This window comes from Neoarius graeffei, chromosome 4 (genome assembly GCF_027579695.1).
Source record: "Neoarius graeffei isolate fNeoGra1 chromosome 4, fNeoGra1.pri, whole genome shotgun sequence".
Lineage (NCBI taxonomy): Eukaryota > Metazoa > Chordata > Actinopteri > Siluriformes > Ariidae > Neoarius > Neoarius graeffei.
This window is the reverse complement of record NC_083572.1, coordinates 6,338,185-6,399,491: the sequence shown is the minus strand read 5'-3', so window position 1 is coordinate 6,399,491 and position 61,307 is coordinate 6,338,185. Positions and strand designations below refer to the sequence as shown.

Below are 61,307 nucleotides of genomic sequence, written 5' to 3'. Positions count from 1 at the left end.
GCCCATTTCCAGCAACTCTCACTCCAGTGTTCTAATGGTACAATGTGTTTGCTCATTGCCTCAGAAGGCTAATGGATGATTAGAAAACCCTTGTACAATCATGTTAGCACAGCTGAAAACAGTTGAGCTCTTTAGAGAAGCTATAAAACTGACCTTCCTTTCAGCAGATTGAGTTTCTGGAGCATCACATTTGTGGGGTCGATTAAATGCTCAAAATGGCCAGAAAAATGTCTTGACTATATTTTCTATTCATTTTACAACTTATGGTGGCAAATAAAAGTGTGACTTTTCATGGAAAACACAAAATTGTCTGGGTGACCCCAAACTTTTGAACGGTAGTGTGTATACATGTTATTTCACCTCCCTCACTGCCATCACCAGGAACTACCTGCAGGCCAGGACAATGATAACATTTTAACATAGCCTATGGAAATCCAAAGTTTACACATTATCATCACGCACAGAAATTGCAAAACTGCAAAACTAGTTTTAAAACCGCTAAGTTCCAACTGTTAAACATAGCGAGAGGCTGGGCTACGTGTGTGTGTGTGTAAAGTGTAAACCAGTGCATCCTGACTTTCTAACTATACCTGTGTGTTGCGTGAGCGGCAGTCAGTCAACAACTCTTCGCAAAGTTTCCTTATGAAACAATATGCTCGCTGAAATTATGGCAGGGAACGCCAGATTAAACATTAAAACTGCCTTCTGAGCACTGTATCTACAGGCTACCACCGAAAGAAGGAGGCTACCAGAAAGGCATCTCTACTCCGTACGATTTTACTTTCACTACAACATTACTTTGAACAGACTATCAAAAAAATTGCAAGGTGATATGATAAAGTAAGGCACAGTTTACTTCCAGTCGTTTTTTTTTTTTTTTTGAAAAAAACGATGCAATCGTTTTCTGCCTTTTGGCACCCTTCATCATGCTGTGTTGGGGTCCTGAACTAGGAGGAGCTGTCCCCGATATGCCTGTCAAACTTGTTGTGGGTAACCATAGCAACCAAGCTCGAGCTCGCAACCTGTGCAGTCTGCGCAGTTGCAACTATGTATGTACTGCTGTGCACCTCAATAAACCGAATGGTAATTAGTCTTTTGATTTTTCCGTGAGGTTTGTCTTATGCAAAGAAAGACAGCATAGACGGTTTTTCCTCCCTATAAGTGGGGGGGACCGAATGAGGTGAATTTAAATCTGGGTGGGATGAATCCCCCCCGTCCCCCCCTCTATCTGCACCCGTGGTTGCAACATTGGGTGGTTTTAAGTGCATTTTGGCGGGTTTTGAACATATTTTGGGATGGAAAACATCAGCAATATCTGGCAACACTGCACACAGTCTCCCTCGCGCGCGCACATTCTAAGATGCGTGATGCAGACCTTAATGTTGCGCGCGCATGCTCTTGCTCGCTTCTATCAATATGCAGGAGACTCCCGGAAGTTCTGGGAGACTTGGGATGTCTGCGTTATAAGGTGACCACAGATTGTTAATCATACCCCCCCCCGAAAATTTCTCAACGGATTTACATCGATCTCAAAAACGATCATTTTGGTCTGAAAAAGTCGGAAATCCGCCGATCGGCGGAAAATTCTCATCCGTCTGTACACATGGCATCATGTGAATATGAAAAACTGAGATGAAAAACTAAACGCGCAGACGAACCCCGCGTGGAAAACGAACGAGTCGCGCAGACGAACCCCGCATGGAAAACAAATGAGTCGCGCAGACGAACCCTGTGTGGAAAACGAACAAGTCGCGCAGACGAACCCCATGTGGAAAACAAACGACTCGCGCAGACAAACCTTGTGTGAAAACGAACAACTCGTGCAGACGAACCCCGTGTGAAAACGTACAACTCATGAAGACAAACCCCGTGTGAAAAATTAACAAATCATGCAGACAAACCACGTGTGAAAACGAACAGATCGCGTAGACAAACCATGTGTGAAAACGAACGAATCGCGCAGACGAACCACGTGTGAACGAACGACTCGCGCAGACGAACCCTGTGTGAAAACTAACAAATCATGAAGACAAACCCCGTGTGAAAAATTAACAAATCATGCAGACAAACCACGTGTGAAAACGAACGAATCGCGCAGACGAACCACGTGTGAAAACGAATGACTCGCGCAGACGAACCCCAGGTGAAAACGTACAACTCATGAAGACAAACCCCGTGTGAAAAATGAACAAATCATGCAGACAAACCACGTGTGAAAACGAACAGATCGCGTAGACAAACCATGTGTGAAAACGAACGAATCGCGCAGACGAACCACGTGTGAAAACGAACAACTCGCGCAGACGAACCCCGTGTGAAAACTAACAAATCATGAAGACAAACCCCGTGTGAAAAATTAACAAATCATGCAGACAAACCACGTGTGAAAACGAACGAATCGCGCAGACGAACCACGTGTGAAAACGAATGACTCGCGCAGACGAACCCCGTGTGAAAACTAACAAATCATGAGGACAAACCCCGTGTGAAAAATTAACAAATCATGCAGACGAACCACGTGTGAAAACGAACGGATCGCGCAGACGAGCCACGTGTGAAAACGAACGGATCGCGTAGACGAGCCACGTGTGAAAACGAACGAATCGCGTAGACGAGCCACGTGTGAAAACGAACAACTCGCGCAGACGAACCCCGTGTGAAAACTAACAAATCATGAAGACAAACCCCGTGTGAAAAATTAACAAATCATGCAGACAAACCACGTGTGAAAACGAACGAATCGCGCAGACGAACCACGTGTGAAAACGAATGACTCGCGCAGACGAACCCCGTGTGAAAACTAACAAATCATGAGGACAAACCCCGTGTGAAAAATTAACAAATCATGCAGACGAACCACGTGTGAAAACGAACGGATCGCGCAGACGAGCCACGTGTGAAAACGAACGGATCGCGTAGACGAGCCACGTGTGAAAACGAACGGATCGCGTAGACGAGCCACGTGTGAAAACGAACGGATCGCGTAGACGAGCCACGTGCGAAAACGAACGGATCGCGTAGCCGAGCCACGTGCGAAAACGAACGGATCGCGTAGCCGAACCACGTGCGAAAACGAACGGATCGCGTAGCCGAACCACGTGCGAAAACGAACGGATCGCGTAGCCGAACCACGTGCGAAAACGAACGGATCGCGTAGCCGAACCACGTGCGAAAACGAACGGATCGCGTAGCCGAACCACGTGCGAAAACGAACGGATCGCGTAGCCGAACCACGTGTGAAAAACAAACAAATCGCGTAGACAAACCACGTGTGAAAACCAAACGAATCGCGTAGACAAACCACGTGTGAAAAACAAATGAATCATGCAGACGAACCCCGTGTGAAAATGAACGAATCTCATAGATGAACCACACGTGAAAATGAACGGAGCACGTAGATGAACCACGCGTGAAAACGAATGCATCATGTAGATGAACCACATGTGAAAATGAAGGAATCATATAAATGAAAATGAACAAATCATGTAGACGAATCACGTCTGAAAAATGAACGAATCATGTAGACCAGGGGTGTCAAACCTGATCCATAAAGGGCCGTGTGGCTGCAGGTTTTCATTCCAGCCATGCAGCAGCACCCTGATTTGGCTTATTCAATCAACTGACACACCCACCCTTTAATCAAGGGTGGGTGTGGCTGCAAGTATTTGACTGTGTGAAGACAGTTCAGTTGATTGAATGAGCCAAGTCAGGTGTGCTGCTGCATGGCTGGAATGAAAACCTGCAGCCACACGGCCCTTTATGGATCAGGTTTGACACCCCTGATGTAGACAAACCACACGTGAAAAATCATGTAAATGAACCACGACCCCCCCAAAAAGAACCCTAACCACCCCCCACCCCCCACACCGAGTCATTCAGATTAAAGTGATTCATTAAAACAAATCACATAAAAATTCTCCATGTGAAAAAGGTATGAAAGTCAACATGCCACATTTAAATATTCCTGAGGATTTTGCTGCAGGTTTTTTTTTTTAATTCGTGATCTGTCTGTGAACAGGCATTTACAGAAATTTATATTAAAAAAAAATGTGTAAAATGTTTTTCAGTCAGGATTAAGACTGTGTAGGTACATTATCACGATTAAAGCAGAATGGGTTTCTTTTTAAAGGATTTATTGCATCATGGACCTTTGACTGATAAGCATGTGTGTGTGGGAAGAGTTTAGCCATCAACTCCCTACATCAGAGTCCTGAGAACACCATCACATCTATCAAATTTTAAAAACCTCATACATAGTAAACGCGGCACGGTGGTGTAGTGGTTAGCGCTGTCGCCTCACAGCAAGAAGGTCCGGGTTTGAGCCCCAGGGCCGGCGAGGGCCTTTCTGTGTGGAGTTTGCATGTTCTCCCCGTGTCCGCGTGGGTTTCCTCCGGGTGCTCCGGTCTCCCCCACAGTCCAAAGACATGCAGGTTAGGTTAACTGGTGACTCTAAATTGACCGTAGGTGTGAATGGTTGTCTGTGTCTATGTGTCAGCCCTGTGATGACCTGGCGACTTGTCCAGGGTGTACCCCGCCTTTCGCCCGTAGTCAGCTGGGATAGGCTCCAGCTTGCCTGCGGCCCTGTAGAACAGGATAAAGCGGCTACAGATAATGAGATGAGATTATATTAATTATAATTACCTTTGGCAGATTGAACAGATTTCTGAGTATTTTAAATTGCTGGATTGGAATAAACATTGATCTGGGTATCATGAGTGAAAATTATAATTATAACCAAGCCCAGCGGCATGGTGGTGTAGTGGTTAGCGCTGTCGCCTCACAGCAAGAAGGTCCAGGTTCGAGCCCCGGGGCCAGCGAGGGCCTTTCTGTGCGGAGTTTGCATGTTCTCCCCGTGTCCGCGTGGGTTTCCTCCGGGTGCTCCGGTTTCCCCCACAGTCCAAAGACATGCAGGTTAGGTTAACTGGTGACTCTAAATTGACCGTAGGTGTGAATGTGAGTGTGAATGGTTGTCTGTGTCTATGTGTCAGCCCTGTGATGACCTGGCGACTTGTCCAGGGTGTACCCCGCCTTTTGCCCATAGTCAGCTGGGATAGGCTCCAGCTTGCCTGCGACCCTGTAGAAGGATAAAGCGGCTAGAGATAATGAGATGAGATGAGATACATAGTAAACGTCTCACTCCCTCCCATGAAACAGCCGAGCTCAGCCATCGTCTCCTAAAAAACAGGATTGTTATAATTTTCTTAGAAGCGTCGTCTTCAGTCAGTCAGAGGCCTATATTTAGCACTAAAAATGGAACGGCTAGGAATTAAAACGAGACACAAAGGCAAAGACGACGTCCAGACCAAACCCTGTTCACTACACTTGAAAGTTATCATTTTGTACAGTGAAGAACATCTTGTACACCAATTTAAATAAAACACGAGGATGTAAATCGGTCATCCGTAGGGATGAAAGTGAAGGATGTACAGCATGTTATTATAAACAAAATAGTAATCAGCTTGGGAACTGATTAATGTAGAAAGATAGAGAAAAAGGCCACATTTCCACTTGAGTGGATTATAGACATGGTATAGAAGTTAAATTAAAGATACTAGTACTAAACTCTACCCAATAGTAAGATTCACTTCAGCTGCTCAACACTCGTGTAGTCATGTCTGGATGAGAATTATATTTTCATCCTGCATTTTTTTAAAAAAACTTATCCAGTGTAAATGTAATTATTGCCTTCTTATTAAGTCTCTTAAACCTACAGGTGGAGAATTTACTCTAAACTTCAGGCTTAATTTTGCGCTCAGATTAAAGCCGTGCGACTTCAGCTTTCCCCTCCCTAAGAATCATTATAGTTAATTTGCTCATTACGCACAATTCACATCTTTAGTTTCCAAAACACAATGAACAGCTGCCAAAACCTTTTTGCACAACGGAAATAAAAACACCCATTTTAACTTGCACAAAAATCAACTCCCAAAAAAAACACACCCATTTTAAATAGTGAAACATGTATTTTAATTCTGTAATTGAATACATTTTTACAATACATGTTCTGTTTCGTCTGTCACCCTTCCACAACAAAAACCTGGAAAATGTACAACTGTCATGACACCAACACACAACTCTCTGCGGCCGGCGTGAGATGCAGAGGGTCGTCATGGCCGGGGGAGGAGGAGGAGGAGGAGAGACAGCGCAGACTTTACATGGCGAACAGGATGAGAAAAGCAACCATCAGACAGAACAGACCCATGGCCTCGGACAGAGCGAACCCCAGGATCGCGTAGGAGAACAGCTGCTGCTTCAGAGACGGATTCCTGAAAGGGGGCACAAAGAACACGAGAACGTTTGAAAAATTCTCCACATGCTGGTCAGAATGAGGGAGGATTTTGCTGGCTGTGGAGCTCTGATCATATTTTATCTTGCATAAGTATTCACCCCCTAAATTACGAAACTTCTATTTCAACTTATTTTATTCAAGCTTGTTAAAGGAGAACTGAAAGCAAATTCATCATCAAAATTCTCTCATTGTATCAAATATAGGAATGCATTTTTGGTCGCCATTTTGTCGCTGCTATAGCAAGTTATGAGTGTTTGAAACATGCTCTGTAATACATCAGTCCGTATGTCAAAGCAATGGCCGTAAACTAGATTCGTTGAGACCTGTGCAAGACATCATAGGACGGAAGTAAAACGTACAGCGCAAATCAAAGTGACCGACGTCTGCCAGCGTTGTCGAAAGACGCGCGCGCCCTCTTTCGAATGCTGATGTAATCAAGCCAGAAGTTGTTTGTTTTGATAGCAATCAGGAAAGTTTGAAAAAAAAAAAAAAAAGTAGGCAGCAATCATGATTTAAACTAGTTTTTGTGCAATACTTCGTTTGGAAAACAGTTTTCAAAATGGCGGCACTGACACCTGGCTGACTCTTTCGAAGTCTCGCACAAGTCTCGTGAAGATCGTGCGGATAAGCGACGCCTGCCGTGGACCAAACGAACTAAATTCAACATGGCTACAAACCGAATAGGCCGATAAGTATAATATTTAATTGCAATTAGTTGCCAATATGAGTCACGATATAAGGTTACTAAAACGGAAAACGTAATTGAATAACACGTTAATTAAGAAATAAAGCAAGTTTAAAAATGACTTCAGTTCCACTTTGTTTCATTGCTTTATTTTGCCCCGGTGGACTAAATTCTTTTCCTTTATTTTATTTTTTTTTAAAAGGTCACAATCTGGACTTTATTATTATGAAGCCACACAAAATACCTCAACATTAAACTGAACTTAAAAAGTTGACAAATTGTGCGTGTGTGGGGAAATTGTGCTTAAATATTCACCCCTAAATTAGTTCATTTGGAGAGAGCCTCATAATTGTTGAATTATTTCATTGCTCCATTTTGCCCCCTGGTGGACTAAATTAACACTTCAAATTTTTCCAGTCTTGTTACATCTCAGAAGCCCGCGTTATTCATTCATCTCATCTCATTATCTCTAGCCGCTTTATCCTGTTCTACAGGGCCGCAGGCAAGCTGGAGCCTATCCCAGCTGACTACGGGCGAAAGGCGGGGTACACCCTGGACAAGTCGCCAGGTCATCACAGGGCTGACACATAGACACAGACAACCATTCACACTCACATTCACACCTACGGTCAATTTAGAGTCACCAGTTAACCTAACCTGCATGTCTTTGGACTGTGGGGGAAACCGGAGCACCCGGAGGAAACCCACGCAGACACGGGGAGAACATGCAAACTCCGCACAGAAAGGCCCTCGCCGGCCACGGGGCTCGAACCCGGACCTTCTTGCTGTGAGGCGACAGCGCTAACCACTACACCACCGTGCCGCCCATTATTCATTCAATTTAGAACATTTTGATTATAAAGTCAAATTGTAGTGGGTTGTTTGCCATGTTCAGTACCCACATGCCACAGATTAACATCCTTCATTCCACCATCTGTTGGTGTTTGATTTGTCCAAGAGCTCAGACCAGGCAGCTTGAACTCAGTACAACTTTAAACAATTAAATCCTCTGAAGGAGATGATGCTGTGCTGTATTATGTTCGAGTCAAATTTGCCAATAATTCACTCACTTTCCTCCCATTTAACAGGCTCTTGCTGTAGTACTTCCACAGAATAAACCTGATTTCATATATTTTTTACACAAGATCAAGTTGTGACATCACAAAGTGATGCCTCCTATGCAAATTATTAGCTTTTGGGTAAAACGACCAACTTGGTTCATTAGTGATGAACTAAAATCAGTCGCATTAGGTTTCAACAAAAGCCTCAGCTGCTATGGAAGAAATTATGGGAGAATATAAAACAAGGACACTGATAATTATTCATTCATTCACTGAAAGCAAAGTGAACAGCGGTGAATAATAACAGACAAAATCGAGATTATTATTCACAGAACCCGAGACGTGTAACCGTTTTAGTATAAACACACATCTGATTATTAAAAATAAAAATTGAATTAAAACTTCAAAGACAGTATGTAAATGTAATAACTTTGCGGCGCAGACTTGCATCACTTATCTACGCCAAGTCACAAAATACTTTGTTTCGAAACAGAAAATAAATAAATAAATTCCACTTTACCCTTGAACAGTTTTAGACCAAACTTCAGGTCATCTTTAGTGCTTAAGAACAGCATTTTCTTTCATAGTTTGTAATTCTGCTTCACTTACAGTGACGAAGCGATTGGCCGCCATTTTGCCAAGTTGCTCGAGGTGATTATCAAGAAATAGTCCGAGTCTCTCGACCAATCACCACTTGCAATTTTCTATAATCACTACGGTGGTCCCCCAATTTTTTTTTTTTTAGGATTTTGTTACGACCACCTTACCTTTTTTTTTTTTTTTACATTGCCTAAAAAGTTATTGTGCGAAATTTGGTTAAGATTGAACAATGTTTAGAGGTGCCACAAAGCCATTAAAGTTTTCACTCAAGACACAATATAAAATAATGTGGCTTATTAACCGTTTCATATTAATACAAACAATACAGTAATATAACTTCCTGTGTTCAAAGTTACAATAGCTATTACTTGTCTGTGATTTTCTAAACCCTTCGGTATTATGGTATCTTGTGGAGATAAAACACACTAAGCCCATGTTTACATTAGACCGTATCAGCGGATCATCAGATTAACGTTTTTAAAACGATTAGTGTGCACACAGCAACACCAATACACGATTTGCGTGCACACAGCAATACCAATACACGGATACGCTCGGCTCCGCAGGCATCCTGCGCTCCAAATCACTCCGCCCTGAACAGCGAGTGCCCTCTGGAGGGTGCGCACTCCGGCCCTGCACAGCTCACAGAGCGCGCGAGTGAAGTGCACGAGCAGTGATTCGGGACTGAGCCGCTGTGTGTGAGATCCCAGTGCATATCACTTACCACTTGCAAGTGGAAGGATGGCAAGCCTAAAGACAATCATAACTACACAATGGGCAGTATTTGCATCAGTATTTGCAGTATTTTCATACTTTTATACTCTTTAATGAAAGGTGGTACAAGGCGGAAGTCCGCGCCGGTTTTCAGCAGTCGCGTCACATGACCAACGCCAGCGAATCAGGAAAGTGGACGTCACAGTGACGTTGTCCAATGAGACGCCAGCTGGAGCTCAGTACAGCATATCCGCGTATTCTGAATGTTTACACAGCACCGGAGCTGACACGATCTGGATTGAATACGTGGACGCTGGCGGATTCCCGTTTCCCGGCGTTTCCAGGCGGTTTAATGTAAACGGACAGTGCATCCGCGAAGAAAACGAGACAGATACGGTCTAATGTAAACGTAGCCTAAGGACTTCCCTAGCAGAAAGAAGCTTTCTCCCAGACAGTTCCTTGGAAGTGGGACCAGTTAACCAAACATAATTGTCCTTTCTGGTTTTGTGCTTTGCACCACCGGTACTACTTGTATTACTGTTGCTAGCCATCTGAAAAACATTCACAACTTCATCAGCATATTACGATCAGTGCTCATTGTTTAAGAACCCCTTAGTGCATGAAAGTTAACCTTCTATCAGTCTATAAACTCTTCCTGCCTCTTCTTTTTCATAGAAGTGGCATATTCCCTCTAGAACTGGGGGTTTGAGATCTTCTCTGCAACAGTCTACGCACCAACTAATGTTAATGGCTTAACCCGATTTGCAACCTCGTGTGGCACCTCTATATATTAACCAATTTCTCTGAAATTTTGCTTGTTGCCTTCTTTTAGCCGATGTTTAAAAAAAAAAAAAAAAAGGTAGTCGGAATGTTTTGGAAAAAAAAAAAATTCCCCCCATACATTTCGGGACCACCCTAATAAATCACCTCCATGTTTATTAATAAGCTAGACGAGATGTTTTCCAAATCACACCTTCGACAGCTCTTTAAGTGGTAAAGTGATCTATACTTAAAGGGGTCCAAAATATAACATACGGTTGCTGATGTGACAAAGTAACGTATTAATAAGTATTCTATCAAATTTATGTACTAGAAAACAAAATATCTTGGTAATTGTAAATAACACTTTATTAATAGTCGGTACGCTAAACCGCACAAGAGTCGCCATTTTTAAAAGACCGTGACGTCAGCCCTACCCACTGCACTAGTGGAACTCGTGTAATCATGGCGTCGGGCGCATCAAGTGAAAGCGACAGCTCTGTCGAATCGTACGAAGAGATCCCGCAAGACACACTGCAAGCAGGCTATGGCTTAGAAGGGTACCAGTTTGAACCTAGGAGAGGTACTCTCGACTCCGGTGATGACGAAAGAAGAGAAGAAAGCTCGGATGACACCGATACTGATGCTGAGCGTGGGGCAGAGCGTCTGCGTGCAGGTGACACGGCGTGGTGCTCGTGCGGAAAATGTAACGTGGAGTTGCTCACGAGTCCAGCAGAATTTATTTGCTGCCATGAGATAGGCGCCACCCGTGGACTTGCGAAATTGTCGCAAGAGGCAGAAACAGGTATTTCCAACCTCAATGAGCCATATTGTTTATTTACAACTGGGCACATACATACGTAATAAGCGTTACGCAGAGAAAATGAACATGCATTCTGATTGGATAAAATTAATATCATGGCGGGCTGTTCAAACTGCGGAAATAGTTTGCTCGAGCTACTTTCAAAACACTAACTTTCCAACCTTAGAACAAAACTTTTGTAAGTCTTGAATAAGGTTCGTTAATGTGTGTTTTATTGTTATATTTACTCTATATATTGCCCTCTGTTCCCCTTTAAATAAATCACAGGTTACAAAAAAAAAAGTTCTCTTTTGAATGGTGTTAATTTGGCTTCATGTTTTGGTCAACACTGCAGCCTGTTCAAAAGAGGATCACATGAACAACTTCTCAAGCCTAATTACCCATAATACTCTGAAAGGAGAGCAGCCAGTTTGCATTTGAATCATTTTGCCTTTATAACTGCTTCTGCTAAACGATATACAAGTCAGTACTGTTCAAAGCAACAGTTGCTGAAGATGAACATTTCTAATATAAGCTACTGGAACGAACCCCCCCCCCCCCAGTTTCTGGGTGAGAGTACACTGTGCACATTTTGGCTGTCACTTCTCACCAGAGCTTCTCTCTCTCTCCCCCTGCTCCTTTGTTTTTGTATAATTTGAGGTTTGTTTGAATGTTTTGTCTGCCAGTTGTGGTGTCGCTCCGGACCCAGTTTTGGGCGTCGGTTCCCTTCAGGCCTTGGTCCAGCATGGGTGATGCCGGTGCTCCTGCAGTGAGCTTGTTGCACTTAACATCAGGGTTATCCAGCGCTCTGTGCAGCGGTCTTCCAAGTGATGTTGCTCAGCGTGTGTGCAGGCAGTCCAGGACTTCATCTTTGTGCGCATTTGGTAGGACTGTGGGTAGCCACGCCACTGGAATTACATCCTGACCCTTTTTTGGTGGACTCCTCCCCTCTTCCCTAATTGTAACGTGACCTTGGGTGGGAGAAAGTTGCTATACAAATTGAAATAACGACGACATTGCTGCCCGAAACAAGACTTCTGATATGGGTTTAAAAACGACCATGAGGAAAACGCTCATTACAGTAATACTGCATGACTCTCCAATAGGTTTGTGCATGATATAACTTTCTTGCAGGATCGCACACTGCCACAATGTTCAGTGAGGTTTATTCCGATATCAATATTACACATTTATTTATTTAAAAACAAAGTTTCCCCATTTAGATAGAGGTCTTGCATTCAAATGTCATTTTTAACCTGCACTAGCAGTGCTGACACAAATTGTTCCGCTCACTCAGGATCTTTCTACTTGATTCTTCATCTAATGTTTTTTTTAGGATGCTATTTCTCCCTCAGTTTTCAACCAATCACTAAATTTCACATGACTACCACCTCTGGACTGAATTACATTGCTATGACTTTTGGTGCTGATCTGGATCACTGATCCAGAAGGATCCATTAAGGAAAATAAATTTTTTTTAATTCCAATTTTTCAAAAATCACTTATAACTGTCAATTTTCATGATTTTTTTCCAATCAGTTTTTTTTTTTTAAATTTGTTCAGGGTGGGTGTGAATGGTTGTCTGTGTCTATGTGTCAGCCCTGCGATGACCTGGCGACTTGTCCAGGGTGTACCCCGTCTCTCGCCCGTAGTCAGCTGGGATAGGCTCCAGCTTGCCTGCGACCCTGTAGAACAGGATAAAGCAGCTAGAGATAATGAGATGAGATGTTCAGGGTGGTAGAGCACAACTTTTCCCCTCACTAAGCATCATTCTCTTACTGTTCCGGATCTATAGGGTACGGTAATCGGACGTCCTGGTTTGTAAGAGCTAGCGCAAATCAGTGACTTTAGTTACAGCCTATCTAGTTCTGCATAAATGGACCTCGTAATGAACCCACCCATCACGCGCATAGTCGTGGAATGAAATGGATGGACCTCGTACAGAAAAAAAAAAAAAAAAAACCCAACTCGCTCTCATACTGCCATTTTGCAATTTTTCACATTCAAACTTAAAACTGATCCTGTGTTCGATTAAAATGAAGTGACGTGCAACACCTGACAACACTGACAAGAGACTTACAGTAATTCTACAAATCTTCACAAAATAAACGTTAAATAAAAGCAGGGTTGTTGGGGTTTACTCTCTAGGACTGCTCCAGTCGCCCTACAGAGTTAAATAAACCAAATGACACCCAGAGCTCCTTCGTTACTTTAGGTTTTTTGGTTCTGATGATTAAAATCACTAATGCAGTCGTTTCCTTGCTGAATGTTCGTTAAACCCGTGTCTGTGCCATACCTGGCGTATCCGATGATCAGACTTCCGAACACTGTTCCGATTCCGGCTCCTGATCCGGCCACTCCGACTGTGGCGGCTCCGGCGCCGATAAACTTGGCAGCCGTGTCGATGTCACGGCTCACTGCGCTGGTCTGGAAGCCCCTCAGTGCAACCTGAGATACGGCGTTCTGTGGCAGGACGACAGAGCTGGCCTAGAGGAAAGAGAGAGTGAGGAACGCCCAAGATGATCACTCTGAAGTCTTGTCCCAATACTATACACCATTTTTGGACTGCCTTTCTGCTGCTGTGGGTGGTTTGCATTTCCCAAAAACTGTTCACACCCATGAAAACGTGCATCTCACCTGGATCGATTTATTATCCCAGTATCGCCCAGAAGAGCTTCCCTTTCAAGTCTGCTTCTCCACCTCTGAATTGTTCGTTAGGACTTTTAACCTACAGCCAAATTTGTATAAAAGCTGCTCTGCCTGAATGTCCATCATGAAAGATGGAGACAAATAAAACCGAACTGCAGATTTTAAAAAATGTGCACGTCTATGGATCGGGACACACCTACAGCTAGATCACGCCATGATTCAAAAATCAACACATTCATTCATTCAGGTCATTTTGGAGAAACATTTATAATGCAAATCCTAAAAACGAGGATGAGCAGGTTGAACTCTCACCTCTGCAGATTTGCCATCTGGCCTGGACAGTACCGAGGCAGAGAGGGGTCTGTAAAGCGCCCTTGAGCCAGAGCGGACCTGGAGGGAAAGAGAGAGAAGACAAGAAAAAGAAAGATGGTTTATGAAATGACCACTATCGTTATAAATCCTCCTTCTCAAGTACTATTAGGATGGGATTAGTTTCCCAGATACACAGTACGCTGCAATTCAAGCATTCATTCCAAGCCAAATTTCCCAGAGTTTGTCTAAAGACGTTCCAGTGACTAATTGGAAAAACATGGTCACCAAAATCAAGGTAAAAGTTGGAGGATTAGCCTCTCTGAATTAGATAAAAAGATCTACATGTCTTGTTCAAACACAATGAAATCTTTGTGACAATCAAAGTGTGTTACACATCAAGTAGTAACAGATACAAAAAGGGAAACGCGTTTACTCTGACCAAGTGCCACCATACTATTAAAGACGTTGCACAAGTTCCCAATTTGGACTTCCGACTTTAATGACTGCCCCACTGCGGCTTTCAGAGGACAGGTTTTTCCAAGCTCCAAATGGTTTCAGCAAGCCTGTCGATCCATTTGCAAAGGATAAACGAGCTCTTTATACATCACCGAGATAACAGCATCTTCTCCAACTCACTTTTATACGAATGTTATTAGAAGCTTGGTGTAGTAGGAACAGCCATGCTTCTCTGTATGATACAACCATCCAAGGAAGATTCGCATCTCCGATACGACCTTTTAAATACTGTCTGTATTTTATAATTATGATCGTGACACGTTTGTTTGACTGGAAGCAGGTTTGCGCAAAACCTACAGACCCAGTTTCAACAAAACTTGGTGGAAGGGTGGAGCATGGGCTTAGGAAGAACACTTTACATTTTGGAGTAACAGGGCAAATCCATGCATTTCATTTCGCAAGATACAACAGAATCAGTCTTGATGATGGGAGAGCCACGCTTTCATTCTGTTTTTTAACCCAAGTGCGTGAAGCGTTTTCACATCGAGTACGACAATGTAATCCTTTACCAACATGACTGAGGTAATGTAGACAAGATCTAAATATACACTACCGTTCAAAAGTTTGGGGTCACTTTGAAATGTCCTTATTTCTGAAAGAAAAGCACTGTTCTTTTCAATGAAGATCACTTTAAACTAATCAGAAATCCACTCTATACATTGCTAATGTGGTAAATGACTATTCTAGCTGCAAATGTCTGGTTTTTGGTGCAATATCTCCATAGGTGTATAGAGGCCCATTTCCAGCAACTCTCACTCCAGTGTTCTAATGGTACAATGTGTTTGCTCATTGCCTCAGAAGGCTAATGGATGATTAGAAAACCCTTGTACAATCATGTTAGCACAGCTGAAAACAGTTTAGCTCTTTAGAGAAGCTATAAAACTGAGGCTACGTTTACATTACGTCGAATCAGCGGATCAGATTAATGTTCTTAAAATGATTCGCGTTTACACTAAAAGCGTTAGCCGTGCACACAGCAATACCAATACACGGATACGCTCGGCTCCGCAGGCATCCTGCGCTCCAAATCACTCCGCCCTGAACAGCGAGTGCTCTCTGGAGGGTGCGCACTCCGGCCCTGCACAGCTCACACAGCGCGCGAGTGAAGTGCACAAGCCACGATTCGGGACTGAGCCGCTGTGTGTGTGATCCCAGCGCATATCACTTACTACTTGCAAGTGGAAGGATGGCAAGCCTAAAGACAATCATAACTACACAATGGGCAGTATTTGCATCAGTATTTGCAGTATTTTCATACTTTTATACTCTTTAATGAAAGGTGATACAAGGCGGAAGTCCGCGCCGTTTTTCAACAGTCGCGTCACATGACCAACGCCAGCGAATCAGGAAGGTGGATGTCACAGTGACGTTGTCCAATGAGACGCCAGCTAGAGCTCAGCACAGCGTATTCTCAATGTTTACACAGCACCGGACCAGATACGATCTAGATTGAATACGTGGACGCTGGCGGATTCCCGTTTCCCGGCTTTTCCAGGTGGTTTAATGTAAACGGACAGTGCATCCGCGAAGAAAACGAGACAGATATGGTCTAATGTAAACGTAGCCTGAGCTTCCTTTGAGCAGATTGAGTTTCTGGAGCATCACATTTGTGGGGTCGATTAAATGCTCAAAATGGCCAGAAAAATGTCTTGACTATATTTTCTATTCATTTTACAACTTATGGTGGCAAATAAAAGTGTGACATTTCATGGAAAACACACACAAAAAAAAATTGTCTGGGTGACCCCAAACTTTTGAACGGTAGCGTATACGTTTCTCTCGCTCCCATCCACCCGGTCATTTCAGGAAGAGGAAAAATCAGAGAGATATACACCTGTAACAATAAACAAACAACATTAGATAAACTAATTCCGTCCAAATAAGGCTCCTAAGTGCAGGGCCTGGGTGAAGTGTGCAGTCCTAAATTCCTAACAGCGACAAATACTTCTTTAACTCGACATCACTCTCGTATTCAAGTTCAGACAAAAACCTCAAACCCAGACCTGTCCTGTTTATCCTGTTTACTCCGGAAGCACTTAGTCCTTCGTGTCTCTAGCTAGTTACATAACTAGCCAGAACTGTCATGAAGGACTTCAGCACCATTGTGTCCTGAATTAAACAAAATACAGCTGAGAGGGGACTTTGGGAAGGAAGACACCTTTAAAAAAAAGCTGCATTTTTAACTCAAACAGCGTTGTCATGGCAACCACGAAGGCGTTGGCTGCTGAAATGACCTTGAATATAGGACTGGAACTTGGTGCACTAGCATTAGCACTAGCATTAGCACTAGCAAAGCTAGCAGCACAGAAGTCGTCAAGGAAATGATAAGTCACGGATTAACACACTTACCAGTGCAGAAGAGGACACGAATTTAGCGCAGGCGTACATTTTGTATCTGATCTGCTTCAATCTACTCGAACCCGTATCTGTGCAAAGACACCGGTTAAGGTCAATCAGGGTTTACACTTCAAAAAACACACAACTGCATGAGAATACAGATCACTAGAGGTGATAAAGTGTCCCGAGAATATAATCAGCATCAAACAAACACCATTAAATATCTAAAAGTATAAAGATTGCAGCAGATTGTACAACTTCCGCTCCTTCACTTACCCGGCTAGCTGCAGAGGTCGTACTGCTAAGGACCTACTGCGCATGTGCGGCACTTGATTTAACCAAAGACCCGGATAATGGACGTAACTGTATTCCGACAAGTCCCGCCTTTGTAGACATCGCGATTGGTTAAGGAGCGAGGCACATTCCCCAACCCAGGATTTGATCCTAATATTTTGAGCCAATCATAGTGGAGGGGGCGGGGCTAATAAAGCGTGACGCTTTCCTTCACTGAAGGTGACTCCATTGGGAAAAATGCAGCAATACGATAACGTTTTTTTTTCAAGGACTTGATATAAAAATGTGATTTGTGAATTCATTTTTAAATTCAACTATAGTCTATTAACATCAGAGCTGATACAGAATGACGACAACAACAACAATAATAATAATAATGGATACTGGTTGTGTGCAGCTTTCATAGACTAATACTTCCGGGTTAAGATAATCACCGAGACTTTTTACTATTAAAAAATAAATAAATAAAAGGTACCGGTCGTGTGCAGCTCTCATAGACTAATACTTCCGGGTTAAGATAATCACTGAGACTTTTTACTATTTAAAAATAAATAAATAAATAAAAGGTACTGGTCGTGTGCAGCTCTCATAGACTATAATACTTCCGTGTTAAGATAATCACCGATACTTTTTACTATAATAATAATAATGGGGCGGCACGGTGGTGTAGTGGTTAGCGCTGTCGCCTCACAGCAAGAAGGTCCTGGGTTCGAGCCCCGGGGCCGGCGAGGGCCTTTCTGTGTGGAGTTTGCATGTTCTCCCCGTGTCCGCGTGGGTTTCCTCCGGGTGCTCCGGTTTCCCCCACAGTCCAAAGACATGCAGGTTAGGTTAACTGGTGACTCTAAATTGACCGTAGGTGTGAGTGTGAATGGTTGTCTGTGTCTATGTGTCAGCCCTGTGATGACCTGGCGACTTGTCCAGGGTGTACCCCGCCTTTCGCCCGTAGTCAGCTGGGATAGGCTCCAGCTTGCCTGCGACCCTGTAGAAGGATAAAGCGGCTAGAGATAATGAATGAATGAATGAATGAATAATAATAATGGGCTATGATAATGGGTACTGGTTGTGTGCAGCTTTCATAGAATATAATACTTCCGGGTTAAGATAATCACTGTGACTTTTTTTTTACTATAATAATAATAATAATAATAATTAAAAAAATTCAATTCAACTGTTATTCACACACAATACATCATATGAAAGCAAATTTACTAAAACGCTTAGTACAATTATATATAATAGAAAAATTATTTGCAAACAAGTTACTACAGTTAGAGCGGCATGGTGGTGTAGTGGTTACCACTGTTGCCTCACAGCAAGAAGGTTCTGGGTTCGAGCCCAGTGGCCGACAGGGGCCTTTCTGTGCGGAGTTTGCATGTTCTCCCCGTGTCCGCGTGGGTTTCCTCCGGGTGCTCCGGTTTCCCCCACAGTCCAAAGACATGCAGGTTAGGTTAACTGGTGACTCTAAATTGAGCGTAGGTGTGAATGTGAGTGTGAATGGTTGTCTGTGTCTATGTGTCAGCCCTGTGATGACCTGGCGACTTGTCCAGGGTGTACCCTGCCTTTCGCCTGTAGTCAGCTGGGATAGGCTCCAGCTTGCCTGCGACCCTGTAGAACAGGATAAAGCGGCTAGAGATAATGAGATGAGATGAAAAAAATTATTTGCAAACAAGTTACTACAGTTAGAGTGGCATGGTGGTGTAGTGGTTACCACTGTTGCCTCACAGCAAGAAGGTTCTGGGTTCGAGCCCAGTGGCCGACAGGGGCCTTTCTGTGTGGAGTTTGCATGCTCTCCCCATGTCTGCATGGGTTTCCTCTGGGTACTCTGGTTTCCCCCAAAGACATGCAGGCTAATCGGTGGCTCTAAATTGACCGTAGGTGTGAGTGTGAATGGTTGGTTGTCTCTATGATCTGGTGACTTGTCCAGGGTATAGAGATCTTGCAGTCACGTGACCGGAAAGTACACAGCAGCCATCTTGTCGGTCAACAGCACAGCTGAATATTGCTGCACTCGTGTACAGAATGGATCAATTTCAACCGACAGACTACACGGCTCATTTTTCTAATGAACAGATAACTAGATATATGTCTAAAATAAACGATCTACAGATTAGTGACCCTTATGGCTTACCGGACGGAGTTTTCACGACCGTGTCAGTGGATATTGAACTGCCAGAGGTGGAATACCCGGACGTGTATAATTACCTCATCAACTTTCCCTCGCTGTTCAGTGGTGAAGCACTGCGTGCTTATAAATCTCTGGACAGTTATCTTTACAGAAATTCAGGATTTGTCAGCGACTCAGATGTGGCATCTTGTAAACAAGAAAATGATCCTCACTGGATGGGTAAGTCACTTAAGTATTGAGTATAGCACTGACCAGCCGATTATAGAATAGAATAAGGTAATTCCAGCTGTAATTCCAAATCGTCCGTCTTGTTTACCTGGCGTTGGAGAGGTAGAGGCTTGGCAGTGGAGATTTGAGTGGCTGTTTTCTGAGCTTAGTCAACAGGCCGGCTCTGCAGCCTCGCTTTTGCTTCCTCTCCCGGCGCCGCCTCCTTAGCTTTGCTTCCAATAACAATCCACGGAGACCCCGCTGGTCTCGCTATCTTGTCCGGAATGTTTTTTTTTCTCGTCCGGAATGTTGTGCATGCGATGGAAATCGCTACAAACCGTCATTTTCTGCTGGAAACCAATGTCCAGTAAGTCCATACGGTTGTAGTGGATATTGAAGTCTGGTACAGACGAACAACATGCAAAAATACACACAAAAAACATAAAAAACGTGCACAGGTAGGGAGAGCTTGTAGCCGCAGCCGTTGTAGTAGAATTGTATATAGTAGGTTTTTCCAGAAGAAAAGGTAGAAGTAGAAGCAGAAGTAGAACCAGAAGTAGAAGTAGAAGGCGGAAATATGGCATTTGACCGACAAGATGGCATCTGTCACAATCTGGATCGGCTGTGACGTCACATGCAAGTGCTCCATACCCCGCTTCTCGCCCATAGTCAGCTGGGATAAGCTCCAGCTTGCCCACGACCCTGCACAGGATAAGCAGCTACAGATAACGAATGTATAGTTACTACAATTATTGATGTAAGGTGTGTGTGGCTGTTGAAATACTATAAACTTTCATGTCAACAGCCACCCATATCATATTACAATTTTTTTTTGTTAGTTATAATTAAACATTATACTATTGAAAACACGCCTGGGTTGTGTGACCTTTCAACACTTTATGCAGCTTTTATTTTCTACATGGTGTTTATTGAACATTATACACTTGAGTTCATCTTACATAGCAAATAAACACACAAGTACATCAAATGCAGTCGATTAAAAGGTCAAAATTCAGTTCAAACTTGTCAACTCCCTTCCAAAGCCCCAGCAGGTTTAGAAAATGGAGTCAGAAATAAATAATATCATAGTTCCCCCCCCCAAAAAAAAAACAGAATTATGAGGTTAATTTTCATGTCATAGTCATCTTTTCTCTTTTTAATACCCAACTACAGAATGCAACACTGATCAAAGATAACCTTCTCCATTAATAAAACACGATATCAGCTCTGTGACTTTAAAAAGCTCTCTGAGGTTCAGGTTTTCACTACAAATTGAATACAAATGATCAATGTTGTTCAGTATTTTCCAAAACAAGGTTGAGTTCACTGCTGTAATATTTCACCAAACAGAAACTAATGCTAGGACCGGACTACGTGATTTTTTTTTTTTTGTCTTTCACAATGGTCACCATGTCAGATTAGACAATCGTAGTGTCATAAATGCTTGCTATATCTTGGTAGGGACCCTAACCCTGTTGTGTGTGAAACCCCCAGGAGATCAGCAGTTTCTGAAACACTCAAACCAGTCCCTCTGGCTCAAACCAACACCAATGCTACAGTGAAAGAAAGTCACACTTCACTGTGAGATCACAATTTTTCCCATTCTGATGTTTGAACATTGTGAACACTAACTGAAGCTCTTGATTTGTATCTTGATGCTGCTGTCAATGGATTGGCTGATTAGAGAACTGTATAAAAACTGTCAGTCATGGCTACAGAAGGAACACATTGAAGGAGTTATCAAACTAGGCAAGAAAATACAAAATCTTCTGACATCACTGTTTTTTGAACGATATTCACTTTAATAGGAACTTGTTCTTGGCTGCAGGAGTGGAACCCAAGGTGTTCTTCTGTTGCATGCTGAGGTGCTTTTCTGCTCACCACGGTTGTAAAGAGTGATCATATGAGTTACGATATCCTTTCTGGCAAAAACAAACAAACAAAAAACCTCGAACCAATCTGGCCATTTCCAACAAGGCGTCTGTTTCCACCCACAGAACTGTCACTCACTCAGTGTTTTTTGTTTTTCGCACCATTCTGTGTAAATTCTAGAGACTGTTGTGTGTGAAAATCCCAGGAGATCAGCAGTCTATCTGGCTCAAACCAACACCCATGCCCCAATGAACAAAAGTCACACTGAGAGAGCACAGTTTTTCCCATTCTGATGTTTGAACATTACCTGAAGCTCTTGATTTGTGTCTAAATGCATCATGCTGCTGTCAAGGGATTGGCTGATTAGAGAACTGCATCAAATAAAACAGCAGGTGGATGTAGGGGTGTTTCTAATAAAGTGGCCGGTGAGTGTATATCAGACGTATTTTCTTCACTTCTTTTTGCCTGTGACCAAAAGCCTTTGATACACAAAATCAGATCTACATCTACAGTTGTGTTCAAAATAATAGCAGTGTGTTTAAAAACGTGAGTAAAGCTCAAAATCCTTATAATAGTTTTTATTTCCATGCATTGGGAACACTGCACATTATATTCTACATCAAAACATGAAGAAAAATGTATGAATATTTTAATTACTTTACAGAAAATGAAGAAAAATGAACATTGGGCTGTTCAAAAAAATAGCAGTGTCTGCATTTTTCATTACAAACTCCAAATATTTACTGTATAAACTGAAAAAATCTTAAGGATTTAGTATTCCTGTGAATCACTAAACTAATATTTAGTTGTATAACCACGGTTTCTGAGAACTTCTGGCACCTGTGAACAGGTATTCCAGCCCAGGATGATTTGACAGCATTCCACAATTCCTCTGCATTTCTTGGTTTTGCCTCAGAAACAGCATTTTCGATGTCACCCCACAAGTTTTCTATCGGATTAAGGTCCGGGGATTGGGCTGGCCACTCCATAACTTTCATTTTGTTGGTCTTGAACCCTGATGCTGCTCGCTTACTGGTGTGTTTGGGGTCGTTGTCTTGTTGAAACATCCATTTCAAGGGCATTTCCTCTTCAGCATAAGGCAACATGACCTCAAGTATTTTGATATATGCAAACTGATCCATGATCCCTGGTATGCGATAAATGGGCCCGACGCCACAGTAAGAGAAACATTCCCATATCATGATGCTTGCACCACCATGCTTCACTGTCTTCAGAGTGTACTGTGGCTTGAATTCAGTGTTTGGGGGTCGTCTGAAAAACTGTCTGCGGCCCTAGGACCCAAAAAGAACAATTTTACTTTCATCAGTCCACAAAATGTTTTTCCATTTCTCTTTAGGCCAGTCGATGTGTTCTTTGGCAAATTGTATCCTCTTCAGCACGTCTTTTTTTTAACAGTGGAACTTTGCGGGACCTTCTTGACGATAGATTAGCTTCACACAGGCGTCTTCTAATTGTCACAGTACTCACAGGTAACTTCAGACCGTCTTTGATCACCCTGGAGCTGATCATTGGCTGAGTCTTGGCTATTCTTCGATCCATTCGAATGGTAGTCTTCTGTTTTCTTCCACGTCTCTCTGGCTTTGCTGTCCATTTTAAAGCACTGGAGATCATTTTAGCTGAGCAGCCCATCATTTTCTGCACTTCTTTACAGTATACATTTTACCTCTCCAATCAACGTTTTAATCAAAGCACGCTGTTCTTCTGAACAATGTCTGGAACGACCCATGTTTCTCATGTTTTCAGAGAGAAATGGATGTACAACATGTGCTGGCTTCATCCTTAAATCAGGGCCACCTGACTGACATCTGTTTTTTCACAGAATGAATGATCTCACTAATTAAACTCCACACTGCTATTATTTTGAACACGTCCCTTTCACTTAATTATTCGATTACACAGACTCAGGAGCATGCATATCATGAATGTTGGGTCTGTTGGTTTTCTATGACTTTACTACACCTACTGGTAAATTATTTGCCATGTAGTAATATAATTTCCACCAAAAACAGTGATTGATCTGGTTAGTCGTGTTGGACTGCTAGTATTTTGAACACAAGTGTAAATTCCACACACCGAGTCTGAGAAAACACACAATTTAGAAAAGGACCTTTATTGTATACACAGACAGACAGTTGTCGAGGTTCTGCATGCACCGAGACACAAACTGCACAAAATAAAAGCTGTAGTGTTTCTTCAGCTTTTCTAATAGGACATGCTCCCTGTGTACAGTATACACTGACACACACCATGGTACTGTAGAACAGCCAGAGCTGGGAGGATCATTTAATACAAAATTCATAAATCAGACACCAAAATCTAATTACATATTTAATAAATCAGACACATTTAATCGATCACGAGCTGCTGAAACGATACCACAGCTCGATTCTGATGTTCTAACTGAGACTATAGTAAACACACGTGTTGAACATTTCACAAGCTTCTGTCATCGAGTCTTGCTGTGTAGCTTTGTAGTAGTACTTTAAAATAACCTTTGACTTTGTTTATTGTTTACGCCTCATCATTTCATGCATTTTGAATAGCCGGATTACTTTATGTCAAAATGTGCAGGTGTGTTTATACTCAAATACGTACATATTAGGGTGGTATTTTTGATGTAGCAAATTTAATTTTTCCCAGAAAATAAGGAACAAGAAGAAGTTGTTGTTGTTGTTGTTGGCAGAGGATATTAATGCAATGCAGTGATCAGATTTTAATCTGAAGTGTAAACAGTTCAATTTGCATTAGGTAGGATACAATCGTGAAACGATCAGGTGTAAACAGCATCTGAGTCTCAGCAATGCTCTTTTTTTTTTTTTTTTTACATAAAGGCACCAAACATTTAAAAAATACCTACGGTATAAGCATTTAAAAATAACTAACCAGAAAAGAATCAAGACCGATGTAAAACTTAAATAAACAAGTGCAACTGGCAGCAAATTGATCAAAATAACTTACAAGTTCAAACGGAAACTGTAAACACACACACACACACTCTCTTTCCTATTCAGACAGTTCCATGTCTACAGAACCTCCTATTGGCTCGTGAGACTGTGTTAAATACAATACACAGGAGATAGCAAAGCTCAAAGGAGTGCACGTTTCCCCTTTCATTTCAGTTAATACTAGAACTTGGCAAAAAGAAAACCCTAGTGCAAGTACATTTCAGCAGAAGAGATACCAGGAAATAAATTAAAGGCTGCTTAAAATTTGCAAAAACATTCAAAGCTGCAGCTGAACTCAAATCGGAGCTTTTTACTCGCAAGGGGTGGGGCCTTCTTCAGGGCGGGGCAAATCCTCTCCTCCATCGCTTGTGGGCGGGGCGATATCTACCTCCGGCTCTGGTTTATCAGCAGGTTTAGCGGGCTCCACATCATCTACAATGACATCATTAATAATAGTCAGTGAGACCTGCGTACCGGGCAAAGAGCAAACGTGAGCGAATTTCAGAATTGTCCTTTTTTTTTTTTTAAACAAACAGCATGCCGGATTAAAGCTCGATCAGTGGTACAGGTAGAGAAGACAGGGCAAAATTTGAGGTCATGATCATTATTCCAACAGATTTTCCCAAATGATTTCCACAACAATACAGCTACAGAAGATTTCAAGGATTCAAAGAAAAACAAACAATGTTTTTTCTTAGTCTTTAAAAATTTCCTTATCTTATATTTTGTATGAGGATCTGAAATGATTTTGTGTGACATATACAGTTAGGTCCATATATATTTGGACACTGACACAAATTTTGTTTTTTTACCAGTTTACTGAAACATATTCAAGTTATAGTTATATAATGGACATGGACATAAAGTCCAGACTTTCAGCTTTCATTTGAGGGTATCCACATTAAAACTGGATGAAGGGTTTAGGAGTTTCAGCTCCTTAACATGTGCCACCCTGTTTTTAAAGGGACCAAAAGTAATTGGACAATTGACTCAAAGGGTATTTCATGGGCAGCTGTGGGCAATTCCTTCGTTATGTCATTCTCAATTAAGCAGATAAAAGGCCTGGAGTTGATTTGAGGTGTGGTGCTTGCATTTGGAAGATTTTGCTGTGAAGAAAACATGCGGTCAAAGGAGCTCTCCATGCAGGTGAAACAAGCCATCCTTAAGCTGCGAAAACAGAAAAAACCCATCCGAGAAATTGCTACAATATTAAGAGTGGCAAAATCTACGGTTTGGTACATCCTGAGAAAGAAAGAAAGCACTGGTGAACTCATCAATGCAAAAAGACCTGGACGCCCACAGACGACAACAGTGGTGGATGATCGCAGAATAATTTCCATGGTGAAGAGAAACCCCTTCACAACAGCCAACCAAGTGAACAACACTCTCCAGGAGGTAGGCGTATCAATATCCAAATCTACCATAAAGAGAAGACTGCATGAAAGTAAATACAGAGGGTTCACTGCACAGTGCAAGCCACTCATAAGCCTCAAGAATAAAAAGGCTAGATTGGACTTTGCTAAAAAACATCTAAAAAAGCCAGCACAGTTCTGGAAGAGGGGCGGCACGGTGGTGTAGTGGTTAGCGCTGTCGCCTCACAGCAAGAAGGTCCTGGGTTCGAGCCCCGGGGCCGGCGAGGGCCTTTCTGTGCGGAGTTTGCATGTTCTCCCCGTGTCCGCGTGGGTTTCCTCCGGGTGCTCCGGTTTCCCCCACAGTCCAAAGACATGCAGGTTAGGTTAACTGGTGACTCTAAATTGACCGTAGGTGTGAATGTGAGTGTGAATGGTTGTCTGTGTCTATGTGTCAGCCCTGTGATGACCTGGCGACTTGTCCAGGGTGTACCCCGCCTTTCGCCCGTAGTCAGCTGGGATAGGCTCCGGCTTGCCTGCGACCCTGTAGAAGGATAAAGCGGCTAGAGATAATGAGATGAGATGAGATGAGTTCTGGAAGAACATTCTTTGGACAGATGAAACCAAGATCAACCTCTACCACAATGATGGAAAGAAAAAAGTATGGCGAAGGCGTGGTACAGCTCATGATCCAAAGCATACCACATCATCTGTAAAACACGGCGGAGGCAGTGTGATGGCTTGGGCATGCATGGCTGCCAGTGGCACTGGGTCACTAGTGTTTATTGATGATGTGACACAGGACAGAAGCAGCCGGATGAATTCTGAGGTATTCAGAGACGTACTGTGTGCTCAAATCCAGCCAAATGCAGCCAAACTGATTGGTCGGCGTTTCATAATACAGATGGACAATGACCCAGAACATAAAGCCAAAGCAACCCAGGAGTTTATTAAAGCAAGGAAGTGGAATATTCTTGAATGGCCAAGTCAGTCACCTGATCTCAACCCAATTGAGCAGCATTTCACTTGTTAAAGACTAAACTTCAGACAGAAAGGCCCACAAACAAACAGCAACTGAAAACCGCTGCAGTAAAGGCCTGGCAGAGCATTAAAAAGGAGGAAACACAGCGTCTGGTGACGTCCATGAGTTCAAGACTTCAGGCAGTCATTGCCAACAAAGGGTTTTCAACCAAGTATTAGAAATGAACATTTTATTTACAATTATTTAATTTGTCCAATTACTTTTGAGCCCCTGAAATGAAGGGATTGTGTTTAAAAAACGCTTTAGTTCCTCACATTTTTATGCAATCATTTTATTCAACCCACTGAATTAAAGCTGAAAGTCTGAACTTCAACTGCATCTGAATTATTTTGCTCAAAATTCATTGTGGTAATGTACAGAACCAAAATTAGAAAAATATTTATGGACCTAACTGTACGTGTTTAAAAAAAAAGCGCAATTTCAGTGAGGGGGCCAATACTATTTCACTGCACTGTGAAAATATTGAACTATATCGGACACCCCTGTCAGAGAGTATGACAGTGTTCGAGTGTGTGTGAGAGAGAGTAAGGAAGAACTGCAATGAATGTAAGAGACAAGAGATGGAAGTGTGTGTGTTTATAAGAGGAGTGACTGTGCAAGCGATAGAACCTGTGTGTTCTTGGCTGAAATTGTGAACTTTGCTCCGTGGTGTAACACACTGTGAGGAATTGGGGCGATGACTTAACGTTACATTTTCTAAAAAACACACACACACACAGCTATGAACAAAAGATCATATACTCTTAAAAAAAAAAAAAAAAAGGCACAAAATAACAACATGCTTTAGGACGCAACACAGGACCTGATGCTGGTATAAGTAGTGTGTGCGCGGTACCTTCATGGGCGTCGCTATCCTCTGGAGTGTTTGATGCCGCTGAGGATTGTGGGTCAGGGGACTCCGAGCGGAGTCGGCGTTCAAAGTTGAACTCTGGGAGTTTGGGGGCTTGTGGCCGCGTTTTCCTCGCTGGGTTCATGAAGTAGCAGTAGGCACAGCGAAAGGCTAACAAGCAACACACACACACAATCGAATAAACCTGAATGAATTAAAAAAAAAAAAAAAAGTCAACTATTTTACAAAACATTCTGATGTGTTCAAATCTTACCTAAATATTCAAACTCCTCCTTCAAGGCCATACCGTTATGAGAGAAACACTGCTGGCAAATCAGAGCGTATCTGAGAGACCCACGGAGAAAGAAGGAAATTAAAAACAAATAATTGTGTGTGAGACTTTTCACTATTAGGCATATCCAGAAATTTAAACACGGTTAACATTTATACACGTGACATTTTCGCCGTTACGTCTCCATCCTCGTGGCCTCCTCAGATTCTCACCAGCACCCTGCTGCACTAACGCTCCAGGCCAAAATATAACACAAGTGCTGTTTAAAGCCTCATGACACTAATGCAACCTTAAAGTTGGTTTTGACTTAGGAGTCAAAACAGGTAAGAATCAAACTCAAATCACATTAAAAAAAAAAAAACCCATTTGAGTGGTGGGTGGAGCTAAATATAATTCACCCATGTGTGGATTATGAGATTTTTATAAAGCTACAGGACACCAAGAGAGCCGAGTGTATCATATCTAAGTGTCCGTGTGTGTATGCATGATGTAAAAACGCAGCACCTGTTTTGAGGTCCATCTCCCACCAGGTACTCGATGACCCGGTCCACTGCACTGCGTTCTCGGGGGAGGATGGGTCGCACCATGGGTGGACCTGGTGGATGCATGCCTGAAAAGTATCATCATCATCATGTACTTACTCAGAGAGAGAGAGAGAGAGAGAGAGAGAGTGCATTTGTGTATAAAAGCACAAATCGTAACCTCAGCATTATGGGTTAGAGGAAGTGTGTCTGACCTGTTCCCAGCGCAGGTGAATAAGGGCTCATACTCCTCCTCATTTGTGGTGGCGTCTCTACACTGCTGCTCGGTGCCGGACTTGATGCTGAAGCTCCAAGAAGATGCTCAGGAGGGCCACCAGGGGCAGCACGGAGGGGCGTGGCTCCAGGTGGTTGCGGGCGAGGCATGGGCCCGGGTGTGGCCATGGCAACATGACGCTGCCGAACCTCTGGAGGAAAAACATACAGAAGTGGGAAGGTTTTATTTGTGCACCAGTAAAAACCGTCACTCAACATTTTATTTACCGCCGCCAAGGAGGTTATGTTTTTGGTGCGGTTTGTTTGTCTGATTTTAAACAGGATTACGCAAAACCTGATTTCTATGAAATTTGGTGGAGGCCAAGGAAGAACCCATTAAATTCTGAAGCGGATCCATGATGCATGAATTTATATTCACAGATCCAGCGTCTGTCATACATTCAGGCGGCACGGTGGTGTAGTGGTTAGCACTGTCGCCTCATAGCAAGAAGGTTCCGGGTTCAAACCTTGCATCCGACAGGGGCCTTTCTGTGTGGAGTTTGCATGTTCTCCCCGTGTCTGCGTGGGTTTCCTCCGGGTGCTCCGGTTTCCCCCACAGTTCATACAAATTGTACAATGGGGCCATTGTAATTGGCACAAGCTGTAGTGGTTTCCAAGCCATAAGGTATGTACATGTATAGATCTTGCTATGGCAAAAAGCTAATAAATTAAAAATACATCTTAAAATCCAGTAGATGGCAGCACAGTTTAAGTGCCAAAACAACCAATGTAGAAATATGATGCCTCCATAATCACAATCCACATATGCTGGTATTAGTAATCCTCCAAGATACACGTCAGCGCATAATTCTAATAATTTTAGAACTATATCCGGACTTATAAAGTGGTCACAGTTTTAGATTTGCACACTACAGAAGGGTCGAGTGTTTTCCTTGGCAGAGGTCTGTGCTGTCCGAATTCCTTCTATACCCCTTTTCCACCAAATCAGTTCCAGGGCTGGTTCGGGGCCAGTGCTGGTGCTGGTTCACAACTTGTTCAACTTGCGAGCCAGCTGAGAACCAGTTTGCTTTTCCATAGCTCACGGTGCTAAAGGAAGCCACGTCATTACGTCGCTGTATACGTCAGTTACGTTGCTACGTTTGCATAAACCTTGGCGCGAATATCAAAGCAAAAACAACGCAGAAGAAGCAGCAGCAGCAGCAACAACAACAACAACAATAATAATAATGGATGACTTCGCGTTTGTACAGCTGCTGCTTCTCGTCGCTTAAAAACGGCGATCTTTCGCGGTCTTGTTATTGTTGTTGGTCTTAACAACTCCGCCCCCCCGCTGACGTAAGCGGTTCTTTCCTCTGGCCCAGCAGAGAGTTGGTGCTAGCCTGGAACCGGTTTTTCTGGCCCCAGAGCCAGTTCTTTGTCAGTGGAAACAGAAAACCCAGTTCCAAACTAAGCACTGGCCCCGAACCAGCCCTGGAACTGCTTTGGTGGAAAAGGGGCACGAGAGACCTGCTGCTCAAAAGCTACATGATATGATGAGCAATATATTTTTAAAAAAAATGGCATTCTGAGGCACTGAAGATGATGAACCCACCTTGTCCTGGTTTCAGAATCATTTGGGGTCGAACTGGAGTAGCTTGCGCTTCCTAAGAAAATGATAAACACGTAAAATAGCTTAGAAACAAACTGTACGGTTAAAATGCAAACGTTCTGCGAATGCACGGAAACCAAAGACACACCGTTTTGTTCTTTGACTCCGGGTCGAACCGTTCCAGAATCAACTTGGCGTTTTTGTAGGTCTCAGTTTCCATCACTTCTTCAAGCTGGAAAGAAACTTGATTAGTCAGCAATTTAGTCCTTTAGTATCAAATTTAGTGAACGGAGTTTTGACTCAAACTAAACAGATTTCGATCCTCCATAAATGAGTGTAATTTTTACTTGTAAAAAAAAAAAAGCCTTAATGAGGCTGGAGCTCATACTGGTGACTGTTGCGTGCGAGTTTGAAATCTGATCAATCCTGTAGGTGGAGTAGCGATTTTTGTGAAATTGCATATGACCCATGTAGCCGCATCTATAGCAGGTGGTGCCACCTGGTGAACAATTCTTGTTGGAATATATGTCTTTAGAGTCTTCTGGGTGAGTTTCATAGGGTAGTCACACTAGAGGCGGAATGAGCCAGAATGAAAATTCTTCGTATATTCCGGGATATTCGAAGTGCATTCTAAAAATTCTGACTGCATTCTGAGTGCATTCCAAACATTCGGGCCCATTCTTATGGCTGGCCTGAATGTTTTGCTCATGCTCAAAACATTCGAAGAGGAGAAATATCGAACGGCATTCGAAGTGTATTCTAACTGCATTCTAAATATTCGTACGGCATTCCAACAGCATTCGAAACATTCTGATCGCGTTCGAGGGAAAAATCGAAATGGTAAGCCACTTCAAATCCTGCCAGAATGTCCCCAATGAGCTGGAATGCCGTCAGAATGAAAATTCTTCATATATTCCGGGATATTCAAAGTACATTCTAAGTATTCGAGCTGCATTCTCTTTGAATTCTTAGACATTCGAAACATATTTGGCGGCTATTCCAGGAGCGTTCTGACTGCATTTGAGGTGAATTCGTACAGCATTCGAGGCACCTTCCGACAAGACTTCGGGTGATATTCGGGCAGCAATCGAACCGCACTCGTACGGCATTCAAAGTGCATTCTTAATATTCTTACAGCATTCTAGGTATTCCTACTGTGTTCCAACTACATTTGAGCTGCATTCGAAAGCTAATACACCCGGAATGTGCAAGAATCATTCGAGGCGGGTTCAAAGCGCATTCTAAGTATTCGAACGGCATTCTTACAAAGCTGTAAGAATGTTGGTCAGTTTGAAATTCCCGCCCGAATGTGGCACGAATTTTGAAATATTTTTCATTCCGGCTGGTTCTGCTTGATTCCTGCTAATTCCAAATAAGTGTGACGGAGCCTTCAGTGAAAACATCCGAGCAGTTTACGAAGAGTAGCGTTTAATGTGACGAGTCACCCAAAAATTTCAAACGCCCGTAAAAATGTTAAATATGACAGGTGGCGCCACCGTCTTGACAACAAACCAACCTGGGGAACATTCTGTAAGAGTTTGATCAAAATCTGATCACTCCTGGAGGAGGCGGAGGAACAATTTTCATGAAATTGCACATGACGCCTGTGTAGCCGCATCCATGGCAGGTGGCGCCACCTGGTGAACAATTCTTGTTGGAATATGTCTTTAGAGTCTTCTGGGTGAGTTTCAAAAACGAAAACGTCCCAGCAGTTTACGAACAGTAGTGCTTAATGTGACGAGTCACCCAAAAATTTCAGACACCCATAAAATTGTAAATACGACCGGTGGCGCCACCGTCTTGACCATATTTATGCACACCCACCTGGGGAACATTATACACGAGTTTGAGTGAAATCTGAGCAATCCTGTAAGAGGAGTAGTGATTTTTGTAAATCGTGGATGGACGACACGTGATCGCATAAGATCATCCTGCGGCTGGACGAGCTAAAAACCAGTGCAAGTGCGTGAGCCGATCGTGCATGACCTAATATATTTATAAAAATACTACAGATGTTCGTGCGCCATGTTGTAAACATTGACTGGAAGCTTTTAAGGCTTCTCGTGTTAAAAACCCTCACCTTCTCTAATCTGTGCAACACTTTGGTCTTTTTTTTTTGGTCACCAAGACATGAATCTGATTAGCGATTGATTAAAGGTAGCACTTTGAAAGTGAGTAGTTGCCGAGACAGAGAGGGTGATTTTTGAGCTGCAGAATATTCATGGTCTTATGCGACACACACTGAAAGATCATGTTGTCTATTCTTTGCTTCCATGTTACAAATTTATTGTGTAATAAATGCCATAACATGTAAATACTGAATCCCACATCAAAGGTCATGCCATGACTGATTAAATGTGAGCACATTTATTAAAAAAAAATAATACTTACTATTTTTCTTTTCTCAGACTTTAAATCCTCTAATTTTTCATCTGAAACAAAAAAATCAGTGATCATAATGTCATTATGTGGAAATTAATAATAATAATAATAATAATAATAGGAGGAAGAATAATAACTATAGACCCCTTCACAGTAAACGTCATTCATACGTAAGAGGAAATTGCGCGCGCAGCCTGGACCCAAAAAAGACTCAGCGATGCCTAGTTGTTGTGTTGTCGGGTGTCAGAATCGTAGCAGTGATGGGGTTAAAATGTGTAGAATTCCAGCAGGATCTCACCCATTACAAAAAAAAAAAAATCGCCGACGTCTATGGCTACAAGCCATCAAACGTGTAGACTGGGATGAAAGCACTATCAAAAACGCGCGGGTTTGCAGCGCCCACTTCATCACAGGTAAGATCAGGCTATTTATTAAATCTTTCTTTTTTATTCTTTCTAGTCTTCGTTTATTGATGTAGCAAAATACTTTGGTAACGTTTGTCTGATTAGCTGGGTCATAGTTACACAATGTAATGAATATTGTTAGCATGTTAACTTAGCTTTGCATGCAGTTTTGTTTGTAGGAGAGGTCTCGCTTGACTCAAGCAGTCCAGATTTTGTGCCGTCATTATTTGCGTATGCCGAAAATCACAATTTTAAAGCAAGGATGGAAAGGTAAAATTGTGTGCCCTCACTCTAAATGCCAACTTACGTTGACTGCTCTAACCTAGCTCCCGCCCCGTTCAGTTTCGTTTCTGCTCTCTGCCTCTCACTTTTTACGCAGCTCTGATTTCTCTTAGCTGCACTCTTTACACTATCATTCCTTTCATGCCATCACCTCCTGCAAATTGCTGTTTAGTGTTGGTATTTGCTGTTGTAGCTAAAGCCACATTGCCATCACATCACTGGCATGATTGGATTAAAACAAAATGAATATGAATGTCCCATTGTTAATCAAGTTGTACATGCCCGCACATAACATAATCATATGCGTCTAAAGACTTGTAGGCACGAAGTTTTTCGTGGGTGTACACTGAAGTCTTGTCAATAAGGTACGAGTATATATCTGGCCATTGTATACCAGGGAACTTACTAACATCGTCCGTCCACTCTTTAATTAAATACGGATCCGGTAGGCGATGTCCACTTGTTAGAGTTAACTTATTTATGTAGCATTCTCGATCTTGTAATGACAATTGTTTGGCATAATCTGACAGCTCATAATGCCGGTCTATGGGCAGCGCCATTGTTTCTGGGTCCAGGCTGCGCGCATCCTGGCAACGCTCGGTTTGTTTACAAACATGCGAAGGGGTCTATAAGAATCACAGCCGTTTATTCAACTTCTAGCACTTCTCCATGAACTGAGAACTAGGGCTGTGTCTGAAATCACTCACTCATTCACTACTCCCTACTCACCATCTAGGGAATTCTATATTAGAGGACTATACAGTGAGCTCATTGGTAAAATGAAAGAAAAAAAAAAACCCGCTTTCGGACACTACTCTGCCGCGCCGTTATTCACGTCATTACTGTCGCACAATTAAAACGTGCCAGATCAGTCGGCTTTCAAAATAATAAATACACGCGTGTATTTGTGTGATAAATCCATATTATACTGATTGCATTTCCTACATTAATCAATACAACGTACTTCGTGTTTGCTGCATCTTTCAGTTCTTTTAAATCAAGGCTGGATACTTTTCTTTCTTCTTCACCGCTGCCTTTTATTAAATCAAATTTGAGGCTTTTGATTAATTTCTAGCTCTGCACGGTCACTTTTATTCTTGTATTTTATCTGTCATTCTATTTTAGCTTATTTTCTATTTTTAATTGTACTTGAAAGTCCGTTTATAATGCGTTTCTTTCTCCATCCATTCACCCTAACCCCCCCTTTCTAGTGTGATCGCAGCGCATGATGGGATATATCGCTTGGTTAGTGACCGTCGGTTGGTTGTACACTACTTTTCACGACGAATTGTGGGATACTACGAGTCCACTATATAGGGTGTAATAATCCTCACTATACATGCGGAGAGCACTACAAAATGGCGAACTCACTATATAGTCCACTATGTAGTGAGTGATTTCGGACACAGGGTAGGAGTGGATTTGTAGTTGCGTTTTATTTCCTGTGAAGTCACAGATCTCTACGATGAGAGGAATTATTTAACGTAAATTTCATAAGTTATTAACACATCTGTGCAAGATGGTGTTTGTGTTTTTGTAAAGAACTCACTGTTTCTTTCTGTGCGTTTGGAGAAGAGGATGATTAGCAGCTTGCGTGCGAACCACACACTGCAAAGAGAGACACGAGAAGGAACGTTAAAATGACCGGCTACAGAACGGACGTGCACACGATTCACACGCAGGATGGCGAGGCTCACAGGGCTGGGAAGGCGATCAGAGGCAGGGCGGTGATGAGCCGTCCGCTCCACTCTTCAGGCAGGTAAAGGTAATAAACACACACGCAAGTGAACAGGTACAGAGCGGCCGAGTAGAAGAGCAGTCGGCCAACCCAGATCTTCTGCATGCGCTGGTTCTTCCCACGGAACTCCTCGAGATCTTTAATTTCCTACGAAACAAACATGCTCCATTTACTCAAAGTAACATGGATTACGATCTAAATAAAACATCCTGACGATACTTTACATCTAATAGCGGTGCGACATGAATGTGAAACAAGCACACTGTGACATGCTGAATGTGTAAAACACACACTTAAGGCCTCACGAGATGGCGCTTTACCTTATCCAACTCCTCCAGACGGTCCACCGTGGAAGGTTTCGCCTGGAAGAGAGTCGCCGTTAAAACCACAGTTCAAGATCGGACAGGATTTACTCTCACTATCTCGTATCAACACATGCACTTCCTGAGGTTATTAACTGCATGAACAGCTGCTGGTGATGTTCTAGCGCTCCTCCATCGAGAGCGTGCTGGTGTACTACTGCGCTACAGTCTGGGACAGACAAGAACACTCTGCAAAGGGTAACAAGTACAGCTCAAAAAAAAAAAAAAAAAAAAATCATCCATCGCTGTCCTCTTCCTCCCCTGGAAACAGACCCGTTGCAACAAGGTAGGCAGACTTGGCAATTGCCTAGGGCCCCAGCCCTCGAAGGGCCCCCGCTGCCGAACGACTGGTTATGTATTCAATAGCAATGACAACTTTTTGAGCGCGGCAGCGCAGCGCCTAATGACACTTGTTGAAATACCCTAGTTCCAAGGGGGGCCCCCTAATGCACAACAGCGCCTCCCTACATGCTTTGGCCAAAAAGTGCAATGACAGTCTGTTGTCAACCCCTCAATGCCCATCTCCGTCCAGTCAAGTGGTTGCAGAGCTCCGCGGCAAAAAAACCCCAAAATCAAATATGAAGCGAAATTACCCCTCAGGGAGCCAGAAGAGAAAGAAGAAAAGGGAAGAGGAAGACAGAAAAAAAACAAGACACTGGTAAGTGAGAATGTACAGTACTCACTCATTAATACCAAGCGGGTCGACAAGCAAATTTGGTAGCTAGCTTACGTTAATGGTAGTTATCTTGTAGACAGTGTTTATAACAGTGACTTGTACAGCAATTTAAGCATTGCACTACGTTTACTTCTTACACTTCCTGTGTCAGTTGCCTCAAGTGAGAGGAGCTTTTCAGCTCTGAAGCTTATTAAGAACTATATGAGGTCCGCCATGGGCCAAGAGAGGCTCTCCGGACTGGCACTGATGTCAATTGAATGTGATGTCCGCAGGTCTTTGGACATGGAGGGTATTGTGGCTGCCTTTGCTGAAGCCAAAGCCCGCAAGCAGCAGTTTTAGACATTTTGCCCATGATTCTAGTTGTGTATTCTTACATTTTTATGTTTTTTTCTATACCTTTTGCACTTTTCTGTGTGTGCTGGTTCTTATTAAGATTCTTATTCATGTTTGTAATCATTTAATCACCATTTGAAGTTATTTCTACTTGTGTATATACTGTAAATATTTAGTGTTGTTATTTGCACATTTTATATTACTTTGTCTTATTTTCATATTTTATATATGTGTGTGTATATTTTGTCTATTCTTGTGTTTAATTGGGTTTGATAATTATTTATAATAATGTAAAGAGTTCATTTATTAAGTAAAAATCGGAAGAATGATTACAATATGTGTGATGTTTATTTATTAAGTCTTCAGTGGGTAGGCGGCCATAAGGCCTTTCGTTGAGGGGGGGATAATTATGGGCCCCAGATCCCCCTTTGCCTAGGGCCCCCAAATAGCTTGAAACGGGCCTGCCTGGAAGAGATTGCTAACTAACACCTGCTACCTCAGCAGCACCTCAGCCATCATCAGAGACTGGACACCCCCCCCCCCAAAAAAAATAAATAAATAAATAAATAAATAAAATAAAAAATAGTGGTGTTTAAAGGAATTTATGTTAATGTTATAACGCAAATTCATTTTAACGCCACAAACTTTTTTGATGCGCAATTAACGCATGCACGTTCTGTCCCTCCTCTGCTGTAGTTTGGGAAATCAGGAAGTGACGTAGCAAGTAGCTGGTCGGCGCAAGTCGTGATAAAGTGCACTGATGTACAGAATCAACTTTTTTGTTTATAAGCTTCTGATGGTCCGAAGGTGAGAAAAGATGGCGTGTTAAGGTCCAGGTGTGTGTGTGTGCACGCTTTTATATACTACTGAGGACTAAATGCTCCCACAAGGATAGTAAAACCTGACAATTTCGACCTTGTGGGGACATTTGGATAGTCCTCACAAGGAAATTGCTGCTGTTGTGTTTTTTAAACAAAAATTTTAAAAAATAAAATAAAGAGAGCCGAAACATTTCCTTTTCATTACTGAGGTTAAGGTTAGGTGCGACACAGCATTAATTAACTGCAATAATTATGTCAGTGGGAGGTCCTCACAAGGATAGTGAGACAAACGTGTGTGTGTGTCTCAGCATGCAGGCTGCACACTGGAGTGTGAGAGTTTGTTTTATTCTGAGAAATGTGTGAGTGATGTGTCTCTAAATGCAGTTTTTGTTCCTGAACGTTCTGTATATTTACTAGTGACTTTTTGCATTTTACTAGAAAACATCTTTATGACCTGTGTGCCTGAACAAATGTGTTTATTTGGGATTTGTATTTTTAGTTTCCTTATTTAAAGAGAGACACTACTGTTGTCCAGACTCCACATCACAGAGCTCGCTTCGTTTATTTTTGAGGCTGGAAGTTCAGTCCAGAACTCAAGGAAAATACGATATTGTTTTGTTCCCACTGAATTGTACAAAACCCTCAAAATTATAAAGTTCATACTGCTTTTTTTTTTTTAAATGCAGTGGGGGGCGGCACAGTGGTTAGCGCTGTCGCCTCACAGCAAAAAGGTCCGGGTTCGAGCCCCGTGGCCGACGAGGGCCTTTCTGTGCGGAGTTTGCATGTTCTCCCCGTGTCCGCGTGGGTTTCCTCCGGGTGCTCCGGTTTCCCCCACAGTCCAAAGACATGCAGGTTAGGTTAACTGGTGACTCTAAATTGAGCGTAGGTGTGAATGTGAGTGTGAATGGTTGTCTGTGTCTCTGTGTCAGCCCTGTGATGACCTGGCGACTTGTCCAGGGTGTACCCCGCCTTTCGCCCGTAGTCAGCTGGGATAGGATCCAGCTTGCCTGCGACCCTGTAGGACAGGATAAAGCGGCTACAGATAATGAGATGAGATGAGATGAGATGAGATGCAGTGGGGGAACAAAATACCCACAGAAATAATTTGTGCTGTGTCCAGCCTTATCTGGCCACATAGATTTGCATAAAGCGAGTATGTTTGCCCAAGCCCACTTGCCAAAGACATGAAAAATATCCCTTTAAGGTACATTTAGGATAGATTAAAAAAACAACAAGGTGTGATTAATCACGAGTTAACTATGGACAATAACGCAATTAGTGGTGATTAAATATTTTAACTGATTGACAGCCCTAGCAATTATCCACAGTTATTTGATGTCTTTTTGTATTTATTGTTATCGTATGGTACATTGTGAATGAATATGTAAAAGGTTGAAATGTTTTGTTTTTTTTATATTATTGTTATTTAGCCATGGCCTAATGGATATAGAGGCACCTTTGGGACCAAAAGGTTACTGGTTCGATTCCCTGGACCAGTAAGAATGGCTGAAGTGCCCTTGAACAAGGCTGCCCTTGGTATATTGGACATCGCTCTGGATCAGAGCGTATACTAAATGGCTGTGTATGGTTTTTAACGATACAGTGACGATAAAGGCTTTCTATTCTATCTAGGGAGGACCGTAACCGACAACGCTAGAAATCTAGAGGTCAATAGAAGAGTCCTATCTGCTCGTGCTCATTCATCGATTCCTCAGACTCCATTTTAAGAACTGGAACATCCTTAAAGACTTCAAATTGATTTCCAGCTGGGTTGAAGTGCGATCGAGGAATCACAAGGGATCAGTGAGAGCTTTGGGATCACAACCTCATTGGGAGGAATAAGTGCCTACCTTCCACCTGGAAATGATGTTCCCCATTACTGCTGCTCTTCTCCACCTGGACAATAACAGAGAAGCGAGAAACCTGAAATCCCAAATGAGTCCCTCACAAAAGTGTCCTACCTAGGTTATGAAAATACAGCTTGTACATTTGAAACCCACACCATAGTGACCTAGATTTAGTCTCTACAGCGCCATCTTGTCACGTGTTGTGAAAGAGAGCAACAACTCATTATCAGCTCATTATCTCCAGGACAAAAGGACGAACAAATAAAGGACACAATCATAGCTGTTATGCCCTTTAATGCTAAATGCATTTAATACAGAATGCACAAACACATGAGGAATTAAAGCTAAAATAAAAAAAACACAACTTTGTTTATACTGCAATTGGATTGCGTCCAAAGTCTGAGTGTGCTTTTAGATTAAAAAAAGACAAATAATAAAACAAAGACAACCCACAATAATAAATAACATGCAAGAATAAAATCTTGAAAAAATACAATTTTAATTATATATAATTATTATTATTATTATGTCTCTAATTCCAAGCACCTCCTGGGACACTAAAATTAAATTAAAGACTTTTAATTTCTCTTTATTAGGAAGTCACTCACTCATTACTAACTAGTTACTTATTACAACTAGCATGTCATTTAAACATCAAATAGAACATAAACCGTTTAATTACCCAGAACAGAGCACAGAGGCGTTACAGCAGCTGCGTGTGAAATAAACAAATCACTTCCGGGTTTTGGTGGGCGTTTGAGATCATTTCAAAATAAAAGTCTCTCTGAGACCAGGCAGAAAGGATCAAAATGAGTTTAGTGATGGGAATTTCGGCTCTTTTTCGGGAGCCGGCTCTTTTGGCTCTTCTTACTATAAGGAGCCGGCTCTTTCGGCTCCCAAACGGCTCCTGAGATTTTATTTTTGATTTAATTGCTGCAATTAACTAGTTAATTAATTACATTATTATTTATATTTTATCAATAGGATGTTTTCCATTTTATTTTTTAGTTTTTGTAGCCATTGTAAAGCTTTGTAAAGTATAGCAGTGTAACAATGTTCTAGCTATAGAAATAAAACTTACTTACCAATTAATACATTATTTTCTCACAAACATAATGCAAAACTGTGTTATATTACCAATATAAAATACACAGAAGACATCAACTGTTTATCCTTTATGGCTTTATTTCACACTCGACCTTGAACAAAATGCCACAAAATAAATTATGAAGTATAAATCAGGCCTAAGAAACTATGAAGCAAAGTTGGAAATTATTTTAACAAACACAGAACAATGTGCAAAAAAAATTTTATTAAATAAAATATTAAATAAGTATATAAAATAAGTATAAAAAGTATAAAGTAGGGGCGGCACGGTGGTGTAGTGGTTAGCGCTGTCGCCTCACAGCAAGAAGGTCCTGGGTTTGAGCCCCGGGGCCGGCGAGGGCCTTTCTGTGTGGAGCTTGCATGTTCTCCCCGTGTCTGCGTGGGTTTCCTCCGGGTGCTCCGGTTTCCCCCACAGTCCAAAGACATGCAGGTTAGGTTAACTGGTGACTCTAAATTGAGCGTAGGTGTGAATGTGAGTGTGAATGGTTGTCTGTGTCTATGTGTCAGCCCTGTGATGACCTGGCGACTTGTCCAGGGTGTACCCCGCCTTTCGCCCGTAGTCAGCTGGGATAGGCTCCAGCTTGCCTGCGACCCTGTAGAACAGGATAAAGCGGCTTGAGATAATGAGATGAGATGAAAATATTAAATAAAATATTAAATAATTATATAAAATAAGTATAAAAAGTATAAAGTACGGGCGGCACGGTGGTGTAGTGGTTAGCGCTGTTGCCTCACAGCAAGAAGGTCCTGGGTTCGAGCCCCGGGGCCGGCGAGGGCCTTTCTGTGTGGAGTTTGCATGTTCTCCCCGTGTCCGCGTGGGTTTCCTCCGGGTGCTCCGGTTTCCCCCACAGTCCAAAGACATGCAGGTTAGGTTAACTGGTGACTCTAAATTGACTGTAGGTGTGAATGTGAGTGTGAATGGTTGTCTGTGTCTATGTGTCAGCCCTGTGATGACCTGGCGACTTGTCCAGGGTGTACCCCGCCTTTCGCCCGTAGTCAGCTGGGATAGGCTCCAGCTTGCCTGCGACCCTGTAGAACAGGATAAAGCGGCTAGAGATAATGAGATGAGATGAGAAAATGTATGTTAACTGTTATAATAATAAAACTTTTTTAGTAATAAAACAAAAATATTTTTTAAATCATAAAAAATAACAATAAAACTGTTAAACTGTTAATTGAGTTGAATTAGTTTTTTTTTTAAACTGTGAAGCATATGGATGCAACTATAGCATTTTCAGTTTATTGGGGTTTCATGTTGTGTGTTTTTATAGGCCCTATAATAATAAGAAGAATAAGAATAAGAAGCATAACTAGAACTATAACATAGAAAATGTATGTTGACTGCTACAATAATAAAACTTTTTTAATAATAAAACAAAAAGAATAATTGTATTTGGCTCCCCAACTCGACTCCCACTGAAGAGCCGGCTCCCGTCATTCACTTCAAAGAGCCGGCTCTTTGAACTGGATCGTTCGCGACCGACACATCACTAGAGTTTATTCCCGAACAGGTTCCCAACCCTGAAATCCAGGAGAACCTGCTGAACTAGAACATTTTACTGTTTTCCTGCTCTGATACACCTTTATTCTACTTCTCAGCTTGCTAACTGGGTGTGGCACCTTAAATTAGCTCTCATTATTTTTTAAAAGAAAAAAAGCACAACTTTATTCATCACACACTTGTGAAATTCCTCTCTGCATTTAACCCATCTGAAGCAGTGAACACACACATACCCAGAGCAGTGGGCAGCCATGCTAACAGCGCCTGAGGAGCAGTTAGGAGTTAGGCGCCTCGTTCAAGGGCACCTCAGCCCAAGGCCGTCCCATATTAACCTAACCACATGCCTTTGGACTGTGGGGGAAACCGGAGCACCCGGAGGAAACCCACGCAGACACTGGGAGAACATGCAAACTCCACACAGAAAGGCCCTCGCCGGCCGCTGAGCTCGAACCCAGAACCTTCTTGCTGTGAGGTGACAGCGCTAACCACTACACCACCGTGCCGCCCCAAAACTTTAAATAATTAAAAAAAATGAAAGCTACATTCTAGAGGTGTATAAGATGTCTCTGTTATGATACCACACCATCAAGAAGGGGGAAAAAGTACATTATTATTATCTCATCTCATCTAATCTCATTATCTCTAGCCGCTTTATCCTTCTACAGGGTCGCAGGCAAGCTGGATCCTATCCCAGCTGACTACAGGCGAAAGGCGGGGTACACCCTGGACAAGTCGCCAGGTCATCACAGGGCTGACACATAGACACAGACAACCATTCACACTCACATTCACACCTACGCTCAATTTAGAGTCACCAGTTAACCTAACCTGCATGTCTTTGGACTGTGGGGGAAACCGGAGCACCCGGAGGAAACCCACGCGGACACGGGGAGAACATGCAAACTCCACACAGAAAGGCCCTCGCCGGCCACAGGGCTCGAACCCAGGACCTTCTTGCTGTGAGGCGACAGCGCTAACCACTACACCACCGTGCCGCCCCCATTATTATTATTATTATGCAGTTTATTCACCTTCAGAATACATGTACTGTAAATACAGTGGGGTGACCAGTGTAACCTCTGGGACTATAATATCACCTTTACAATCTAAAACACTTCAAAATCTAAAAAGCTAACCTATTTACAATAAGTCGGAAAAAAAGAAAAACTAAACATTGCATCTCAGAAAGAAAATAAAGAAAAAAAGGAATGCATGGTGATTGTGAGTTCATAGGTACAGTTCATCTCAATACCATCTTACTGACAAGATTGGGACACAATATTAAAAGTCCTAGCAATGCTCAATGTGCTTGATATTGCAGACTTCTGCATATTCCTTAGAACAACGGCCATTATAAAATTGTATCCACTCCCATTAACTCCTTTATTATTATTATTATTATTATTATTATTATTATTATTATTATAGGGCCTATAATAATAAAAACACACACCATGAATCCCTAATAAACTGAAAATGCTATAGTTGCATCCATATGCTTCACAGTTAAAAAAAAACCCTAATTAAACTCAGGCCCACTTTACACGGGGACGGTATAAAACAAAAACGCAAAAGTCCGTTTTTGTTCTCACTTTTTTCCGCGTCTACACGACCGTTTTCAAGGAGGAAATCTGCGTCTATACGGTGACGCATAAATGTCTCCGCTATGTCTGCACGCATGCGCAACGTCTTCTGTCTTGTCTGATCTGCACCGCTGTTCTGTCAAGTTATCCTACCAAGCCTACTACGCATGCGCGAAATCCAGGAGGGTAGGAAAATTTAACAGTAGTTTTGTCCCACCGATCAGCTGGGCTGATAGAAAATCGGTGAGAATTTCACACATTTGCCGATTTTTATGTTTTGTGCGTATTGGTCGAGTCTTTGGCTGAGTCAAATAATTTGTAATGACTTGTTTTGAATAATAAAACGGTCTGTATGAGAACTTGCTAAGATAACTTTACAGAACACCGGTCCGGCTGAGGTACTGTAGTGCTCGAGGGAGGAGCAGGAGCAAACCGAAACTCTTTTAATCTGCCTTTATTAAGTAACACTCACTCTTGTTTCGGTGAAGAAGAGAAAAGGCAGTGTCCATCTCAGCAAAATAAACCCGTTCGGCTGCTAGTTTTGTTTTCAGTCTCGGGTTTATGGGTTCACGAGCGGCTTGAATAGGCGGCGCGCGCGTGCACGCACACGCGTGTGCGTGTAACTTGGCGACACCAAACTGAGGAGCTCCAGCCGGGCGGGTGAGCAGGAAAACACATCTACTGCATTAAAACACAGAGCAGCTTGAAGGTCTGTTGGATCGGGTGTAATCAGACATGCACTTACTTTTTTTTTTTGGATAGGACAGTGTAGAGAGACAGGAAATGAGTGGGAGAAAGAGACAGGGAGGGATCGGGAAATGACCTCGGGTCGGAACCGAACCTGGGTCCCCGGATTTTATGGTATGATGCCTTAGCCATCTGAGCCACGACACCCCCACTTACTTTCTTACTTCCCGGGCTGGCATGTACAGTATATGACACATGTATGACGTAAACGCGTACCCGACGTGAGCAGATCCGAGCAGAGTTTCGCGTATTGGGTAGTTTAGACGGATATGCAATGGGGGCCGTTTTTAACTTATCCACTCTGGAAGGCGTTTTCAATTTTATCCGTTTTTCAGCCTCGGAAACGCCGTCCTCGTGTAAACGAAAGGCACTTCTGATAAAATATTTAGTCGTTTTTACCCGACAGCGTCCTCGTGTAAACGGGCCCTCAGTTAACAGTTTAACAAGTTTATTGTCATTTTTTGTTATTTAATACAATTATTCTTTTTGTTTTATTATTAAAAAAGTTTTATTATTGTAGCAGTCAACATACATTTTCTATGTTATAGTTCTAGTTATGCTTCTTATTCTTATTCTTCTTATTATTATAGGGCCTATAAAAACACACAACATGAAACCCCAATAAACTGAAAATGCTATAGTTGCATCCATATGCTTCACAGTTTAAAAAAACCTAATTCAACTCAATTAACAGTTTAACTGTTTTATTGTTATTTTTTATGATTTAAAAAATATTATTTTTGTTTTATTACTAAAAAAGTTTTATTATTATAACAGTTAACGTACATTTTCTCATCTCATCATCTCTAGCCGCTTTATCCTGTTCTACAGGGTCGCAGGCAAGCTGGAGCCTATCCCAGCTGACTACGGGCGAAAGGCGGGGTACACCCTGGACAAGTCGCCAGGTCATCACAGGGCTGACACATAGACACAGACAACCATTCACACTCACATTCACACCTACGCTCAATTTAGAGTCACCAGTTAACCTAACCTGCATGTCTTTGGACTGTGGGGGAAACCGGAGCACCCGGAGGAAACCCACGCGGACAACATGCAAACTCTGCACAGAAAGGCCCTCGCCGGCCCCGGGGCTCGAACCCAGGACCTTCTTGCTGTGAGGCGACAGCGCTAACCACGTACATTTTCTATGTTGTATATTTCTTTATTTCCTTCTTCTACTTATTCTTATTATAACCTATCTGGAAATAAGGCATGATAAAAACACACCCTAATCATTTCTAGAGATTAATCTATTTGGAACAAACCCGAGACATCCATCTTACAGAGAGAGCTTTTAGAATATTTATTCGGGGGGGATCTAATTAAAGTTATAATAATAATAATAATAATAATAATAATAATAATAATAATAATAATAATTATTATTATTATTATTATTCTAGCTTATATCAAAATAATAAATATGCTGTTAATGTTATATCTGAGTGCATGCTGTTGGTTTATGGCTAGAATATTTATTTCTTTATTATGGAAAAAAATTAAATGACATTTTGGGAATGTCCTTGAGGTTGAGATGCCACTGAATGTTCTGTGAAACAATGCTGTGGAGTTAAACAGCCTGCAATTCAGCGAGAGAGATACCCCCGACACACAAAAAAAGCGCCTAAAGCCGCATCGGGTGTCTTTGTGTGTGTGTGTGTGTTAGTGTGTGATAGTGTGTGTGTGTGTTAGTGTGTGTGTGTGTGTGTTCTGGTGCTTTTTCCCGTTGAGGGTGTGAATCGTGGTGTTCTCTTCATTGCCCCTCTCCATTGTGCACAAGAAGAAAATCGGAGCCGTTTCTAAGGTATCCGGAGCTCGCGCTTGATTTACAGCCGCCGTAGTAAAAAAAAAAAAAGAAACCGGGGCTGGTTGGGTTTTTTGTTTTGTTTTACGAGGCTCGCGCGCCCGTCATTGGCCCGCCGCGGAGCAGAAGGCGAGGAGCGCGCGCACAGTCCCGGCCCCTTCTCCGCTCCGTTCCCACGCGCTCCAGTAACGCAGAGGAGACGCTTCCTTCCTTCCTTCCTTCCTTTCTTCCTTCCTTCTTCTGCGTCCCTTCAGAGATTCGACCTGCTCTTGTGCAGCAGCACTGATTATTATTATTTTTGTTGTTATTATTATTATTATTATTTATAAATTACAAACCTTCTGTTCTGCATCAGGTGGTAAGTATCATCTCTCCATCCCTCCATCCCTCCATCATCTTCATCAAAACCAAAAGTAATGCATTCTTCTAAACCCAGCTTCGTTTCGGAAAACGCTATTTTTCTACATAATAGATAACATATATTATTGCACCATAATAAATAATATTTTGTTTTGTTATTATTCCAGCCATTGCACTTTCCACCTTATCCTGTTGCAACCCAAATGCTCAGCCTTTCCATTTCCTCCTGCCGTTTTTGTGCCTTTTATATTATTCTAAAGCATAATCATAATGTAAAAAGAAAAATACTTCTCAATTATTACTGAGCTGAATGAAGAAAAAAAGAAAAAGAAAAGCCCAGGGATGAGAGATGAGAGATGAGAGAAGATTGGTCCCAGTTTACTACTTTACTGCAATGCGGCGAGGTGCAGACAGACACACAGACAGACAGACACACAGACAGATGGAGACAAAGACAGAAAGACAGACTGTCTCTTTTCTATAAGGACCGAAATGGAGTTATTCAGAACGTTTGAAAATGACGCAAAGAATGAGATTTGTTTATTTTGACGCTCTGTTCTGATATTATTTCATTATCTGAACTTTTTTTTTTTTTTGGATATCTGTGATAGGAGAAAGAACAGATGAGCAAAAACACCTGCTTTTTTAAAAAAAAATTATCTTCATGCACAGACTGAGATAAGATCAGACACTCCAACTATCTGAAATGTTTCATCTCTCTGAGAATATAATTGGAATTGAATCCTGATATTTAAGAGAATAAATAGGCTCTGTAAAGCCTGTATTTTTAAAATCTATTCTAGAAAATGTTTGGGGTAAATGCTGTTCAATAAAATAAATCCTGTGCGAATTCCTTCCTTTCCTCTAAAGATGCATGAGACATTTTCCTGATGATTTGAACTGCTACAGAATAAATGCTGCTGATGGACAGAAGCCCTGTGTCGTTGTTTATATATACCCTGTAGAACCGAATGTGTGTTTGGCTCGTCGCAGGTCACAGATTCGGTTTTAGGGGAGTATATGGGCGACGCAAAAGCACCGGAGCCTACAGTTTATTCCTCAAAGCCACGATTTTAGACTTTAATCCACCATAAACATCGGGGATGGATTATTTTAGAATAGAAAATAGAAAAGAATAGAATACACACACACGCGCGCGCCGCGCCATTACATTCCTATTAAATCAGAAACAAGTCATTTCTTTCTATTTAATCTAAAATTAATAAACAATTGCACGAATTCTATTGTTTTCTTTTCTTATTTCTTATTTTTTCTTCATATTATTCTACAGTCTGCATCACGGACAATCAGTGCTGCCTTCATGAATAAACGAATGTCAATAATCTAGCCTTTAATGAGCTGGGATTTCCAGGGCTATTTATGAATTTGTAGTTTTTTTTTTTATTGTGTGGAATTTTGAAATGTGTTTGTGCTTTTTTTTTTGAAGGACGCTGCTGTGTTTTTCAAATCATGAAAGAAATAAAGATATGGAGGCAGAAAGAGTCATTTGGAACAAATTCTTACTGTGTGTGTGTGTGTGTGTGTGTGTGTGTGTGTGTGTGTGTGTGATATATCACCTTATAAAAATATTAAGATGCTGACCATGGGATATAATGCTGTGCAATAAATAAATAAATAAATAAATAAATAAGGAGATGCCTTCAAAAAAGAATGAAATTAAATGTTTCTAAAGAGCCGTAAACAAATTAAATAAATAAATGAAACAAAGTGTTTGGTATCAGCATCATCTAAACAGTGGAGCAGCCTGAGTGCAGTTTGATAAGGAAATGAGCTGTAGGTTTTACTGAGCATCTTCCAGAACCAGCCACAGTTCTTCTGGACACTTTCACACTCACTTCTTCATTTTGCACCAAAACCCAGTAGCCTTCATTATTATTATTATTATTATTATTATTATTATTATTATTATTATTATTATCTGAAATGTGGTCACTAAAAATCTACACCAAAGTTTGGACTAAAAATATGTTTATTATAAGAATTATATCTGAACTGTATTCATTACACTGTCAGGGGTACAGGAGGAGTCCATTTCTGTTCCCCAAGGTATAATCTACACTAATGCATACAGTTCTGTGCTCAAGTCTTAGGCAGCCTATTTTTTTTCATCCAAACTTTGTTATTGATTTCTATTTTATAACTTCTACATTCATTATCGAGTCAAAACAGTACAAAAACATTTTACAGTTAAGAAATTCAAGACCATTGTTACCCTCCCCAGGAGTGGTCGACCAACAAAGATCACTCCAAGAGCAAGGCGTGTAATAGTCGACGAGGTCACAAAGGACCCCAGGGTAACTTCTAAGCAACTGACGGCCTCTCTCACATTGACTAATGTTAATGTTTATGAGTCCACCATCAGGAGAACACTGAACAACAATGGTGTGCATGGCAGGGTTGCAAGGAGAAAGCCACTGCTCTCCAAAAAGAATATTGCTGCTCATCTGCAGTTTGCTAAAGATCACGTGGACAAGCCAGAAGGCTATTGGAAAAATGTTTTGTGGATGGATGAGACCAAAATAGAACTTTTTGGCTTAAATGAGAAGCGTTATGTCTGGAGAAAGGAAAACACTGCATTCCAGCATAAGAACCTTATCCCATCTGTGAAACATGGTGGTGATAGTATCATGGTTTGGACCTGTTTTGCTGCATCTGGGCCAGGACGACTTGCCATCATTGATGGAACAATGAATTCTGAATTATACCAGTGAATTCTAAAGGAAAATGTCAGGACATCTGTCCATGAGCTGAATCTCAAGAGAAGGTGGGTCATGCAGCAAGACAATGACGCTAAGCACACAAGTCATTCTACCAAAGAATGGTTAAAGAAGAATAAAGTTAATGTTTTGGAATGGCCAAGTCAAAGTCCTGACCTTAATCCAATCGAAATGTTGTGGAAGGACCTGAAGCGAGCAGTTCATGTGAGGAAACCCACCAACATCCCAGAGTTGAAGCTGTTCTGTATGGATGAATGGACTAAAATTCCTCCAAGCCGGTGTGCAGGACTGACCAACAGTTACCAGAAACGTTTAGTTGCAGTTATTGCTGCACAAGGGGGTCAGACCAGCTACTGAAAGCAAAGGTTCACATACTTTTGCCACTCACTGATATGTAATATTGTTTCAAATATTTTTATTAATTTTCAGAAAAAACAACAGAGGTCCAGTACTGAATAATGTACAGTTGAATATATTCAAAGCATGACCCACTCAAAAAAAAAAATTCCAAAACCCCCCAATGAACCATAACCACCCTCACCACTCCCCTCAGCCAATCCCAACCCTGAGCGCTGGATTTAGTAGGTCAGGAGGCCCGCTCCTTTTCCAGGAAGGAAAGCAGTGGTCGCCATATCTTTTCCAATTGTTCAGTTCTGTCTTTTATAGAGTATCTGATCCTTTCCAGATGAAGGGTGTCTGTCAGCTCCGTCAGCCATCTCTTCACTGTGGGCACCTCTTTCCCTTTCCAACATATTAGAATCAGCTTCTTAGCTGTGATCAGACTATATGACAGTAGAAGTTGTTGCATCACTCTTAAAGATCTCAACACGTCTTAACTACCCAAGATTATTAGGACTGGTTCGGGTTGTATCTGTACTCTAAATATTTTTGAGAATAAACTGAAAATATCAACCCAGAAACCTTGCAATTTAACACACATGGCAAAGCTGTGCAGCAGATCAGCTTCTGTACATTCACATTTATCACATGGGGTGAAATTTCAGGAAAAATGTGTGTAACTTCACTTTTGAATAATGGATTCTATGTAAGACTTTGAATTGGATTAAGCGATGTCTAGCATTTAAAGAGCAGGTATGGACATGTTCTAAAATGGAGTCCCAGTAGTAATTTGTAGTCCTAATTCCTTCTCCCATTCAGATTTAATCTTACACATATCAGGGTGACGAGGACTTTGCAGTCTGTCATAAAGGATGGATATTACATGGTCTGAACTTGTACATAATTTCAAACACCTATCCAATTTATCAGGGGATGCATTTTCAAATCCAGGCAGATGCTCCCTTACATAGTCCCTGATTTGAAAATATCTAAAATGGTGTGTCCAGGGTAGGTCATATTTTTCCCGAAGTTTTTCAAAAGATGCAAAAGTCCCCTCGACATAGAGGTCACCAATATTAACTATACCTAACTCCTTCCAGGCATTAAAAAAGTTGTCCATGTTTGAGGGAGCGAATGATGGGTTAGAGGCAATAGGTAATAAAAAAGAGACTTTCCTGAGGTTAAAGTGCCTCTCCATTTGTTTCCAGATCCTTATTATATTGTGTATTATTGGGTTGTGTCTGTAACAGCTTTTATCCACCGCCACAGGTGAAAGAATAATTGCACCAACTGAGTAGGGCAGGCAGTCCTCCCTCTCCATCTCCAACCAGTCAGACGACAGAGACGTGTCGTCCAGCCAGAAGGACACGGAGCGAAGGCAGGCCGCCCAATAGTACGCTGTGAAGTTAGGCAAAGCGAGTCCACCATTCACTTTAGGCTCACATAGATGTTCTTTTTTAATTCTGCGTGACTTGTAGTTCCAGATAAATGGTAAGATTATTGAGTCTAGTTTCTTGAAAAAGGTTTTAGTGATAAATATTGGTATGTTCTGCAGGAGATAAAGAAGTTGGGGAAGGAAAACCATCTTAACAGCATTCAGTCGGCCTAGTAAGGAGATTGGTAGTGCTTTCCAAAATTCTATACGGTTTTTGAGTTTGTCAATTAAAGGAGAAAAATTTGCATCGAACAGGGCTTCACATTTTTTCGTGATTACAATTCCTAAATAGGTGAATTTCTCTGCGGTTATTCTGAAAGGGAGTCGCTTCAACCATTTGTCATCTGTAAATTGTATTGGCATGAGCTCGCTTTTATCCCAATTGATTCTATATCCGGAGAAAGTTCCAAAGAGATTAATTACCTCCAAAATTTTTGGAACTGTAGTCTTGGGCTGAGTTACATACAGTAATATGTCATCTGTGTAGAGAGAGATCTTATTTGAAGTGTAAAATGTGTTATACCCATGTATGTCTGTGTGTGATCTAATTGTTTGTGCAAGAGGCTCCAGGGCTAAAGCAAATAATAGGGGGCTCAGTACACATCCTTGCTTACAGCCTCTACCAAGTGCAAATTGTAAAGACAGTGTCTGGTTGGTCAGGATCCGAGCACTGGGGTTGCTGTACAGTAATTTAATCCATGCAATAAACTTGTCTCCAATTTAAAATTTTTCCATTACTGAGAACAAGTATGACCATTCTACCTGGTCGAATGCTTTTTCTGCGTCGAGACTAAGAACTACAAGTTCTTCCTTAGGGTCATTGGGGGAATGTATTATATTGAAAAGGCGTCTAAGATTGTAGAATGAATTCCGTTTGGGCATAAAGCCTGTCTGATCCGAGTGCACCATCTTCCCCATACACGTACTGAGGCGTCTTGCTAGAGTTTTGGTTAAGATCTTTTGGTCTGTGTTTAAAAGAGAGATAGGCCTATAAGAGCCCACCTTTTCTAGATCTCTACCTTTCTTGGGGATTAGAGTTATTATGGCTTCGTTCATGGTAGAAGGGAGGGTGCCATCCTCAATGGCTCTATTATATAATCTAAGGAGGTAGGGAGCCAGAACTTCACTAAATTGTTTATATATCTCATTGCTTAAGCCATCTGGCCCCGGACTTTTGCCATTCTTGAGCGACTTGATAGATTTTATGATGTCTTCACAGGTGATCTCTGCATCTAAATATTTACGGTCATCCTGATCTAACTCTGGCAATTTGCAGTCACCCAGAAATGATTGCATTACCCCTGGCAGCGCACTGCTCTGAGATGAATACAGCCTTTTGTAGAACATTTTAAATTTGGCATTAATGTCCTTGTGTAGTGTATAAAAAGCTCCGGATTCAGATTTTATTTTATGAATATTCCTGTCACTTTCCAATTTGCGTAGCTGACTCGCTAACAATTTATGTAGTTTGTCACCAAATTCAAAAAACCTTTGTTTTGTGTATTGCAAAGCTCTACTTATTCGGTCAGATAACAAATTATTAAGTTTATATTTGAGTGCAGAGATCTCATTATGCTTTTCAGTTGTGGGGTTTTGAGCGTTGTCCGAATCCAATTGTTCAGGGATGAGAGTTTTCCGCTTTTCGGCGGATTTCCGCTTTTTCTGAGCGAAAATCGATATTATGCCAAATCCGTTGAGATGTTTTTTTCATTGAGGGGGGGTTGGGGTATATTCCTTCGTGATACTCAAGCGTACGACGATGTTACATGTTTACATTTTCGCCATCTTTAGTCTCGCTAAATCTCGCGGTAGAATACGTGTTATCTACAATGTAATTGGCCAAAACATCGCTGGCGAGAGCATGATAGCCAATCATAACAGTTCTTACAAGAGTGTGGGAGAGAACAAAAGCCAATCATAACAGTTCTTACAAAAGTACCTGCATCGTTCTATTTTATCGAAACTTGCACATGTTCATCGTCGCTGCGCTTCAAAAATACGTTTCTCTTTCGTATCGGCTTTTTTACTCAAAATGCCGAATAAAAGCAAGACGAAGTGAAGGTACGTGAAATCGATGCTGGTATAAAAAACAGAGAGAGGACTGACAAGCTCTTGTCTTTGGCCAAAAGGCTGAAGAAGAAGTCGAAATGATCAAATGAAAATGAGAAGTGACTGTGAATTATAAATAATTGTATAAAGTGTACATAGACATTATCCCATAAACTTAGCACTCGTTTGATTTAATACATTGAACATGTATATGATGGTCAGTAAATCTGAATTAATGCTGACAGTTTTGAAAACTTAAATATTTCAAAAGACTTTGAAATCATATGCAACTAATGAGGACATAGGGTGACTGACCTTTTCTCCCTAAGAAATTTTATTTAATATATGAACATTTTGATAATTAATAAAACTTACGTTTAACGTGAATTTAGTTTGTCGTTTTTGTTGATCATAAATTATAACCATACCCTTGAATGTAGAATGTGATTTTATTTTGAATTCAAACAATACTCCTATTGATTTGAAACATATTTTCATGTAAATATATAAAAAAGACAACAGATTTTTTATCTACTACAGCTCAGATTGCAGGAAAAGTGGTTTGTAAGGCCTTATTTTTCAAAATTTTCCTGGGGGGGTATCCCTCCCAGACCCCCGGCTTCGGGTGCCATCTTGTTTTCTGCTTTTTTTGGTGACCACCCACTCTCATCCCTGATTGTTTTATTTTTCCTTCCAATTCTAATTGTTCAATCCTGCTACATTTTTTGGCACTGGACTGGTATGAAATGATGCACCCTCTCAGATAAGCTTTGAAAGTCTCCCATAGTAACACAGGTGAAACATCGTCCTTGTCATTGGTGTCAAAGAATAGAGTAATGTGAGATTCCAAATATTCACAGAATTTTTTGTTCTCAAGTAGTTGAGGGTTAAACCTCCAATTCCTCTGCGGTCTTGTGAATGAATCTAACTTTAAAGAAAAGGTGACAGGACTATGGTCAGAGATTATAATATTATGGTATTTTGGATTAAAGGCATACTGCAGCATTTTCCCATCTACCAAGAAGTAATCGATTCGGCTATAAACATTGTGAATTTTGGAATGAAATGAATATTCTCTACCTAACGGATTAAGTGTTCTCCAAAGGTCAACTAGATTCATATTCTCCATGTATCTTTTCACTAGCTTGCATGAGTTGGAGGGGGTTATTCTATGATTGTTAGATTTGCCCAAGTGTGGATCCAATACGAAGTTAAGGTCACCCCCTATAATTACCGTAGGTTTGTATTTGATATATCTGGGATTAATCTGAGAACTTTCCTGAAGAATTCAGAGTCATCACAGTTTGGCCCATATATGTTCAATAGAGTTAAATGCACTGAATGTAGTTCCCCCAAAACCATCACATATCATCCATTTTTATCTGCTATAGTGGATAAATGTTTAAAAGCGACTCCCTTGCGGATCAAAATGGCTGTTCCCCTGGCTTTTGTCGAGAATTTTGAATGGTACATTTGGCTTACCCATTTACATTTCAATCTACCATGGGCGTTATTTGGCAAGTGTGTCTCCTGCAGAAACATTATGTCTGCCTGTAAAGATTTTAGATGGGAGAGCACTTTACCTCTTCTTAACTGATTGTTGACACCATTAATGTTCCACGAGCAAACGCTCACACCCCTGGACTTATCCTGCATCAAGGTAAAAAAAGAGAACTACTGGTAACTGACACCACTGCCCCTTCCATAGGTGATTGCTGTATAATAAGTAGCGCTTTAAGGCTACATCCACACGACAACGGCAACGAGATTTTATAAAAAAAAATATCGCATCCACATGGGCAACGGATCAGTAAAATATCAGGTACATATGGCAACACAACGCTTGCTGAAAATGATGCAATACACATGCCACACCTCTACGTATGCTGTAAGACGGTCCCATCGGAGACACCAGAACAATAGAAGAAGTAGGATGCATGCGCATAAACCCCTTCTTCTACCCAGCGTGAAGCACTCACAGGAACAAACACACAACAACAAGAAGAAGATGGCTGCGACTACGCGAGGAAATCGTGCCTTCTGTGTGTACAAATTAGTTTTATTAGTGTGCATAGTTTTATATAACTTAATTTTCTTATTGTGTGTGAACATTTTGAAAAGCATTTTTATATAAATTTATATAACTTTTTATATTGTGTGTGAACATTTTGAAAAGCAGTCTTATCCAATAAAAAAAAGAAATTCAAGAAATGGTTCAGTTACTTGTTTATTTAAAAGAAAAGCTGTATACAAAAGTGAATGCAATGCAGTGGTTCATACAAAACAGCGAGAGTGCTGCTTGTTCTAGTCATGTGGTTGTGACGTCATCGTAAACAAATCCGTTCTACTCATCCAGACGACTTCGCAACGGCGACGTTGCCAGATTTTTCCACTCTGGAACCCGTTCTCAAAAAATATTGTTTTGGGGCACCCAAAACGCCGGTGCCGTGTGGACGCCAGGCCGAAACGATAAACAATTTTATCAGATTCACCTGAATCCGTTGCCGTGTGGACAGGGCCTAAGCCACCCCCCACCCCACCCTGTCCTAAACAATAACAAAGAAAATCTAAACTATACACAATACCCATGACTGGCTGATCCTTAATCAACTTCCTATCTCTCTAAACTTGGCCCTAACACTAACACTTAGGGGAGACTCCCAGTATCAATTCAACAAAAGGAACCAATAGAACAAAAAAGAAACTCCTCTAGTATTGGATTGAAGCTCACATCCAGGTGGTGTACAAACATACATTACAACCTCCCAATTTCTAAGTAAAAAACAATATCGTGTGTGGTCACTTGGTGGCGTACAGTGCAGATCCCCTCCTAGCCTCCGGAGGGCCACATGACCCATAGGTCTAGTTAAAGTTCAAGGGTTAGGGGAGAGGAGCAGGAGCAGACCGGTCGCTATAATAAGTAGGCTCCAGATACAGCACAGAGTGCCATAAAGTATAGAAATAAAAGAATGAAGCAGCCAGGAGTCCAAAATAAAACAACAACCCCCCCTCGTGCTTCACAAGTAAAAGTATCCACCGCTAGGAAAATATCTTTCTTTATTATCCAGTGGGGAAATGTTGGTCATAGAACCGCTGAGCCTCTTCTGATGATTTGAAGTTGTAACTCTGGTTCTCATAATGCACGCGAAGCACCGCCGGGTAGACGAGGCGAAACTTAACTTTTTTGTTGAACAGTAGAGATTTCACCTTTGCATAGGAAGCGTGTTGCTTGGATGTAGGAGGGTTGTAGTCGGCGAAGAATGTGACCTTCTCTCCATGCCAGTCCAGTTGGTTTCGGTTGGCCGCTAGGGCTTTGACTTTATCCTGGAGGTAATGGAACTTCATGATCATCACCCTGGGTTTGCTGTCACGCCTGTGGGCTATGTCCAAGACCGGGGGGGACGGGAATGTGTCACCCAGTACCTCCGCGAAGAACTCGGACATGAATTCAGTAGCGTTCTGGCCCTCCGGGTATTTTTCGTCAATGTTGGTAACCCGTAGATTAAATCTACGGCTCCGGTCCTCAGCCTCTTCGGCATGGGAGAGGAGGGCCTTGTTTTCGGCTGCTAGCTTCTCACACATTCCTTCCAGAGCCGCCACTCTGTCGCTGTAGCCGCTAAGCCCCGTCTCTAGCTCCGTAAAGCGTTTCTTGTGATCCCCACAGTGCGATTCCAGGAGCTCCAGAGACTTTTTAAATGACTCCATTGCCCTCCCAATCACAGTCTCAATCATCTGTCTCATGTCGTCATTGAGCAGCGCCCGTAGGACCTGTTGCAACTCCGCTGAAACTGCGGGCTCTGAATCCTGGGCTGCCGCCATGTTGGACTCCTCGGTTTGATCCTGATGTTGCGGTGAATCAGCTGGAGTTTGCTTCTTGTTTCTTGGCATACTTAACAAATAAAACAGTTATTCCTTGCTTTCTACCCGCTGTTGTCCAAAAAAGCCGTGTATGTCGATATAAAATGTAGGTTAGGTATCATACAGTGGGAGCCTCCCCTTCACACGTCTACTCTCCTTCACATCCCACCGGAAGTCCCAGATATGTAATATTGGATTATTTTCTCAATAAATAAATGACAAATATTTTTGTCTCATTTGTTTAACTGGGTTCTCTTTAAATACTTTTAGGACTTGTGTGAAAATCTGATGATGTTTTAGGTCATATTTATGCAGAAATATAGAAAATTCTAAAGGGTTCACAAACTTTCAAGCACCACTGTAGGTAGGTAGATAGATAGATAGATAGATAGATAGATAGATAGATAGATAGATAGATAGATAGAGCAAGAGAGAAATAGATATCTAGATAGATAATAAGAGACAGACAGCAAGAGAAAAATAGACAGACAGACAGAGCAAGACAGAAAGATTGATAGATAATAAGAGACAGAGAGCAAGATAGATAGATAGATAGATAGATAGATAGATAGATAGATAGATAGATAGATAGATAGATAGATAGATAGATAGATACCGGTAGTTAGATAGATAGATAGATTTGGAGCTACTAAAAACTTTCAGGATGAAACAAACCTGAAATTTTGTGTAACACAAACAGTAATAATACACACTAACACTAACCCTGACCCTAACACTAACCCTGACCCTAAAACTATCCCTAACCCTAACACTAATACTGACACTAACATTGACCCTAATACTAACCCTGACCCTAACACTAACCTTAATACTGACCCTAACACTAACCCTAATATTGACCCTAACACTAACCCTGACACTAACCCTGACACAAACACTGACCCTAACCCTGATACTAACCCTAATATTGACCCTGACACTAACTCTGACCCTAACACTAACCCTAACACTGACCCTAACACTAACCCTGACACTAACCCTAATATTGACCCTAACACTGACCCTAACACTAACCCTGACACTAACCCTAATATTGACCCTAACACTGACCCTAACACTAACCCTAATATTGACCCTAACACTGACCCTGACACTAACGCTAACACTGACCCTGACACTAACCCTAACACTGACCCTAACACTAACCCTAATATTGACCCTAACACTGACCCTAACACTAACCCTAATATTGACCCTAACACTAACCCTGACACTAACCCTAACAGTGACCCTGACACTAACCCTAACACTGACCCTAACACTAATCCTAACACTGACCCTAACACTAACCCTAACACTGACCCTAACCCTAACCCTGACCCTAACACTAACCCTAATATTGACCCTAACCCTGACACTAACCCTAACACTGACCCTAACACTAACTCTGACCCTAACACTAACCCTAACTCTGACCCTAACACTAACCCTAACTCTGACCCTAACACTGACCCTAACACTAACCCTGACACTAACCAACACTGACCCTGACACTAACCCTAATACTGACCCTAACACTGACCCTAACACTAACCCTAACTCTGACCCTAACACTAACCCCAATACTGACCCTAACACTAACACTAACCCTGACACTAACCCTGACCCTAACACTAACCCGAACCCTGACACTAACCCGAACCCTCGCCTCCTACTCTAGAGCACTATGTAGTGCGGTAGTGCGCATGATCTCCGCTCCCTGGGGTAGTTTTGCATTTTCTTTTCTTTCCCCTTTTTCCCTTCAGCGCTCACAAAAAAAGGAATAAAACGCACATCTTTATTTACTTTGACGAAAAGATAGCTACACAAAAAATACCTAAAAACAACTTCACAAGTTATTCGATATTTTTCCTGAAAACTGAGCCGTCACTCAGGACCTTTACCATGACAACCACCGGAAGTGGAAGAACCTCATACCTGATTGGACAGAAACCCGGAAGCGCGACATTATAGCGTCACTGTGTCGCTTCCGTGCTTTGCCCTTGTGCAGAAACTTCGCGTGTTTTCTTGAGAAACGTGATTATAGTGTTTGTGTTGCGGTTGAAGCAGACGCGGTCCTGCTCCTCGACATGTCTCTCGCTGCAGAGGCTTTCGTCTCTCAGATCGCAGGTCTGTACATTTCAGCTGCTAATTGATTAGCGATGATGGCTAATAGGTGAGGAGTTTAGTTTACTGATCTGGAACACACATCAGATCTTTCAAGGTGGGGTCTTGCTACTGAATTAATTAGCTTGGTGACCTGTCATGTGTTAGCATGGAGCTCACTGGGTGAGGGTGGCATTGTACCAGTTTACCTCCATGCTCATGTCATGGCAACTGGATGTCCTTGCTGTCATAGTCATTCTGTGCTGCTGAGTGTTTTGCCCACGTCTTTCCACGAAAAAAAAAGTAGCTAATGCATGCTCAAAAAAAAAAGTCCCTAGATGACGTCATTACCCTATTTGCATATCAAAAACGTGTGACATAAAGAGATTTTCTTGACACTTAGAAAAGAACAGCTTCTAACATTATTTATTATAGAAAGTTGTTTTTTTTTTATTTTGCTCAGAGCACCAACAATTACATATTTACAAAACACTTATTCTATAAAAAAAACAAACTTAAAGGTGCTGACTGCAAAGTCATCTGAAAAAAAAATTGTGCATGGCATTTTCCTCTGTCTTGCAACAACAATATCATGCAGATGAATGGGATGTGATCATTTTGATGTCCTGAGGGTCGCTTTTTTCTGTTTTGGGACCATTTTCCTCCCTCTTGAAGTAAACAGTACGGTCCTATGGAAACAATGAGGGAGGAGCTTTAACTAATTAGCATAACTATGGACACGAAGATGGCGACGTCACCAAGAAAACATCATGACTCTGTATTGATCTCAGAGAGGTTTGAGTTGCAGGGATTTGTATAATTTGTGGGCAGAGGCGATTCTAGAGTCTGTTGTGGCCCCAAACAAAAATTTCCAGGGGGCCCTTCTGACCAGTGTTCATCACCAATATGTTATAAATAATCTGACACCAACGAAAAATGTATGAAACCAAAGTTTTTTAAATTCCAAATGTGAAAATACAATGGTAAAGAACAATAAAAGACAAAATAAATAAGCCCTCGGGCCCTGACTCTCGGGGGGCCCCAAGCAGTTGCCTGCCTTGCCTGTTCACAAGCTGCGTGTCTGTTTGTGGTTGACGTTCGCAAATAAATCCGTGAAACAGACAAAAGACGAATATCTTTTCTGTGTTCCTGCTTTTGTTTTCTCATTTCTTTCTGTGTAAGATCAAAACATTCGGTGTATAACTCCATACTCGCTACCGTGGAGTCGAGTCCATGCATTCTGATTCGAAAATAGATAGCTAAGCGCTAGCTAGAATGATTTAGTTATCAGTCCAGAAAAATGACACGTCATTTAACCTTGCTCCGTCTTGCAGTTGCACTCACTAGGCAGGCTTTTCTTTTCCGCTGGAGGGAGAGCCGAGTCCGCCATGTTCGCCAACGCCGACTTGTATTGGTTTAAAAGTAGGTCAAACACGCCCCAAGGTGGTCATGTGATATTGTTGCTCACTTGCTTCAGCGATCTCCGGGATCATAAAATGCAGGACACTTTTTTTTTTTTTTTTTTTTAATCTCAGCAAAACGTTTACACACAGGATACACAGTGTGTGTGCGCGCGCATGTGTGCACAGTAGCGAAACATCTCGAAATTTCAACAGCAATAGAAACGGAACGTTTTACCCAGAATTCAACTTTGCAGTCAGAAACTTTAAGCTGTGGTAGAGAGGAGTCGGGAATTAGATAGTCAGGAATGGAATAACGCGCTGTTTTCAGATCAGGTCTGGAGACCAAGCTGTTTACGGCAAACCTTCTTTTCAAATTTTTTTCTGACTTGCTATCATTGAACACCCATAATTCATTTTTAACATGGAATTCGATCAACTTTGCGAACACACGCTTAAGTCAAAGGTCTGTAAAGCAAAAACCTGTTCTGACCAGGGCTTTGAACCAGAATTTTTTTCCCATTGGTTCGTTCCGAACAGAAATGGAATTTTAACGTTTCCGGTTTTGGGTTCCACCATTAAATAGACGTTCCCGAACCGGTTAGAACAAAAAAAATTTCGTTCCCGGAACGGTTAATTATGTTCCCTGTCAGCTGTTTAACAAATTGCTATAAAATTATGTCTCTGTCACATCCAGCTTAAGCCAAATGTAGGCTAATTCTATTACAACCTTCATTAAATAAGACAAGAAATAATTCAAAATAATTATTATTTCAAATGTTGGCGATTTGGATTCTCAGTACGTCTTCCCATCTACACAAACAGAAAAAGTGCCAAAAATGAAAGAGAATTCGTTTAGTGTGTTACCAAAGGCGAGTCAGGCCCTATGCATTGATAGGCTAACAGAGGTTAACGTCATTTAATGTTCGCGAGCGTCTCATTAACGTGGACAAATATATTGATATCGTGTTTGAAATTGACGTTTTTGAATAACGATAGACTGCAATATTTACCTCTTATTTAAGATGTGGAGACGTGATAGTAGTCCACCCTCCCGCTCTCTCCATTCAGTCAGCGAACGTCACACAGGAAGTGAACCCCAGCGGGTCATAGAAACTTGCGCAGGAGAAGAATGACTTTTTTATTTGTAGGCTACGGAAACTTTGAGGAATGAAATAAAAACCGGTATTAACCGGTTACCATTATTTTTAATAAGCGTTTCTGTTCCGGAACATAAAAAATAATAAAGTTTCTGGTTTCGTTTCTGTTCCATGTGAAATAGAAAAAGTTCCCGGTTTTCGTTTTCGTTCCTTGAACCGGTTCAAAGCCCTGGTTCTGACTGAGTATGTCGAGGTCGCAGGTATAAATGCAGTTTTTCACCATTTGTAT

The 61,307-nt window shown here is 41.7% G+C and overlaps 3 protein-coding genes across 4 annotated transcripts in view; 1 reads left to right on the top strand and 2 right to left on the bottom strand.

Moving 5' to 3' along the window:
• Positions 1-5,943: 5,943 nt before the first annotated feature.
• atp5mc3b (ATP synthase membrane subunit c locus 3b) lies at positions 5,944-17,106 on the bottom strand. The gene is made up of 5 exons (XM_060918718.1): positions 17,001-17,106; positions 16,737-16,813; positions 13,872-13,949; positions 13,207-13,397; positions 5,944-6,266 (listed from the first exon to the last, which is right to left on the bottom strand). The coding sequence occupies exons 2-5, from the start codon at positions 16,773-16,775 to the stop codon at positions 6,152-6,154; spliced, it is 423 nt and encodes a 140-aa protein (XP_060774701.1). The 5' UTR covers positions 16,776-16,813; positions 17,001-17,106; the 3' UTR covers positions 5,944-6,151.
• Positions 17,107-23,337: 6,231 nt separating this feature from the next.
• lnpk (lunapark, ER junction formation factor) lies at positions 23,338-39,638 on the bottom strand. 2 transcript variants are annotated; one of them, XM_060918716.1, is made up of 14 exons: positions 39,571-39,638; positions 38,892-38,937; positions 35,170-35,211; positions 34,809-34,996; positions 34,661-34,719; positions 32,435-32,475; positions 30,192-30,275; positions 30,047-30,098; positions 28,437-28,646; positions 28,205-28,310; positions 27,683-27,753; positions 27,415-27,579; positions 27,189-27,275; positions 23,338-24,620 (listed from the first exon to the last, which is right to left on the bottom strand). In XM_060918716.1, exons 2-14 carry the CDS (start codon positions 38,916-38,918, stop codon positions 24,499-24,501), a joined length of 1,254 nt encoding a protein of 417 aa, XP_060774699.1. In that variant the 5' UTR covers positions 38,919-38,937; positions 39,571-39,638; the 3' UTR covers positions 23,338-24,498. The 2 variants fall into 2 exon arrangements, with proteins under 2 accessions (XP_060774699.1, XP_060774700.1); XM_060918717.1 differs by lacking the exon at positions 27,189-27,275.
• Positions 39,639-58,376: 18,738 nt separating this feature from the next.
• mtx2 (metaxin 2) overlaps positions 58,377-61,307 on the top strand; it is a 15,043-nt gene continuing 12,112 nt past the window's right edge. Inside the window, exon 1 of the mRNA XM_060918715.1 lies at positions 58,377-58,542. Coding sequence (XP_060774698.1) covers positions 58,503-58,542 — 40 coding nt within the window. The 5' untranslated portion in view covers positions 58,377-58,502. The remainder of the gene's footprint in view (positions 58,543-61,307) is intronic.

Excerpts from the sequence above, each read along its gene's own strand:
- atp5mc3b (XM_060918718.1), bottom strand. The coding sequence starts at position 16,775 with ATGTACGCCTGCGCTAAATTCGTGTCCTCTTCTGCACTG. Across the intron at positions 13,950-16,736 it reads TCGTGTCCTCTTCTGCACTG|GTCCGCTCTGGCTCAAGGGC; the intron begins GTAAGTGTGTTA and ends CTTTCCCTCCAG. Across the intron at positions 13,398-13,871 it reads CAGATGGCAAATCTGCAGAG|GCCAGCTCTGTCGTCCTGCC; the intron begins GTGAGAGTTCAA and ends TCTTTCCTCTAG.
- lnpk (XM_060918716.1), bottom strand. The coding sequence starts at position 38,918 with ATGGGGAACATCATTTCCAGGTGGAAG. Across the intron at positions 28,311-28,436 it reads TTCACCTGCGCTGGGAACAG|GCATGCATCCACCAGGTCCA; the intron begins GTCAGACACACT and ends GATACTTTTCAG. Across the intron at positions 27,276-27,414 it reads GGATAGCGACGCCCATGAAG|AAAATGTAACGTTAAGTCAT; the intron begins GTACCGCGCACA and ends TGTGTTTTTTAG.